Source organism: Pseudonaja textilis, chromosome Z (assembly GCF_049901715.1).
Source record: "Pseudonaja textilis isolate UNSWEBS1 chromosome Z, rPseTex1.2, whole genome shotgun sequence".
Taxonomy (NCBI): Eukaryota; Metazoa; Chordata; class Lepidosauria; order Squamata; family Elapidae; genus Pseudonaja; species Pseudonaja textilis.
This window is the reverse complement of record NC_142008.1, coordinates 22,175,397-22,247,485: the sequence shown is the minus strand read 5'-3', so window position 1 is coordinate 22,247,485 and position 72,089 is coordinate 22,175,397. Positions and strand designations below refer to the sequence as shown.

General features: G+C 35.8%; 3 protein-coding genes and 1 long non-coding RNA gene across 14 annotated transcripts in view; 2 read left to right on the top strand and 2 right to left on the bottom strand.

The window, feature by feature from the left end:
- The window catches only part of ADAM22 (ADAM metallopeptidase domain 22), a 185,730-nt gene extending 163,148 nt beyond the window's left edge, over nucleotides 1–22,582 (top strand). Inside the window, exons 24-31 of one of the 5 annotated variants that reach the window (XM_087915255.1) lie at nucleotides 211–316; nucleotides 688–778; nucleotides 1,998–2,015; nucleotides 3,773–3,967; nucleotides 6,419–6,519; nucleotides 6,836–6,902; nucleotides 20,710–20,833; nucleotides 21,357–22,573. In XM_087915255.1, coding sequence (XP_087771381.1) covers nucleotides 211–316; nucleotides 688–778; nucleotides 1,998–2,015; nucleotides 3,773–3,967; nucleotides 6,419–6,519; nucleotides 6,836–6,902; nucleotides 20,710–20,833; nucleotides 21,357–21,377 — 723 coding nt within the window. In that variant the 3' untranslated portion in view covers nucleotides 21,378–22,573. Of the gene's footprint in view, nucleotides 1–210; nucleotides 317–687; nucleotides 779–1,997; nucleotides 2,016–3,772; nucleotides 3,968–6,418; nucleotides 6,520–6,835; nucleotides 6,907–20,709; nucleotides 20,834–21,356 lie in introns of those variants that run through there. The other 4 variants (XM_087915256.1, XM_087915257.1, XM_087915258.1 and 1 more) reach the window with 4 other exon arrangements.
- A 6,184-nt stretch (nucleotides 22,583–28,766) lies between these two features.
- On the bottom strand, nucleotides 28,767–40,994 carry SRI (sorcin). Of its 2 annotated transcripts, none has more exons than XM_087915263.1 (8): nucleotides 40,769–40,994; nucleotides 37,070–37,153; nucleotides 36,430–36,499; nucleotides 34,288–34,331; nucleotides 32,852–32,999; nucleotides 31,880–31,993; nucleotides 30,964–31,022; nucleotides 28,767–29,661 (listed from the first exon to the last, which is right to left on the bottom strand). In XM_087915263.1, exons 1-8 carry the CDS (start codon nucleotides 40,775–40,777, stop codon nucleotides 29,635–29,637), a joined length of 555 nt encoding a protein of 184 aa, XP_087771389.1. In that variant the 5' UTR covers nucleotides 40,778–40,994; the 3' UTR covers nucleotides 28,767–29,634. The 2 variants fall into 2 exon arrangements, with proteins under 2 accessions (XP_087771389.1, XP_026571882.1); XM_026716097.2 differs by having other exon boundaries at nucleotides 40,907–40,994.
- A 264-nt stretch (nucleotides 40,995–41,258) lies between these two features.
- On the top strand, nucleotides 41,259–58,858 carry LOC148123939 (uncharacterized). The gene is made up of 3 exons (XR_015739892.1): nucleotides 41,259–41,337; nucleotides 43,177–43,258; nucleotides 57,812–58,858. It is a non-coding gene; the product is annotated as an uncharacterized LOC148123939 (long non-coding RNA).
- On the bottom strand, nucleotides 48,214–70,152 carry STEAP4 (STEAP4 metalloreductase). 6 transcript variants are annotated; one of them, XM_087915260.1, is made up of 7 exons: nucleotides 70,059–70,152; nucleotides 67,189–67,236; nucleotides 65,590–65,670; nucleotides 53,393–53,868; nucleotides 51,647–52,174; nucleotides 49,817–49,981; nucleotides 48,214–49,534 (listed from the first exon to the last, which is right to left on the bottom strand). In XM_087915260.1, the coding sequence occupies exons 4-7, from the start codon at nucleotides 53,852–53,854 to the stop codon at nucleotides 49,256–49,258; spliced, it is 1,434 nt and encodes a 477-aa protein (XP_087771386.1). In that variant the 5' UTR covers nucleotides 53,855–53,868; nucleotides 65,590–65,670; nucleotides 67,189–67,236; nucleotides 70,059–70,152; the 3' UTR covers nucleotides 48,214–49,255. The 6 variants fall into 6 exon arrangements, with proteins under 6 accessions (XP_087771386.1, XP_087771387.1, XP_087771388.1 ...); XM_087915261.1 differs by lacking the exon at nucleotides 67,189–67,236 and having other exon boundaries at nucleotides 69,912–70,152; XM_087915262.1 differs by lacking the exons at nucleotides 65,590–65,670; nucleotides 67,189–67,236 and adding an exon at nucleotides 61,827–61,944 and having other exon boundaries at nucleotides 69,912–70,152.
- Nucleotides 70,153–72,089: the final 1,937 nt, after the last annotated feature.

The following is a 72,089-nucleotide window of genomic DNA, read 5'->3' as shown; positions in this document are numbered from 1 at the left end:
TATTAGGTATGTTTGCCTCCTGGAATCATTAATAAAAATAGTAAAAGTGGGATGTAAACAAGCAAAATGAATTGTAACTTATTCATCCATGGTCAACTAATTAAATATGGGAGATTATAATATGTTATTTAAAATTGACTAGTTTCTTAGATTCCCAGGAAACATATGTTAGGATTTTTCTGTTTTAAATTTGAATTACATCCTTTGTAGGTTTGTAGTAATGAAATGCAATGTATCTGTGAGCAGTTATGGACAGGTGTAGATTGCAGCAAACGTCTCATGAAACCAATTATTGATGGAAGCTTGCACAATTCAGGTGAGTTTTATTATATGTATATACAGTATATTGTGGCAATGTTATTTTTCATGTGAAATGCCTTGAACATGATCTGTACAGAAATAAGGGTACTAATTCTTCATTTAGCATTTTAAGGGAAAAGTCCTCCATCAAATTTTGATCCTCAGCAAATATAGTCTCACTTACATTGTTAGTTATAGAATTAGAAAGAATAACAACCCATAACTATTTTTGATCTTCACCAGCTTGAATCCTGTGTAATTCTCTGTTCACTTAAGTGTCCCAGAATTCCCCTCTCCCCAAAAAAATTTACTTTAAAAAGAAAATGATTGTGTAATTTTAAGTGGGTTTCTCTAATAGTAATGCTTTAAATTCTTGTTTTAATCTAGGTGTCACTAGCACAAACATTATTATTGGTGCTATTGCTGGTACAATTTTAGTGTTGGCTCTCATTATGGGAATAACAGCATGGGGTTACAGGTAAGTAATTTATATATAGAGGAAAAAATGTAAGCTAAGAAATAAACTAATGGTTGGTAATGTGTTAACAAAGAGTAATTTAAAAAACCCATTTGTTTCACCAGTTAGAAAAACAGTAAGAAAGCAGGAAATGTAATAATTTATTTCTTAATTAGATTTAAAGTTCTAGTTTGTGATAAATGAAAAAAATCTTCATTTTCAAGTATATATCTATTTTTAAATAGATCCAATGAAAACAATATTAGTGGAGGATTAAAGAACTGATGTGCTCTTAATTTTAAAAGTATACAAATCTGTCTCATTGGATGCAGAGACACAGTTCATTGCATTTGCATTTAAAATTTTAAATTCTGTATATAATATTAAAACACAATACAATTTTGAAAATAATGCGGAAAATGTTAAGAATAAACCTTCTTTCTTGATGTTACCCACTGAAGCTGATTTACAATAGTTTCAAAAAGGGCACAAAACCCCTTTTATATAATGTGTAACTAATAGAGAATTTGCTGCAGTGGATCATAGAGGTGAAGATGAGAGAAAGAGAATAATTTTATTGACAACAATCATGGTGCATAAATCTTTGGTTTCAATAAAGAGGTTTGTTGCATTTAAGATTGCTGAATTCTACTTCTCATCCTAAACATCTCTTGATAGGTACCAGAAGAGAACTATGATTTCTTTAAATTTAGGAATAATGAAATTATATGAGTTCATATTCTTAATATTTGGAAATTTTCACCCAAAAATGTTGTTGAATATAAAACTGAAATTCTTTTTGCATGAACTTATCATACAGAAAAAACGTGTCTCCTAGTTTTTCATGGTAGCAGTATTGTTTTTAAATATAATAAAATTCAATTCAGAAATAAAAAAATAATATCTACTAGCATTTTCTTTTATATATTGTGAATGTTTGAGCTTGGTTCCTTAACAATTGCTTACCAAAGTGAGATCTGATTCAAACAACAACTTTCTACATAAATTCTTGTCTTGTTCCTGAAGTTCTCACAAATCTCTAAAGCAATTTTTTTGGTGTGCACTTGAGGGGAGGGAATGGGTGGATTAATGGTGTAAGATACTATAGTATGAAGGAAAATGTAGATTGCCTCCTTCTCACAGTTTATGGAATCCAAACATTTCTTTAAAACATTAAGTAAAATGAAAGCAAATGCCACGCGATAACTCATTCTTTGTCTCTCTTCCTTTCTCTTGTAAGAAACTATCGAAGACAGAGGTATGTGCAAATAAAGTATGACCACATTGACTCAGAATGCTTGAAATAAAACCCCAATTTCTTATGTATTGTGGGTATGGATACTTACATACATTTGTGTGAATCAAAGTACCACATATCACCTTTATGTTCCACTAAAAGTCCTGTTTATCTGTGGACTTGTCATCAACAAATAACCTAATTTAATTAGTCTCTTTTTAAATTTTTAATACTTCTTTTCCTTGGGTTTATATTTTCTATTATAATTTTTGTTCCTTAGCAGTCAAAATGATGAACATTTATCCCTAGACAGCCATCCATAAAAGTGTAATATCCTAAACTTGTTAATTGTTAAGGTGCTACCAGACATTCTAGGTACAGCAGATTAATAAAGACAATTTCCTTTCAAAAACAGAGCCAATTATCTGATAATTAATGACTTCTCCAACACTTCAGATTATTGGGGTTCTAAAGTGTTTCCTGTTGAATATATGAATTTGCCTTTTACAATGTTAAATTACTAGTTTTTATATTTTTTTAGATGGAGCCAATTCAGATATTTATGTATGATTTCATTTCCAGCTGGTACCCATTATGTTTGTTTTTTAAAGAAATCATGGCTTTTTAAAAAAAAGTCAGAGACATGTAGAATAAGGATCAGATGTACAATCTTGGGTCTGGTCTAATTTCATGTCTCTGCTCAATGAAACTTCTGAAGTTGCATATTGAAGGCATTCATCCATTCACTCTGGAATGTTGTGTCAAAAGAAAGCTTTTATAGAGAGAAACAAACGTATTTAAGAAATGAATATAAAAAAAAACCAATGAGTTTGTCAAACTTTTGTTATGAAAATTGCAACATTTCAACCTGTTTCAGTCCAATAAAGTTCTAAACTAATTTTTAGTTTAGCATTCAGCTGAGTTTCCCTCATGAAGCTACCTCAAATGTAATTGACTTTATTACTATTTATTGCATAATTTAAAATGCTGCATCATCTCTTTGTGAAATATCATTTAACTATTCTTTGACTTCATGGAAAACTCAGATTTCATTGCAATTTCTGTAGTGTAGGTTAATATTTTTTTTAAAAAAAAAGTTCCTGGGTGTTCAAATAAATGTTGTGGACAGAAGTCTGGAATATATTTTATTTATATAGCTATGAATTTTTGCAAACAAAAATAATGTAATGATTCTGTTGCTAAGGTGATGGGAAGAGTATTCTTTGTTGCTTTTAAAAAAAGGGTTTTTTGAGGACGGGAAGCATAGAAAGCTCTCTGCCATAGCCAGATACTTATAGGTAACATCCATAGAAGATTAAGGAATAGCAAAACTTTTTTTAACAGTTTGTACCAATTATCCAGGAAACTGGGGGGAAACAAATATGTCTGCAGTCATTAAATGGGATAGAAGCAGAAAAATACATGTTTCAGCAGGATTCATGACTCCATTTCTAGGGAAATCTAATTTAATTTCATAAAATTGTTTCCTTTAAATATAAAGAAGCTTAACCCATTTCACTGATGCATATTACACGTAAACATTTTAGAAACTGCAAGTTAAACAATCATGTATTTTAGAAAATACATTTTTGTACCATAGAATAATGCCTATTTTCTCTATCACCTGTCTTATTCGTGTGACTGTGAGATAAAACAATTTAACCACTTGCTAACTCTTTTTTCTTGACTGGAGAGAGAGATAGTGAGTAAGTCAATGTATTTTCAGCCTATGCATGTATTCTGTTGTTACTGACTTCAAAATGTTTATTATGCTTTAGACAAATTCCTCAGGGAGATTATGTTAAAAAGCCTGGTGAGGCCGACTCCTTTTATAGCGACATGCCACCTGGAGTCAGCACAAACTCTGCATCTAGTTCTAAGAAGAGGTCTGCTTTTCTGTCGCATTTTCAGATTTCTACCTGTTCCATCACACATTATTCCATTAGTCAGAACCTTTCATTGTTTTGCAGCAGGTTTGATTCCTTCTTTCCTTCCTTCCTTTTGTGAGCTGTGTTGAAATTCCTCCATCTCTGATTATTGACACATCACAAATATTGATGAAACTAAACTTCAAGGAAATTTTAGGCTGTAAGATTATTTTTGATCCTACTTAAAAACAAAACAAAAGCCACAGCAATACTCAGCCTAGACTGATTTTTTTTCAAGCTCTAAAATATATGTCTTTCAGGCTGAATATGTGTTCCATTGATGACACAGACAAATCTAATGCTAATTAGAGATGTCTAATACTGATGCCATCTTTATTTTCTGTTTGGAAGTAGCTTATTTCCAGTTGCTAACAGGTATTCACTGGTAATTACCCTGTTATCATTCTTGTATTCAAACAATACTTGAAAAGACAGGATGGAACTTGTAATATTTGTAGATCCTCAATGAGTAGGTGGATTTTCTAGCAAGCTTTACAGTTCTGTGATACCATGAAAAAATTTAAGCCAACAAAACACTAAAATTGGCTTTATTTTATAGTTTGTTTAAGTAGTCAAAGTTGGAGGATTTTTTATTCATACTTTTAACAATTGTAATAGATGAACAAAATGTAAGAATATACATGTTGTATGTTATCACCACTTTGCTGTTTTTTGTTCTTATCTTACCTGGCATTTCCAGTTTACATTTAACATCTTTACCAATCATGTATGTTTAGAGCAAATCATTTGGTTGGCTTATAAGATATATGCACACCAATGTTGCATGAAGTAGAATGCTACTTATAACTAGCTGTCCTGTAAAAAGATTGTTCTGCTACAGATCAGGTCACAGAGATATTCATAAATCTTTGATTCTGCTAAAATAAATTTAATATTCAGTCGATTATCTCCTCTTGCAATATTTAAGCAGTGAATGATCAAAATTGCATTGGCTTCTTCTGTGAAATGGAGACAAAGGGCAGAAAATTCAAATTTTATTCTAAATCCAGAGTGTTATACTTAAATAGAAGCATTGGACTGGATATCGCTCTATTTACTGAAAAGATAAATTCATTATTTCAGATAATAAATTCATCTCTTATTTAATAATAGTCATTTTGATATGTTCCTTCTTCATCATTTTTAGTAGCAACAATGATCAAAGTGTTTTTAATGCTTTATAAATGACCACCATTAGAGTAGTATAATAAACAGACATTAATTACAATATATTAATGTAACTTTATTAAAAAGAGAGACATAACTGATTCAGATTATGCAGTGTCGAGCACAGATGGGTGGAAAGCTGTAGTAAAGAACACATTATAGTGCTAAAGTAACCATATAATTAAGATGTTTTACTTTTTTAAAACTTCAGTAAGATCTTTCTGGTGGATGCCTATTTGAAAAATTACTCTAAATCAGTCCTGAATTGTTTGACAAAATTGACTGATGTTAAATATTTTTGAGAACCATATTTGAACAATGTGGAGTGTTCCATTCCTGAATGTCTCCAGAAAATAAATAGAAGAAATCTTTGGAGTATCTGTTTCCTAAGATTTTTTTTAACAACCTTTTCAGGATACCAACGTTTTTGTTCTTTCTATGAATTATTGACTGACTTAAAATGAGCATTGCTTAAATATTACATATTTATTATGTGTCCTCTACTACTTATTTCCAGTAATTCCTTCTTCAGTTGTTAGTTCTTAAGAACATTACAGTTTTTTTTAAAGTCTGCATCTTCTGAAACATACAATAGCTGAGCTTTTACTTAGTAATCAGAATATTAATACTTTTCAAGAGTTTTATAACAAGAGTTAGTTTCAGCCTTCTCTAGTTATTCCTGAGTTTCCACCTGCTGGTTGTGCTGGCTAGAAATTCTAGGAATGGTAGTTGAGATAGATCTTGGGACCATCTGGCTAAAGAAGGCTGGATTGATTGTTGTTTCTGATAACAATACTTGGTATGCAGTCCTCCTATATCTTACATTTTGGCGTGCGAGCAACCAGTGTTTATAGAACAGCAAAAGTCATATGTAAGAATCCCTTTTGGCTTTCTGATAAGAATTCTCTAACCATTGCCTATAGCTTTCTGTGTCACACAAAATGAAGAAGCAAAGTGTCTAAAAAGGAACAGATGTCCCCAATTTACTTTGCTCTCTGAGTTTTCTTAGTGCTTACTTTGGCCCTCAACATATTATACTGTAAAAATACCATCCAGAAGATCTCTGTCCCAATTTTATATTCTGCAGAATAAACAAAGCTTAGAATAGCTTTTGATGCCCTGATGCCGTCCTGTTCGGTGTGCTTGATATGAAAAAAAAAAGTACAGGACATGTGAAATCTACATTGCTAATTATTTTTGGTACACATTTGAGGATGTTCAGGAAAGCTTTATGTTTCCTCAGCCTAATATGTAAGGTAATAATTGTATTATTGAAATACCAACATGCAAAAACCAACCATTGCATATGGATCTTGCTCTTTATCCTAGGTCAAACGGCTTATCTCATTCATGGAGTGAAAGAATTCAAGATGCAAAGAATCTTTCAGACATCTGTCAAAATGGGAGACCAAGGAGTAATTCATGGCAAGGTGGGAAACACTCTTGCTTAGCATGACAGATTTCAATGAGTCATGATTATCTAAATAAATTGGATTGTTTCTTAGGTGCATTAGAGCATAATAAAATTTTAAAAATTTAATGTCAGCTCTGCCTCCCTTTTTTCTCTTTTATCAAGGATTTGGATAGATTCTAAACTTAATCTAAGACAAAGCATACTTTGATTTAAATGGCGATGTCCTGAACTTAAATACATTGTGTATGTATCTTTAGAGCTGCTGAATGCCTGGATTCTATAATTATAATTTATTATTATCTTTTTTACTATTATGTTTTGATCTCTTTCAGGTAATATAGGAGGCAACAGAAAGAAAGTCAAAGGCAAAAGATATAGGCCACGGTCTAATTCAACTGAGTAAGTTTGGTCTTTTAGTTGAAAAAGGAAAACAGAAAAGTTCTCAAGCTACATTTTGTTTCAATTCCTTCTTTTAAATATTTGATATGAATCCTTAATAGTTACTTATGTTTTGAATAAGAGTACCTGCTGGTAAACAGGGTAGAAAATTATCTGTTATCTCTTTATGGGCTTCTTTGCTATACTAGTGTCCAAATACTGCTATTCTTTTTCCACTTAAAGCATTTTGTGCCTTAAAGTAGGGAATCAGAGCTTTAGCTAAGGGAAAAGGCTTTCCCTCACTTTCCCTTTGAAATACTCTTGTTATTTGTCCCTTTATTTCCCTTATTTCTTGTTCACCTCATCTTTGGGGAAAATAAACTTATTTTAGAAATAGAAAATCAGAGTGGAAAAAAATTATTTAGCAGCTCCTGAAGACCTCTGCGCAGAAATCATCCTGTAGGATTCCCAAGACATTGTCAGGTAAATAGATATCAAATAATGGGCTACAGGAATCCAATTTGTTATTTTGGGGTATTTTTCCTGCAACAAGGAACAACAGATGGTCAATCAATTGACATTTACCATATTGATTACCTATTTAATCTTGTTCTACAATGCTGAATCCCTAAACACATTCACCTGGGTTGCTTCATCATTTCTGAATAGCAGCAAACAGTATTTTAGTATTCTGTGATCAAATTTGGTACTTGATTGATTTTAGTGCAAATGATTGTTCAGTACTGTCATGTAATAGGAAAAAAGTTAGTCAGGAATCATAGTTCAACATTTCTTCATAATGTTTCTAAATAATTATTTGATAACATTATAGTGACCTTTTTTGTAAAAAAAAAAGTATATTGGGGCAGGGTAATCAATTAAGATCACATTGGGAACCATTTCGTATTGCAAATTTCTTCTGTGATGCTTCTTGAAAGATTTTAAGAAATCTGCAAGCTGCTTATACTTTGTTTCCGGAACCTTTTCTGTCCTGTCTGTCATTTTCTCCCATCAGTTATACAGTTTAATACACTATTTGAACTAATACAAGACAACCATTTCAGTGAATGTTATTGATTGTGTAGAGAAGTTTTTATTGTAAAAATAATCCAAATATTTCATCTCAAAGACAATAATAGGAGAGATAATGATTTACTCTATAAGATTTTTAAAATCACCTGTTTTGAGTTCCACTTATAAGTGGACAGCAAAAATGTAGACAACCAATTGGAAACAGCAGGGAGATATTGAACATTCATTATAATTTTTTACTGTCTGGATTTTTGGAATTCAGATCTGGTAGCCCTAGTTTGGGCAAATCTAAGATGTAAATACCAGTATGAAACTAGGCAATTCATACGTTGTGTGTAAGAATTCAATTGCACTATTTTAAATAATTTAATCTAGATATAATGATGTATCTGCCCTAAATAAGCCAACATCAAAGCTGTTGTCACTGGATTGGAAAGTACAATAAGTCATCCATACCTCTAAGAAATAAATTCTATAATCTCTGGTCATTCTTCGAGATGGGATGAATTGTTCCCCAGTCCTATTGGCTATTTTGGTTGTTTTTATAGTCCTTGTTAAAGCAGTGGATGACTTTGGATATTATGATAAATCAAAGATTGGGCAGAAGAGCTTTTCCCTGCCTTAAACATTTTCTTCTAGATGTAAGAGTTTAATAATTTTCATTTCTAGTTTCAACAAGCTATAGTATGTGGCTGCCATATTCAGAACAAACTGTAGTTTAAGAGTAATCACATTTTTTTCAGCTTAGGATACACAGCTGGTAATTGGATATGGTGAGAGTGCTTCCAGATTCCTCTTCAGAATTATAGCAGTGGAGGAAAAGGCAGCATAAAAGTAGGGGAAGCATCCTTACAATATGATTGACTGCAGTTAGTGAAAATACCATCAGATCTCTGTTTAGCTTTTATGAAGTGGCTGTAGGAACAGATATATATTGCCTTGATGACTGCAAAGGCCAGAGTTATAAAGCAACCATTTTTCTTACGTCAAATACATCATTTCTTGGTATATTGAGTGGACGATCATTTCTGGCTGGGAAAAACAATTTCTGCAGTGATTTTTTTTCCTTTGATGGTTAAATGTTGACCCTAGTAAAATGTATTTCATTCCAATGCCTGCAAAAATAAATGGATGGTCATATAGATTGTTCACCTATGAAAACTAGAACATTTATAGTTGCATATGAGCATGTGTTAAAGCATGTCCTGAGTATTCATAGTGGCTGTCTGTTTAATTTAAACTAACTTTACATTAGATGTGCATCTTCCTCATTGTTATAAACTATATAGACTTTGGCTTAGATTTTCTTCTATTATATATTGTGTTTTTGCAGCAGGGTATCCCATGCTTCTGAGCCTGGGCTTTCCCACACCAATCAAATCCCACCCCAAGGCATAAGCCAGGGGGATTCTCACCACTCCCAAACAGGGAATCGGAGTCACAGGTCAGTTTCAACTGCCTTTCTAGTTTGGCAGCCACTTTTACCCGTAGTTCTTTTTCCAAAATTTTACTGTGATTGCTTGGAAGGTCTTCTGCTGATGGCAGTGCTAGCTAAGCCCTGTTCCTTGCTGGCCTGATGTATAATTTCCCCTCCCTCCTACACTATTTGTAAACTCTAGGGTCCTTGCATTATTGCATGTTGTGCTCAAGCCAATGAAAGCCATTGATTTAGTTTAAGGCATTTCACGCAAAGTTTTATCATCTGATCAGACAGGTTATTCTAGATCAGTGTTTCTCAACCTCAGCAAAGTTAAAATGGGCGGAGCTTAACTCCTAGAATTCTTCAGCTTACATGGTCCCTGGGGAATTCTGGGAGCAGAAGTCCACACATCCTAAGGTGGCTGAGGTTGAGGAACACCGCTCTGTATCAATGATGACTGATGCACAGTTACCCCAGAGATGAATTTTTAACCTGTTTTAATTCTGCAAACTGGCATGATATTAAATTATAAGTGCAGGATGATCAGTAGGATTAGAAAAGTTAAACGGTTATGTACGAACATGCCTCATAACTCTATTGTTATACAGCTGCATGTTTTTGTTGCTGTGCTAACTTTATCTTTTTGCGTTACAAAATCCAGATAAGGAGTGCTTCATGTTTATCAAATGAATTTTTCCAATAAAATATGTAGATTGAAGGTTTGGCGCTTGTTTCTGCATTTGTCCACTGGAGTGGCAAGAATTAGCAGAGTGTTCTGCTGTGTGTGCCTTTTCTTTCCTAGCAAATTGCCCTGCGGCTATACTTCTAACTATTACTTTTTAATTAGCAACTGAGCTGGAAAACATCAAGCACTTCTTTTTTAAAGCTATTGTTAATTAGATGCAGTCACGGCTGATAGAAAATTGATGCTATGTTTGTGCTTACGCGATTGGAATGGGAAGGAACGTTGCCATTTGGACAGCTATTATTATCCTAAAAACATTGGAGCAATGGATTTAATACACTAAGCTAGTCTGGGTTTAATTTATTTTAAGAATGCAAATTCTACTAAACTCAACAAAAATGGCAGCAGGTTTATTTTTTATTTATTAATTTTTTATGCTGCCCATCTCCCCAATAAGGCGTCTCTTACCAAGGATTTTTAAATATGACTATCTAAAAGGATAGAAGAATGGTAAGAATGACATGAATCTGGGTTGAGATAAGCACTTTGTCCTTGTCAGTTTTAAATTTCAACTCACACGAGTTCCAGGTATCACAGTAAAGAGCAAGTAACCATGAGATTTCTAATCCAAGGTACTTAAGGAACATTAAATTGCTTTTTTCTATGCTAAATTATGAAATGCTTCCATAAAATTACTTACATTGAACATTGAAAAAGCAATTAGGTCCTAAGTGGATGTTTTAACTTTGTAACATGTTGCATAGGTTAGTGATCAGCAGTATATTTTGTCTACCTGTAATTTATGCAGAAATTGCATAGCTTTTTTATGCTTATACAGCACAGAGTCCATGTTTTACCTCTTATGTAGTGATAGCTTGTATACAGAAGAAGACTGTTCCAAATGAATAATCCTACAGCTTTCAGAAGGATTCATTTAAGAAATCAGTGAACATAGGATTGTAGTCTATCTAAATTATTGTACTGTTATTTAGTATCTTTTGGGGATAGTAAGATATCCCTTACTTAGTAGTCTAAAACATGGACTCCATATTTATGATATATTAATTCAATGGCTAGCTTCAATTAGAAGTACCTGTAGCAGTTTACCAGATATCAGCTATTTTCTTAAACTTTTTTATATACTTTTCTTCAGTGACATAGAAAAAATAAAATATTTGGAGTGTGTAGTTATGTAGACTATTGTTCGAGAACAATTGTCATATAATCCAAGAAAAATGAATGCTTAAGAAGGAATTCTAAGATTGGATCTGTCAAAGAGTCCATATTTGGCAAATCAATAAGTTTTCCTGTTTCTTCCTACAATAATTGTATTCTTAGAAGTAATACAATGAAAAAGACACACACACACAAAACATACTTCTAATGTACAGTATTGGCAACAAAACAAGATCAAGGCTTCTTCCTGAATCTCGTTTGTAAATATCCAGGTGCTTATACTTAAGTTTCTATGACACCAAATGAATAATCATTTGTTATACTCATAGAGGTTAAATATATGGCTTTTAAATAACATGATTAGCCTGTTTAGGAGAATGCTTATAGAGCTACCAATAATGTTCACCTTGGAAGGATTTATAGAATTTTCATGTTATGTTGTTGTGATGCACTGCTTCCTATTCTGGCTACTTGTGATTCATTTTTCTCCACTCTCTCAGAGCACTAAGTAACATTAAAATCGGCTTCATGTGAGTTCTTCTTTCAAGTTTTTAAAATTGGATAGTCCTTGTGTTGTCATGGCCTTTACACAAGGACAGATTAATGGCAAGTAAATGGAACATGTAAGCTTAAGTTAATTTCTGAATGGATATATTCTGTGGGTCTCTTTGTCTAGCATTTGCACTGAGTTATAGTCCTTCATTACTGAGGGATGAAGGCATCCTTTCTGAGCTTGTGCTGTGTGTTCTCAGATATTTCTCTATTCTTCTGCTTTCTTTGTTCCTTCCATTGCTTTTTGCAGGTATTTAAACCCATGGTTCAAAAGAGAATATAATGTAGCTAAGTGGGTAGAAGATGTGAATAAAAACACTGAAGGACCCTACTTTAGGTATTTTGTGAATTCATTCTCTCTAATCTTTAAGAACGGTTTAAGCATACAAAGCAGATATTATGTGACCCCACTCTTGTATGTTCCAATACAAGTTATTTCTTTTAAGATGTCAAGGGCTCTTGTTCATTGCTGCCTTTGGGGGCTTCATTGTGCAATTACAATTCTTTTCTGAATGCCTTAATGAAGCCTTTTGAAAATGATGCTCATGGTGCTTGCCATCACCATCTTTAGCTTTCAGCAGCTTTCTCTTTATTTAATGCCAAATAAATGTTTTAAGGACATGATCAAAGTCTTCAACTAATCAAATAGTATTGGAAGTTTAAAATTAGTGCAATGGAGCCAATAGCTTCACTGTACATTGTGCTTAAGGTGCAATTATATGCCCTTATATTTAGAGGTCAATTCCACTTGCAATAAACAAACCAAATGTGTGAGAAGACATTTAGAATATTATGCTATTGTCTTCCAAGAGCTTGTAGAAAAGAAAAAATATGTGCTAAATTGCATCTGTGAACAGAATTTTATCTTGATGCTTAAATAGAAACACAGGTAGTCCTTTCTTAACAACCATTTGCTCAGAGATTATTTGAAGTTACAACTGGCACTGAACAACTGGTACTTAACACCCAGTTCCTGAAGTTATGGCTACTGCAGTGCCTCATAGTAATGTGATCAAAATTTGACCATTTGGCTGTCCACTGTAGAGTGCACCAACTCCCTCGATCCACTTATCTCCCTCCCACCTCAATCTCTGCCCTTTTGGCTGCCCTGCATAGTGCTACCCTTCCCTCTAGGCCTCTGTTTCAAGCCCTGTGTTGTGGCCAGCCACCCTAGTGTCATAGCAAAATCCCCAGGTCTGCAGCCCTGCGCCACCAGCTAACTTTCACCATCTTCCTCCTACTGCTGCTGAGGCATGCCCTAAGTGAGGCTGCTGCTAGCCACACCAGGCCTCAAGACCACTACCACTGTTCTTGCAATGCTTTTGAATGCCTTCAGAGGCCTTCCAAAACATTGCAAAAAGGTTGAGCCATTCTTCAAATGCTTTGGAAGGCCTGAGAAGTTTATGTTGTCCCGATACCTCTAACTTTAACCTTCATGTAACAAAAAGGGGGAATAGCTTATTTTTCTGCATATCTCTTTTATTTTGACAGGTTTTGTTTTCTCACAACAGAACCCACATTATTGATTACTTTTATACTAGTATTTGCACATTTAAAAACTAACCATCCCTTTTCTTATCTTTAGTAAATGTTCTGTCTCGGTGCACCAATTCATCTATTCACCATATATATTTTATCATATAATATGAAAGTATTCATCCCTGTGAAATACGTTTACTTTGATCTTTGATACATTTATTTTTAATCTTTTTCATCATACAAGTTAACATTAGCTGCAAATCATCAAGAGTCTTGTCCAACATCTGTGGACAAAAATAAATTCAGAAAAGCGTTCCTAACCGATATTCATCTAATATTGTCACAAGCAATCCTTATACGTTTATCCATAAATATTATAAACCACTTGGGGACATTGTACATTCTTGCTTTATTTCCTGTTCAATATTGAACCATTTGTTAAGCATACCATTTATTATTGTGCATGTTTTATTCCTTCATATTCTGTTCTTGTTGCATTCCGCAATCAATTATCAATCATGGCTTGAGGTCTGAAGTAAAAGGAAATACATACATCTAAATAAACCTCATATTCATGCAAAATGTTCCATAACGCACAATTTTCTTTTTCACATTGATACAGAGATAACTATCATGATGCATAAAAGAGACAATTTCTTTAAACTTCCTCTGTCTATAGTATTATGAATTAATATCTAAAACTTTATTTGTCTGACATCTGATGGCTTTCTTATAGTTTCACATAGAATAGATGACATAATAAACTTTTTTGTTGTTGCTTTAATCTATCTTATTTTTATTTCTCCTTGATTACTTTCAGGTAATAGCTTAACATGAAACACATCTTGGTTTTATGACTAGGATATCTGCATGAACGCTATTGAAACAAAAAGTCTATGAAATGAGAAAGAATGATAATTTTCAAAGAAATAAAATTCCAGAACATGAAAATGAATGCATTTAAAAACAGATGTTCTAATCTAAGAAAGATTAGTAGAAAATATAGTAGAAAAGTTAGGTTTTGTCATTAGTTCCCTCTTAATCAGTAGATTTCTAGATAAATAAAAAGGCTGAGTATCTGACTTTAGACATAATTTGTAATTATTGTTTCTTCTTTTCTCAAATAAATTACAGTTTGATAGGACGAAGATCCATTTGATCCAGTATTGTGAACTCTCCTAAGTCCTTTTTTTTTGTATTTAACCAAATGCAAATTTTCCAGTGCAGGGAAAGTGATTTTTCTGAAAATAACAATTGTTTTAAGTATTCCTACATTTTGAAAACATGAAAACACTGTGGTCTTTACTATTTAGAAATTTGCTCATGCAAATGTTTGAAGCTAGTAACCAGAAATGGAGATTTCTACCATCTCCAGCAGCACAACTATCATTTTCTTATCCTAGTCCTCAAGAAATAAGTGTTCTCCCTTGAGACCAGGAAGGATAAGTAGCTATATGGAATTCATTAAAGAAAAAAAAACATGGAATAGATTATGTTCTTTCATATACTTTTATATGAAACTAAAGAAGGTGAGGTTGAATTGCACCTGGAGGGGAATTGGTAGCCAATGCAGCTAACACAGCAATGGTGCCCTATGCTGTCATTAACACTCTGTGCCACCTCATTCCACATCAACTGAAGCTTCCAAATACTCTTCAAGGGTAGACCAATATAGCGTACACTACAATAATCCAAAGAGGCAACTGCAAGAGCATAAAAGACTGTGAGTAGGACACCCTAGTCTATGAATAATGACCAGTGATGCTCAACACAAAGCTTACAAAAGCCTTCTTCGGTATCATTGCCACTTGGTCTCTCAGCAAAAACCATGTGTCCAAAAGTACTCCCAGACTATGCATTAGTTCTGTCTGAGACAAAAGCAAAGATGGAATATCCTCAGAACCAGGTGGTCCCCAAACCCAAAGCCACCCAATTGGGTTGAGTTGAATTTTTTTGAGGCCTCCACAGCCACTGTGCACTGAAATAATATTTTCACAGCGTTACTCAGATGACCCAGGGTATATCTCTCCCCAGATTGTTGGTTCCTTTGGTAACCTCACCTAGTGATTCCATATAGATATTAAATAGAAGGGCAGAAAGACAAAATTCTGCAGCACCTTACAAAGTAAAGGCTGAGATCTGGAACTCTCCTCTCTATCTGTAACTGACCCTGGAAGAAGGAGGAGCACCAGCATAACATTGGATCACCCATCCTCAACTCTTGGACCTGATTCAGAAGGATATCCTGATCACTGAAAGCCACTAAGAGGTCAAAAAGAGTGAGGATGAATGTACCATCCTCATCCTGGTCCAGCAAGAGGTCATTAAAGAGTGTGATCAATTTAATCTCAGTGCCAAAGTTAAGCCTCTGGGTGAAAGAGGTCTAGATAACCAGCATCCCTTGAAATTGTAATACAACTACTATTTATTTATTTATTTATATTTGTCAAAAGCTTACAATACAATAGAAATAAGAATAAACATAAGTTTAAATATAAGAAATAGGAACTAATAATTGGGGACAATAGGACGGAGATGCTCTATCTTCCCTAAAAGGAAAAAGATTGGGAACTGGATGAAGATTGCACAAAATAGCCAGTTCCAACATGGCCCCTTGAAGAAGAGATGGTGAGACCACCCTGTCATTAAAAGATAAAATTAACCACTTGTCTCCCTCTCAAGCTTTGATCAACCTGGAAGGACATGGATCTAATGCACTGCTGACAGTCTTAAGAAACCTTTCCAAATTTCCAGACCCAATAAAATGAAAATCCCTGCAGATAACAGAAATAGGCCCAGCTCTCATCACCTCTGTAGGATTTGCTTCAAGGTCAGAATCTGACATAGAATGGTTCTGATCAATTTTATCTGTCAAATGTCTGGCATATTCTTCACAGTGAACCCAGAGCCATTTCCTACCAGAAGTGCTGCATTCATTCAAAACAAGGTCTTAGGATGGCTATTCATGAATTCAATAGGGGTGGAAAGATAAATTTCCTCCCTTACTGCCACAAGATAAGCACCCTATAGTAGCTCATGTTTTATCAGATTTAATCATCATTTGCTGTAGGTATCTTTCCCCCCACTTTATATCCCTTCGCTCTTCCATGAATCGGAAAATTCTGGGTCTGATCAATCGAGAGTCAGGCTGCCCTCTAATTCTAAGCAGCTACTAGGGCTTTGGTCAGATAATGAAAAAGGGTCCATGGAACAATCCAATTAGGTTTGTTAGTCATTTGGGGTGGATTGATCTAATAGGTCCAGCTCCTGCATTGAGTGGAGTATCTGTGATCTGTAGATTACCTAGAGAATGATGGTCGACCATGAGAACAGAGAAACCAAGTAATTCACCCAAATCCAGATGATATCAGATTAATAGAAGAACCAGCCAGGCATACAACTGTTGTGCATTGGATATTGAATGATTTGGGAGATGACAAAGTTGTCATGGCCATGAATTCAGAAGCTACCACTAACCCTACACCAAGAATAGGCAGATTAAAGTCCCCAAGACCAGAAACCTATCCAAGGAGTCAGTGAGTTCAGGTAGGAAATTGCTATGCAGCGGAAGGTTGATATATACTGGTGCTCTTATAGGAGAAAGAACTGGAATAAATTGTTGAACAAGTAAGTTTAAATGTAGTGGGTTATTGGAAATCTTAGCATATTTATATTTTATAAATATAAAATATATTTATAACTGGGATAATCAGTTGTAACCTCTGTAGTGGTCTAAAATTACTTCCTGAGCAATTTGTTTGGGAAATGGCATCATTTCAAGTCTAATATCATTTTGCGCAAGATGCTTTATGTGTGCACATATGATGCGATAGTGGATAATACCAATTATATAGATTAGTCTGCCAACCCAATGTTTTTCAGATGTGCTTGACTTCAAATCTTAGAACTGGCCAGTTCTGGAAATCCAAAGCATTTGAAGGGTAATTGTTTGAGGGAGGAACTCGACTGGATGGATGAACTATATTTGTGGGCACTTCAAATGGAAAATTTATTAATTGAGCTCTTTACTGATTACCCTTTCTTTCTGAGTTATGCTGATTTCTCTCATCTAATCTAACTCTAATGAAGCATAACCAAACTAGAAAATTTAGCATTCCCAATAAATCTTGTTACACCTTAAACAATGTCTTTTTCCTTCAGATATGGTACATTCAGTTAATGTTAGTCAATCAGTGTTCCAGAACAATATATATTGTAATATAATTCTATAAATAAGTAAAAATGTTTTTAAAGGAAAGCAGTTATGTGATTGCAGGATTCACAATGCCTAAATCAGGGATAGTGAGCTTTATGCTGCTAGTTATTTTGAACTGTAGCTCTCATAATTCCTTGTTTTAAACACTTTAGCAGGCTTAGCTGCAACTTCAAGTCTACCTGGACACATCAGGTTGCTGATCTTTGAACTAAACTATTTGCATGTTTACAGAAGTATTTTGTCTAACTTCATGAAAAATAAATGGTCCCAGTGAAATAGTCACTAACTTTGATTTTTCTTTTATTGTTTCACTATTGAACCAGCCATTGAACAACGTTCTTTGGGCTTGTAGACAGACCTGTGCCTAAATAGGTTCTGAGATGCTTGCAAGAGATCCCGACAAATGGATAGCACAACTGTATGAATTAATAATAAAACAAAAGTCCTTATCTGAGGTCCACCTGCCTGACAGCCATTCTGTATTTGAGGAAGAATTAGAATGCATTTGATATTTCATCCAAGTGGCACAATATCTGAGATCAGCTGAGTTTCTAGCTTTTATATTTTCCCCCATGGTAATAATTTTACTTTGTTTTGGGGAAAAAAATAGCATAAACAGCCATGAAAGTATCAAAACAGTACTGTAACTTAATAGTTGTTTTTATGAGCGAAGTATAACTTTTTTTCCCAACTGCCTCTGAATGTAGAAGGGTTGCAATTTTAAATATACCGTGGGCTGGAAATTTGTGGGAGTCTGAGCTCTCACACGTCGGATGGGCATTAGTTTGAGAATGGTTGAGAATTATAGGAGAACTAGAATATGGGTTTTAAATTTTCTTACATATAATCACAATGCAGGGTTTTCTAGAGTTCCCTTCCTGAATTACTGATGTGAAGGCCCCCATTATCATGTGAAGGCCCCTGTTCCTGCTCTGATATTAGGCTCTCATTTCACAACTCATTTCTACTAATGTCAGTACAGCAACATAGCCTCTATGAAATGCAGTTGTTTGTAAAAATGGCCTAATGTCAGAGCAGCTGTTTATATCTAGGAGTTTCGTAAGGTCATGGTAGCTAGAGTTGGAAATATTTGTTCATGTGGATTCTCTCCAGGGAAGAAGAGTTCTTTTATAAATTATTGCATTGCAAGTAGGATGTTTTAGTCCTGGAATTCAAAAGTATGATCCCATAGCATAGTTAGCATAGTTAAGGACTGGTGCAGAAATAATATTTGCACAGGGATTTGGTTCCTTTGATCCCGACATCAGTCATTCCTGGCCTTGTGAGTAAAAGTGAAAAGCTTTTTATTGACTTGGAAAAAAAAGAATGCCTCTCATGTGACACAAATGTTGACTTGCTACTGCTTATCTGACCCACCTTGTCCAGAAATGCTGATTACTCTTTCAGTCTATTTATCTACTCTCCCCTCCATCCCAACCCATGTCCTCAGATACCAAGTTTGGCTGGAACCACAGCATATTAAATTATGCTTGCATGTGTATTGATTGAGCATTATTCTAACTTTTAAAGTGCATGCCTCTGCCTATGTTTTTATTTTATATACATGATGATAAATGGATCTTCTCTGTTGATTCTAAACTTGAGCTGGAATTCTGTGCACATATAGATTGGAAATGAGTAATGAGAGGTGGACTTTTAAAATATGGTGCTTAAGAACTGGGCTAGTTAATTCTCTCTCACCTGTCCCTAGTCAGGAACTGTCCTAATTTGAGTGTATCATGATTCTCAGATCAGGGGTTTATCACCCAGGAAACTTGGGAGTTTTAATAAAAATAATATGGGGATTGCCTAGTTTTAAAAGTCTAAGGTACATTTATGTAGGCACAGGTAGTCTTTGACTTATGAGCAGTCATTTAATGACTGTTAAAAGTTAAGGTCTACCTGAAAAAGGGGACTTAAAATTCAAATCCAAAGTTCTGACAGTCACCCGCTGCCCTCCCAGATACATGACTGCACTTTGGGTGTTTGGCAACACAGCCATATTTAGGGCTGTTTGCAGCATTCTGCAGTCACATGACTATGTTTGAAAACCTAGCACTTCTGTTTTTTTGGGAACACCATGCCCATTGCGATCAATGGGTTCACTTAACAAATACTGCAAAAGACTAAAGTCAATCAGATGATAACACATTTTATGATTGTTTCAACTTACAACCATAATGGGCAGGCTGCATTATGGTTGTAAATCAAAGACTACCTGTACACAATGTATAAATTGCATTGGGGTAGATCACAAGTGGAAAACCTGCAGCCTAAATACCTAAGTCTTCTCTTTGCAGCTTTTGAGACCCCTTGACCATGGCTGATGCAAGCCAAGTGCATTGTTTCCTGTTCTTTTGAAATGGGAAACAAAATATTACTGTGGAAGTCCTAAAACAAAACAAAAACCTAAAAGTTTGTTTGTCATATGCATAATGTGGCTCCACCTTTTTTGGATCTGTTAACTCCCTCTCAAATGTTGAAAGAGGCACTCAGCCACTAGAAGACTGTCAATGATCTCTTCAGTACTTTTATTTGTATTTTCTCAAGTAACACCAAAACATCTAAAACCAATCATTTTATTCACGGAACAATAACTTTTACTAGGGTTTCAAAACAAGTTTCCTCAATCTGGTGTCTCCTAGTGGAGACAATGATCATAATCACAGTGGCCACAATCACAAGACCCTGGCCACAATCATGGCCAGTGTGGGAACTCCAGTATCAGGTTGCCAAAGGCTGCTTAGATGATAGACCAGTTGTTCATATATACATATATATATGGCTTCAGAAAATTCATATTGATTGTCCCAACAAGGTAGACAAGTATTATTTTCTTTATTTGAGTGAAAGAATACGTGCTTGAAGCCATCTGATGTGAGTCAAAGTGTGAGGCAAAATTATTTATAGTTGCTCTTCTTAACAACACTACAAATTAACATTGGCTTGTTTAGCTTTCATTTCTTAAATGATGACAGCATAATAATTTCTCCTTATCATTTGATGGCAAAAAATGGTATGAAATTACATCAGCTTCATGTTGCTTCATGGCTGAGAAAGGTCAGAGTTCTCTCTTTCAGAGTTGGGACTAATATCAACCAAATGTCCTCAAGAAATGTGTTGGAGACAGTGCTTGGAAACTGCTTCCCTAAATGATGGCTTAGAAGCCGTTCTCCTTGTAGAATGAAATGATTGCAAAGCTTTCAGTCAGTTGCAATTTCTATTGTCCCATGACATTTTGTGTTTCTTTTCTGTCTCTGTCCTCCAGGACTCTTTCCCCTGCAAAGTCCCCATCATCCTCTACTGGCTCCATTGCTTCCAGCAGAAAGTATCCATATCCCATGCCTCCACTGCCTGATGAGGAGAAGAAGGCCCACAGAGCTAGTGCTAGGGTATGCTTGACTTCTTCTTTGGTTTTAGTGGAAGGGCTGTTTGTTTGGGCACATGTAAGAGGGCTTTGGTCTGTGATTGGGCTAAAGCTGAAACCTGGATCAGCTGAATATTTTAAAAATAAAGAAACAGAAATGGGCAAGGAAAGGCCCACAGTGACTGCAGTCCTTTAGAGAAAATTAGAACATCAGTCACTTAATTATTTCTACTAGAAATAGGATTATCCCATTTCTGTTGATGCAGAGAGCGGGATCAAAAAGAGAAGATGGCTCTGACTGCATTTCTCCCCACCATTGGTAACATACTTTTTCAGGCACATTCGGGGGTATAGTCAAACAAGAAAGCAAAATTAAATCCCATTTCTGTAGAAACTGTTTTGGGTGGTGAGTTTCCATCTGTCTGGGGAGTGGCAGGGTTTGCAATTCCACTGTACTGAAAGCTATCAAACTGATGCAGGCTTTCCTATTGTGTAAGGAGCAGATAGAAGCTACTGTCCTAAAATTAGGCATTCTTTTTTTTTTACAGCTATGGGAGACATCCATTTAAGTATTTAGCTTTCACCTGAGCTGTCACCAGAACTATTTACTTCAAATTTTATATAAATTCAGCATCACTGAATCACTGAACATTCATCTGCTCAGCAGACAACTTGATGGAGCAAAGATACAGATAGTCACAGGATAAGCAAGTTCTCCCGTTGAAGGAAGACACTGATTTTCTACAGCTGATTCAAGTTTTGTGAATTACAAATAAAGATATTAACCTGATATAAACCTGAACATGCTAAGATACTGTGCATGATGTCAGATATAGACATTCAGATACTGCTTTTGAAATCTCAATGGTGTTTTTTCCTGGTCTAACATGTCCCCAAATATCTAAAAGAGAGTGATTCAGAATTTGGTACATAATCATTTATGCTGTGTGCATGAACCTCTGTTTGCCACTATCCATGTGTAAGGGGTTACTCATTTTACTGTAGTAGAGTTAGCATGCAGGAATAAGATGTTTTTTCCACAGCTGGGTTCTAAAAAGACAAAATATTTTGACAACAGCTTTAACAAGAAAACTGATTTTTTTAACCTGTTACAATTACATTCTCAGTAAAAAAAAAAACTATTTGTAGACAGTTGTGAAATATGAGCACTGTAGTTAGGTTTTTGCCTGAAGAGCGTGCTAGAAAACTTAGGAGTCAAGTTAGATACTTCATGGCAGGTTCATGAATTAACTGCATGCAAAGGTCTCAGGTTCAATTTCATCTGCCAATAGAAACAAAATAATTTGTTGAAAAACCAGGAAAGCACTAATAGCCTCTGTTGATAATAGTGAGATAGATGGACTAATAGCCTAGTTAAATATAAGGTATGTATGATATCTGGCATTAAAGAAACAGCACTGCAGGAGGAAAAGTTGGCAATTATAGTACTTTGTTTTTCATTTTTTCTCTCTCAAAACTGATTTCCTGTCAAAATTATCCAGCCCTTCTATCTCATTCATTGAAGTGCCATTCAGAATTAAACTTTGCCTTTTCTTTGTTCTAAGAAAAACTAGAACAAAGGGTCTGGAATATCTTAAAATTTTGAGAACAGATTTTTTTCCTCTTCCCATTAAAATCAATTGAATAAATCTGGATCCAAATGGAACCCATTTCTTTTAAACTATTTGGAACATCAGCCATTAATGTGAAGTTGGTTAAAACAATGTATCTGCTGTATATATTAAATACCTACTTTTTGAAATCTACTCATCTTAACCACCCAGTTCAGTTTCATGTTTTAATCAAGTAATCATATAATACTGTGTAAGCTTGTACATGTTTTGGCCAAATAAGAAATGTTCAAATGCTTGACTGAATGACCAGAGACCATTCATCTGTGTGCAGTTTATATAATGATATGCTTTTCTGCTGGAATGACTGGAGGATTCTCATAATTTCTATTTGGATAGGATAAGGAAGATGTACAACAGGAGTCATCAGAATGCAACATTTTTGTCAAGCTTCTAGGAACCAAGCATTGTGGAGGTTGTCAGTTTTTCATAGAAGAGTTATCCTGCCTAGGAGTTTCAGATGATATGAGGCATACAATATAAAAAGAGAAAAATAGTTAAAGATGTATACAGAAAAAGTTTTTTGAATATCCTAAGCAGGATTTCAATGCCCTCTTGCTAATTTCACATCCAAATTATGATGAGTTAAAATAATTACCATTGTCTTTGCTATAGAGTTCTTTTCACCAGCTACTCATAAGCAGGATTTAGATATGAAACTTTGGGATAGTAGAATTCATAACATGTATGTCGTATCTGAGTGTTATTTAGCACTGTGTGTTCTGCTTTAATATTCTATTATGGAGATTTGGGGAAAATAATTGCCTTATCATGCCATAACAGAAGGACAATATTGGCAATATTGCATGGATAGGATCTAAGGGGTCTGCCTAATGGTTCTTGCAAAATCTTAACATTAAAAGCATTCTTAGGCATATAATATCATTTAATATTTGACAGTATTTGGATAGGAATGTCATTTGTTTTTCTGAATCTTCTACCTCTTTCATATAATTCCTTCTGTATGTGAAGTGCTATATATGGCCTTCGGTCGGGTAACTGGACTTACTGTAGGAAATTACTCTTTTTTGAGAATGTCAGTTCTACAAGGAGAAACTGTTCTAAAGTTTTCAACTGTAAATTATGTAAAACTTTAAAGGTATTATATTTATATGACTTTGCCAGTTATATTTATACAAAACTGGCTTTGCTGTCATAGCAGTCTCTAGAAAGTGGCATAAGGTTTTGGTAAGTATTTTGATTTGTACTAAATAGGAACAAAAAGCGCATAAAGGAAATTCATAAGAGAATGTCTAAAAGATTATAAAAGAATATATATGTTTAATTTTGCAAATATATAGTGTGAGGTGGGGACTTGAAGGATGACTGCTGAAGTGAGGCCTGGTGAAGTTTAAATTACCATTATAATTTTTCTTTTTCTTTCGTTTCATTGACTTTGAATCAACCTTCTATGCTCCCCTTCCAATCAAAGTCAAAAGGCTCTCCTCACAAGTTAAAGTGAAGCTATAGTAGAGATCATCTTCCCCATCACTTTTAATTCTTGCTAATTTTTAGAAGCTTAACATGTGCCTTTTTGGATCTTTGGCTTGATGTAAGTCCATGTGTTGTTAGAAAATGACATTGTTGCTGTCTTCCATTTAAATTACTAAAACAAAGGAAGTGGGTTTTTTTCCTTCCCTTTTCCTTTTCAGACAGAACTGAATGTAATGTGAGAACTGGGGTGATTGTAGACTGTTCACTGAGAAAATAATCATCCTCTGTAGTTAATTTGTAGACAATGTCATTGACCATTATTTGATCATGGCTAATATTTGTTAATACCATGACACTTAATAATTTTAATGTAAAATGAAATATAATTTTAATAAACTGGTGTTTTCTACGGTCTAGTGCAGGATTTCTCTGCTTACAAGCTTGAATTGTCTTGGTATGTTAAAAAGTGATGGATGCCAGTCAGCAAAAGTGTGTGTAAATCCAAGACAATAAAAGTTGGCAAATGGATTTTGAGTTCCAAGCTATTGTCCAGATAAAATGCTAGGAGGGATGTTTCTTCTAATTACTTCTGTTGCTGATGTATTTTATATTTTGTGTTCATGATAAGAGCATAGCAACTTTCAAGTTTCCACTTGTCTTTCAATTGACATAAACGGGCAATAATGGTTGTTTCCTCAGAATGGGTTGCATCCAAGGCGTAAATCCAAGAGAACAAAATGGAGGGTAGTTGATCTGCTGATGATGGCATGATGTATCACAAGTGCACCTAAAATAACTGCCACAAACATCATTTAACAACAAAATTATAAACAAATGCTGGATTTTATACAAGCAGCAGAGGCTTTGTGCTCTCATCTCTGGATACAACCCACTGTAAAGAAAATTCTTGGTCATGAAAATTTAATGCCTTTCACCTTTTTATAGTTAATATTTTGGTATGGCATAAGTATTCCAGCACTCTTCAGCTTTGTTATGTAGATAAAAGAAAATAAGAATATTGTCTCAATAACTGCTTCCAAACTTATAGTCATGTGTTAGCATTACTATAGCAAGACAACAATACAGAATGGTTTTAATCAAAGAAAAACCAACAGAATAGATTATCTGAGAATAAGTCTGAATTATGGAGGTATCAGGATATGTTTTTAAGGATATTTTGGCACAATTTACTTGAACAATTAAAGCAGTCATAAAGAAATAATTTCAACTTCCATAATTCCTAGTCAGTCTTAGCATAGCAATATTGAAATTAGCATAATCTGTAAGGGTCAATACTTAATACCTAATACTTACAGTATTAGTACTACAATACCTAATACTTAAAAATGATCATTAATACCTGGGAAATCAGTCCATTACAACTGAACCTCAAAATAGATCAATCTCAAGTAAAAAATGCCAAGTATAGAGAAACTTTCAGAGCTTTATAGGATTTCATAACTGCTTAAAAACAAAAACAGGATCACTTTTCCATTTTATCTGAAATATTGTCTTAGTTGTAAAGTGAATTTTGGATATGTAATAGCTACTAATTATTTTTGTGCTGCTTAGAAGGCATCAGCAATTCTACATGATGTGTAAACCTGGTTTAAAATGACTTTTTTTAATCTGATAGTATTTACAGTAATTCAGTAATTTTTTTGAGTTTCTCACCAGGTTTGCTAATTGTATTATTCTTAACCTTATAAAACAATTGGTTCTAATCTTCAGTTCTAATGAAACATAGCTTTTGTAAAACATAATTTGAAATCCAAAAAATCTAACATAGCTATTTGAAAGTAAAAAAAAGATATAAATTAATAATGTAAGTGGGAAGCATTACATAACCAATATAAACAAGCTAGTATGGGACAATCTTCCCTACATCATTTTGACAATCAGGCAAGATGAAGATGGCACAGTGGGAATTTAACAAATACATTTGTAAATCATATTTAAATTACAAGTATGAAAATCATAATAAAATATCCCTCTGGTCTTTATAAATTAGAAAAATGGCCATAGAAGTATTTTTTTAAAGCCTTAGAGGCCTTATGACCTTACATATTCAAATTTTTGAAGATATATTTTTTACGAACTATTTAGAAACACTTGTAAATATGCTTTACTGCCCTTTGGATGCTTAGTGGTGCTAGATAATAACTGTAAACTATCACAGTTGTAATTCTGCAAATCCTAAGGTATCACATATCTTACTATGATACGATAATGCTGACTTGCCTAAATATTGAGAATATATATGTGCTAGGGCATATGGTCTGGTGCTTATTAAACTATAAATCTTTAAGCAAAAATGTACCACTGAGTTATCTGGATACTGGTCACTATTCTAACATTCTATGGAAGTGTGCTGGCAATTTATTTTAATTTTTAACTATTAATTGTTGTGTTTTTTTTTCAATATAATTACTACCATATTGTAAATCTGTCACTAAAGCATTATCAGTGTTAATACTTCAACATAGTTGGTGAAAAATATAGAAACTGGATTTTTGATGTAGTGTTTTTGTGTTGGTTATATAGTTCAGATAATTAAAATTATCCCATGTGTAAAAAGCTGTATTTACCACTGGATATTGTTTCTTGTTTCTGTAATAGCAACTAATCATGTGTTTCTTGAAACATTAAATTTTGTCAATTCCAATGCAAAACCCTTTCTATCACTGCAGTGCTGAATAATTTTGTTGTATCAAAATTCATAAAGCCAGCTTTCTTGTAATGGGACAAAATAATCTTTTTAATAAAGTTATAACCTGGGGATATAAAATCTTGCATATTTGAATCAGCATAGTTGCTTACTATGAAAATATTTAATACAAAATAATTACATTGTTAGTAATGTATCATTATGTCAATAAAAGTGATCTTCAAATCATGGCAATTGTACTTTAAAATGTTTAATTATGGTGTTGATTGAAGACTATTACTTTTAAGGTTTGTTGGCTGAGAAAATCTTGTCAATTCCTAGTATCAGGAATGGATTCATTACTACTAAAAAAAAAGATCACAATGGAGCTCTTTAAAAAAATTAAAAATCCAGGTTTGCTTTGCAAGATACAAGTGAGAGCTGGAAGAAAATCATGACTGCAATTATGAATATGTCTACTTACTTTTCAGAAATAAGCAATTATGTATTGTAAATTGTATTGTAAATCTGAAATAGGTGTGCTAATTGGCCTGGAAGAATTAAATTATAAACACAAATTCTAGCACTGAGCATTTTAATTTACAAAATATGCTCAAGGTGGCACCATTTAGCTTACCTTATAATTTCCTAATAAAGCTAAGAATTTAGACGGGTAATAATCTATAGGCTAGTGATTATCTTAAAGGTAATGGCAAATCTCTTCTGTATTGTTCCTAAAATCTAAAAGGACTTAGAACAGGTATGTCACAGTCATGGCGGTGTCACGATGTATTGGACTTCCCCCACTTCGCTAAACAGGGTGTGGCCATGGCCAGCATGTGACACATCCGGGCTGCAGGCCGTGAGTTTGATAGCCCTGATATAGAAGTATACTCTCTTGGTGTAGAAGAAACATAGCAGATGACATAGTGAAAGCTTTCTGGCACAGCCTAAAGGGAAACACACCCTTGTTTTTTGCCAAATGAATGTTCTATGACTTGCTATGCCTTTTATGGCAGTGTTATTATAAGTCTGTTAACCAACCTCAAAAGATTAAAAAATTCCTATTAAAAACTATGGCTAATTACTATTGCTGCCATTGCTACTAATACAGATACATAATGCTGTATGGTTTTTTTTCCAGTTCAAATGCTAATACTCAACACCTTATTGAAAACACAAGTAACACTTAAATTGCTGAAAATTTATGACTACTAATGAAATTATATCCAGACTGTTACAGCAAGTAATATGCAGCTCTGAACAACTAATTCAACTAATTCTTGATTTATTTCATATATAAGTCTGGAAAGCATGTACCATTCCAATTTAACATACAGCCTGGAAACAAAGAAGCTAGGCATACCTATGGCCAGCTCCACAAATAAGAAAATAGGAAGTGCTTTCACTGTGTGAACTATGTGAGAGTACTTAACAAAACAGAAGTTTGCAGCTTGTCAAAAAGTTCAGCGAAAGCGCACTCCATTTAGATGTAGCTACTCAGAAGAAATTCATATGGTTGTCTTTTTCCAATTATTGATCAAAAACATCTAGAATTCTGGCAGATTATAAACATTCAGGGTAGGGATAGATGAGTTCAGGTAGTCCTCCAGTTACAACTACAATAGAGTTCAAAATTTATGTTGTTAAGTGAAACATTTGTGAAATGAGTTTTGCCCCATTTTACAAATTTTCACAGTTGTCACAATCATTAAATGAATCATTGCATTTAGGTTAATAACATGGTTATTAAGTAAATCAGGATTTCTTTGCTTTTAGGTTGCAAAAGCTGATCACATGACCCCAGGAGACAACAACCATAAATATGAACCAGTTGTCAAGCATCTGAATTTTGGTCATGTGACCACTGGGGATACTGCAATGGTCATAAGTTTGAAAAATATGACCATTGTAACTTTTGTGTGCCATTGTAACTTTGAACAGTCACTAAATGAACTGTTGTAAGTCGGGGACTACCTGTACAAATTGTAGCTTTAATGTAGTTCTTTGTAAGTAATCTACACCTGTTAAACTTGGTCACCTGTCAATCCCTCCCTTATTGGAAAAGTGGAAGGGAATAATTTAAAGACAGATTCTACTGTAATTTTCTACATTTTCTACAATTAGAGTTCGTTCATTATAAAAGAAGTATGTTCTTATAATCAATAGGCTGTAACATTTTAGTCCATATTATGTCTGATGGTACAATTCAATGCATATAGATCCAAATATGTCAAGCGAAAGCGTTTGGTAAAGCAGTTGTTTATTTAAAACAAAGGATGTGTTTTGCAAGAGACACAACATGAAAGTTGTGTTTATTTTGAGGATGGGAAAAATATTTCTAGAAAAAAAATAACATAGCCAAAATTGTCAACTGCCATGAAATTCATAATTTATGCATCAACTTTAATACCACTAGATGGGAGCACTTGTGTTTCAAAAAAAAAAATGTAATGTAGGCAATCATTCTTTTCCTGACCCCCCCAAAATTCCATTGCATGCAGATATGTGATACAGCAGGAGCGAGTCACGGTAGTGAGGTGGAAAACCATCTAAATGGGTAAAATAAAAAACTAAACTAAAATAGCAAATGGAACTAAATCAGCTCCCAGTTGAGCAGATTCTATGAAATAAACACCAGAGTAAAATATTAAGACAGCCAACTGAACACTTAGACAAATCTTTTGCTTACTACTTAGAAAGTGACAAACTTTTAGTTTATTCTGAGTTTTAAAAAAACTTCCTAGAAATAAACCTATCACATTTTATGAATTCATTTCAATACATTCTTATTTTAACTTCCTAGCTAGTACTGATAACAAGACATGTTCCAATGTGATCACCTTTACATGATAACAGAAAAATTAAATGTAAACATGAATAATTTGTTTCCTTTTCTCCTTATGCAAATTATAAATATATAAGGCAGATCCACTCAAACAACATTTATTGTATTTCCTTCTTTCATTAGTTATAAAAATTATAAAAGCATATTGATTAATATTTATAAAATATGCAAATATCACAATTTAGTTACACAGCATATTGGTTTGGCGCAAAGCAAAGTGATGTAGAATGTAGATCCATGCTCATTTGTCTGTCTTCACTCTTGAGTTAGATGCTCATGACACACTGAATGAACTGCCCAAAAGAAGAAATTGTGTATCAGGTATAGTTTGTCATCACAGTCTTTTTAATGCAATTATATTGCAAGATGGCTGTAATATAGAGGTAGAGGGGACCTGTGAACTTTCAGCAGTTTGGACTCATTATTCCTAAAATTGTGTAATGCTTGATGAGAACTGAAAATTAGCATCTAAATTAGAATCCAACAATAGATCATTACAATTATACGGACAACTTCTCATTCATTTTTAATATTGGAAATAATTTTAAACCAACTGGGGAATATGGCTACCACTAAACGGTGTGGTCAATGCAGTGACACTTTCAAATACCATCTTGCAAATTCTTGATTTGAAGAACCATAGGATCATTATCTAATGGTTGTCAATTCTTGCCAAGAAAGACTGATGTTCTTTAAGATACTGTTCGACAGCTTATACATCTTTTAATCACTTTGCTAACTACTGGAAATATATTTGGCATTTTGGGGCAGTGAGGGAGCAAGTTGGGACTTCAGTAAGAACTAAGACTCATAGACTAGCATCCAGCATGAAGCTAGTGCAATCCAGCATGTGGCATGAGACGATCTATTGGAAAATGCCTGACGTTAAAGTGGAATAGCACATGTAGCTCGATGATATATGCTTTGTATACAAAAAAACATTAGGCTCAATTGATAGTGCTCCCAAGTAAGGCTGGAAATGAGTCCCCCAAAATCCAATATTCAAAAGCTACCAATATATTGGACTGTTGCCACTAGCTATAAACTAGTTACTTCCATTCTGGCCCTCCAATCATAATGACCTCAACTTCCAGAATTCTTGCCAATTGCCATCACAATTCTGGGAACTAAAACACATATGGAATATGTACCAATTTGGGTAAGGTTGGTGTAGGATTGAGAATTTTAGGGCCATAAGCTTCCTCTGGCCCTTTGTTCCAATCCAGCAGGGGAGGGGGGGTTCAGTAGCAGGAAGGACAATCTTCCAAAACAGTCCCAGTTTCGCATGTGGTCCCCATGGAAAAAGTTATTGCCCACTTCTGGTGTAGACAATAAGGTATCACTGATCATGTGGCTTTCACCATTGCCATATAAAAGACTTATGATCCTCAAAGGCCATCCATTATCTGGGAATTACTCCTAATGAAGGCAGAGGCACAGCTATATAACATTTTATAAAAAAAAGTTCAATGGAAGAAGGGATATCTAATCTGAAAACTAATTTTAACAACTGATATCGAAATCACTGTTCAAAGCATTTAACGATGCATCTCTATGTTTTGCATTTCTAGCTGGAAAGATTTAGAACCTCTTACATCATCGTACTGGAAATTCACCATCCCTTGCTGGGTTGCATCCCTTCTTCGAAAACTATCTGTAAAAAACAAAATAAAATGAATTAGATGGCAAATCACATATTAGAAGAAAAAATAGTCTTATTATAACTCAGTTTCAGAAAAACCAACTAAAACTAACTTGACAAACACAATAAATCGTTTTTGAACAATAGCAATAGCACTTAGACTTATATATCACTTTACAGCTCTCTCTAAGTGGTTTAGAGTCAGCCTATTGCCCCCAATAATCTGGGTCCTCCTTTTACCAACCTTGGAAGGATGGAAGGCTGCGTCAACTTTGAGCTGGTGAGGACAGTCAACAGAATTAGCCTGCAATACTGCATAACAACTCCTGGTCAATAATCTACTCATTAATTTAAGCCCAAAAATTAAATTATTAATACATTTTATAAATCTACAAGTTCTAATCCCTTATCAATCAAAAATGTATAGATTTTTCTTTCTTAGGTTTGATGCTCTTAAAAAATTGTATCCATGATTTAACCTCGAAAAAAGATTCAGAAATAGAATAAAATACTTCAATATTGGAACATTTTCAATGTCCTAGATAAAAAAAATTGGAGTAAAATTATTAGGACTAGATCTGATGGGCTTAAGCTACTATGAGAGTAAAACTCAGTTGAACCTCAAGCAAAATATTAATGATAAGCAAAATATTAATGATGATGGCCTGACCATTCAGAAAAGTCTTCATCCAATGGTTGAAAAGTCTTCTGCTAAAAATGGTTTAAATTTGTTTTCCTAAGATAAACAGACTGGATGGCTTACATAGCCCATTTCATCATGCTTTGTATTTCAGGGGGAAAAATTTACTTGATAAAAGGAGAAATTAAATACCAGTCAAATTCAGTAATTGTTGTGAAGTAAATCATACCAGTAAGAGCTCTGAGTTTTACACAGCAGGCTATATAGTCATCAAAACTGATCTTTCCACGACAGCTGTATCGTTTCACAATTCCATTGATGGCCTGTGGACTCAATCTAAATCCTAAATAAATAAAAGGCACAAAAGAAAGCAAATATGTTGAATTTCCTATATCAGAAATATTCATTATTGGATAATGTGTATTTTCAGTAAGGACAACTACAAAATGACTGTAAAAAGTCAGATGGACAGTTGCTTTACTGCAAAACAGAACACCAATCTCTAGCATCAGTGTTATTCCAAATTATGTTTCTAGAAGTCTAAGAACAACAGGAAGTCCTGCAAAATAAGATAATGGAAGCATAATTGATAACAATCTTTACCCCCCACCCCCAAAAGGAAACTCCAAGAAAACCAAGTGGATATATATAGAACTTTTAAATGCTAAAAAGAAATGGAATGATGTACAGCTCCAAAAGAATAACAATTAGGAGGAGGAAGTATAGATTTGTGATAAAACAGGCAAGCCATACTCCCCTTGCTAGAACTATACCAGCTTAATGGATTTTTGGATAATGGCAAATGCTATTCCTATTCAACTCTGTCTTGGTCAGTCCCCTTTGTAATACTATATTCAGTCCAAAAGGACTACTAACAAATTTGAATTCAAGAATAATTTCTCTGAGATGATAGAAAGTGAAAGCTGGTGATTAATGGTTAAAGGGGACTAAGTATATGTTGCTTGCAGAAGAGAAGATTGGGGAGAAGTATATTAATAGTTTCTACTACTACAGAAACTGAGATTTACAAGGACTAGACTAGGACTTCCCGAGTCTGATTGAATTTTAACACAATTGGAGAATTCTGGGAGTTAAAGTTCTGAGAAATCAGAAGAATTACAGGTTAGGGGACATTCAGGATTCTTCCATAGGTTTTTCCTGTGGCCATTAATCCAAGCCGGAGAAAAGTTCTACCACTCACCCATGGACAACAATGCTTTTTGTAGCTCCTGAGAATCAACTGTTCCACTGCGGTCTGCATCAACATTCATAAAATGTTGCCTCCAACCATTCAGTATAGCCCAAAGTTCTTTAAATTCATTGAAGCCCATTGTGCCAGACATGTCTCTCTAGATTATTGTTAAGGATCAAACCATACTAATAGCAAAACAAATGCAAGATACTCATTGTTTACAGAATTGCAGCTCTGATATCAAGGGTAGATGATCACTCATGACTTATTTTTTGCTGAAAAATCATTGAATTCAACTGCAATTTTTTGCACATTTTGGTGCAAAACCTATGGAAATCAATTTATTTCTTCTCAACGCACACGCATGCACAAACACACAGAGCAAAGGATACCAGTGAAACACTTTAATGGAAAAATAATACCTAAATTTCTAAAGTATGTGCAGAGTCTACTCAATTAGCAATGAAACATGGATTTCAAACAATTCCAACACAACCCAATCATGTTGGCTACCCTATAGATCAGTGGTGGCTAACCTTTTGGGGCTCCTGTGCCAAAAATTGCGAGCACACCAGCACGCCTGTACTCATGTGCCAGCACCCAGAATGCAATGCGCATGCCCCCTCCACATGCCCCCTGCGCATGTGCGTGCAATCCCCACCCCACCCCCTGACCTGCATTGCATCTCACAGCTGATTTTTCGGCTGGTTTGGGGCCTTTTTCAGCCTCCCAGAGGCATGGGAAAAGCCTCTGCAAAGCTTCTCGGGCCAAATTATAGCCACATTTCATCACTTCCTGTACTGGTACATTTCCTGTACTCTTCCAGTGATGAAATGGGCCTATCATTCGGCCTGAGAAGCCTTGCAAAGGCTTTTTCCAAGCCTCTGGGAGGCCGAAAAAGGCCTCAAACCAACCGGAAAAAAAATCAGCAGTGAGGTAAGTTTGCCTGCGGCTTGCGTGCCAGCACAAATGGCTCTGCATGCCACTTGTGGCACGCGTGCCATAGGTTCGCTATCATGGCTATAGATAAAAACGTTCATGGAAAGAAATGTTTATTAAAATACTCTTCTATGGACAACTTTACATAGCGCAGATTTCATATCATAATGTACAATATGGTCAAAATAACAGAGTTGGAAGGGACCTTGGAAGTCTTCTAGTCTAACTCTGCTCAGGCAGGCAGGAGACCTTTTATCATTTCGGACAAATGAAATATTTTCTTAAAAACCTCCAGTGTTGGATCACTCATAACTTATAGAGGCAAGTCTTTCCACTGATTAATTGTTCTAATTGTCAGGAAATTGGGGCTGGGCGGAAACCAGCTCAGAATATTCTATGTAAAAGCTAAAAGTGATTTCAGCTGCCAAAGTGCTCTCCATTACCTGAAGGTATTTCTTCCAATCCACAAATGCATTAGAAATCAGAGCTAGACAAGTGAAGGATACATCAAGCATGGAGATCATGAGTCTGCAAGTTTCTAAATTAAAGGCTGTTTTAAAAAACAGGACAAATAAGTAACAGATAAAGACATTTTACGCGTCACTAATTAATGTGTATTTGTTTCTGCAATACTAGGAAAACAAATTTTAAGACAGAGAAATAGTCTAAACATTTTCCTATAATGCTATGAAATTTCCACCGATTCAAATATAAGTAAAAGTTACTGTATTTTTCAGTGTATAAGACGCACTCCACCCTCCAAAGTGGGGGGAAATGCCTGTGTGTCTTACAGAGTGAATGTTGCTGAAGCCCCGCCCACCCACCAGCCTCCATCTTTCGGCCTCTGCTTCCCAGCAATTTGCCTCCTTGCAGAAAACAGAAAACAGCACAAGCAGCTGATTGTCGGTTGGATCTGCCTCCTGACAATCAGCTGTTTCAGGCTGCAGAAATTGCCATTGCCTATTGCCGCTTTAACGTGCCTCATTTTCAACCTCTACACCCCATTTTTTGCCTCCGCGTGCCCCATTTTTGGGCCATTCCGATCCCCGCCTTGTACTAATCAGGCTGTGCTGAAACTGACCAGGCTGTTTGCTATTTGCTGCAAGGAGGCAAATTGATGGGAGGCAGATTTATTTATTTTCTTGCTTTCCTCCCCCAAAGCTAGGTGCATCTTATACTTCAGAGTGTCTTATAGTCCAGAAAATATGGTAATCAAAGTACTTTATCAAATTAAATTTGATCACTAATCACTACAGATAATCCTTGCATTATGTCCTTTAGTAACCATTTGAAATTACAAAATCCCTCCCCCCAAACTATTTACGACACAGTCCTAAGATTACTAATGTTGCAGCACCACAGCAATTGCTCACCAACTGTAAACAACTCAAACAACCATAGAGGCACTGAAACATTCGCCCTGCCTATTCCCCCCACACACACACACACACTCCCAATGGATATCCATAGGCATTGGGCCTGTGAAGACTCACTTACCTTGGAAAGATCTAGTGAGCTGTGTCTTCTCCAGACTCTCTGCTGGTTTCTTTGCCTGCATCCCTGCAGGTTCTGGTTGTCTTTTCCAACAGTTTTTGGCGCAAAGAACGGAAGCTGGGAGAGGCTCGTATGGTGCTCCTGGCCTCCATTCTTCATGCCAAAAAGCTTGAGGAAAGCCAGAGAAGTCTTGCAAGGGCCAGTGATTGCTTCCTGGCAGGCTTTAGTCACCTTTGCAAAAAAGATTTTGATGTGAAGAACGGAATCCAGAAAGGGTGTTTGCGGTGCTTCCAGCCACCATTCTTCATGCCAAAAGCTTTTTGCAAAGACAACCATAGCTTTTGGGAATGCAATCACTGGTTCCTATAGGACTTGGCTGACTTTCCTCAAGGCTTTTGTCACAAAGAATGGAGGCCAGGAGCGGCCTGCATGGCCCTCCCAGCCTCTGTTCTTCGTGCCAAAAGCTTGTTGCAAAGATGACCAGAGCCTGCAGGGACTCAGGCAAAGAAACTACAGCAGAGAGACTAGAGGGGACACAGTTTGCTTGATCATCAAGATCATCATCGAGATCTGCCTGTGGAGACCTGATAGGGCAGAATGGAGGGGGAGGGGAGCATGAAATATTTCAGTGGGTCAGGCCATGGGGACCTTGGGTGGTCAGAAGCACTGGGCCTGGTTTCCCATCCTGAGATACCTCATGTGCACTTCATGACCTGAGCATTTGATTAAGGAATGCACTGGGTAAATCATGTTCAATTAATGTGATCCCGTTAATGAAATGAAAGTTACGAATGTAATTGGCAGGCTGTATTACATTCATAACTTATATACCTATATATAGACATGCCCATGTTATTTTCACAACATGTGGAAGTGGTTTACCATTGCTTTCTTCTGAAATGCTTTTTAAACTTTCCAGTCTATTCTATTAACCTGGTGTACTTCGATCAAAGTATTAATCAGATCTGGTCAAGTCAAGACAATGAGTTGTGATCCATAATACCCATAATGCCAAACCACTGCCAAACTGAATGGAGTGCGTGGGAATTAAAGTAATCTTTAACTTCTCATTCAAGTCAAGGATTCTAGTCCATGAAAATTTATGCTACAGTGAAAGTCATACATAGAAGTGTTATTTAATTTGCCAAACTTACGTTTATAGGTACCAGCAATTCCTGACTGAGTCAGACATTTTTGTAGCTCATCAGCATCTATTTGCCCATCCTTTGAAAACACAAACAATGTCAATCCAGCTTTATTTTCTTAGGCCCCCCCAAATTTCCCAACAAGGTAGCAGGTATTGTGGGATCAAGGACATAATCAGATTCTGACATATGAATGGGGGACATTCATATATAACGCTACTTGGGCATATAAGAACAAACAGGAATTTTCTCTGAGGCCTAGCAAGGAAATCTCTGATCCTTGGTTGCAACAATTTTTTATACAATTCTTTCCAGTATTCTTTCTTCAATGCAACCTTAACAAGTATATATTACTGTTTTCCATTCAGATGAATGAATGGTGGAATATAGCTGTGAAGATATCTCCACTGAGGAAAAAGTATGCAATTAATCTGTTTATGATGAAATAAAGGCAAGACATACACTTCAAAAAAAAAAAACAGCTATATTGTATATTCCCAATTTTTATCCATTTTTATACTTTGCAGAAGACACAATTTATATTTTGAATAAAAAAATAAGAAATATCACATAACCAGTTTAAAAAAAAATAACTAACAGCCTATATCTGGATCACCAATCTTGTTACCAACAAGGCATAAAATCATACCTGCCCAGCTACTGCAGCAAAATAACCATATAATGGATCTTGAGCCTGACCAGGAAATGCTGGTCCACCTGGAGCACTTCCATACTAGAAAAGAAGTAAAATCCTATTATTATTTTTTACTTACCTAAATTGCAAATAACAAAAAAGCACGAATATTTAAGAAGCATTTCATACCAATATTGTTTCAATAGACTGACAGCCTCCTATGTATGACTGCATGCATTAATAAATATTTTACATTATCTAGAGAAAGGTCAACTTAATCCATCAGAATGCAGAATGACAGGAAAGGATCATGGATGTCTTTTAGTCCAACACTCTGCTGAAGCCTAACCAGTCCAGATAAATGGCTATCCAATCCCTTCTTTAGAATCTCCAGTAATGGAGCACCCTCAATTTCTAAAGAATCCATGTTCTGGAAGCAATCCATGTTTCTTTTCATACTTTATATAATTATGAGACAAGGAAGGAGATTAATTGATTGGTCAAACCAGTAAAAGGTGTAATATTTCAGCCACATAGTATAAAATTATTACTTAGGGCAGGAGTCTTCAAACTTGACAGCTTTAAGATTTGTGAACTTCAACTCCCAGAAGTGGACTTCCTCCTCCAGTCATGTTCATGCTCGGGAATTCTGGCAGTTGAAGTCTACAAGTCCTAAACTTGCCAAGTTTGAAGACCCTTAACTTAGGAGGTATATCCTGAACCATTGTAGGGATTTGGACAAAGCACAGTCATAAGACCAGCTGATGAAATATTGGGAATGGAAGAAGATTCAATCTACTGGCAGAACACTATTCTGCTTCTCTCCAAGAAAAATTCCCAACAATAATGGAAAATTCTGTGCACATATGTACAGTATATCCAGTCACTTATCCCCAGACAGAATAATTCATTCATTTATAAAATACAGTCTTAAACCAGTATATTCCAAAGCCTCTCATTTCTGTTAACAAATGCACACGTTTTGCAATTGGAAAACTAAATGGCCATGTTAGGCCCTTCAGTTACATGAACCTTGACATGGAACAATTTTCTTTTTCATTGGAAGGGGAAAAAACAACAGGACCCAAATCTGAGATAAAAATACTTGACTGGTTTTAGGAAATGAGAGCTCTGAGGTCTGTAGAATATTCCTGAATACTAATAGTCCTTAACTTATAACAGTTCATTTAATGACAGTTCAATGGCACTGAAAAAAATGTGACCTATGACTTTTGAAGCAGCCCCATGGTCATGTGATCAAAATCCAGGCACTTGGCAACTGGTTCATGATGGCCATTGTGTCCTAAGGTCATGTGATCCCCTTTTGTGACCTGACAAGCAAAGGCAATGGGGAAGCCAGATTCACTTAATAACTGGGTTACTAATTCATCAACTTCAATGTTTCACTTAACAACTCTGGCAAGAAAGATCATAAAATGGGGTAAAAGTCTCATAACAAATATCTCATTTAACAATACAATTTTGAAGCTCAATTGTGGTTGTAAGTTAAGGACTACCTATATGCACTGTAAGGTTTCTCAATTACTAGCTGTTAATTGCACTAAGCTTGGTTTTTTTTAGCAATGCTTTGCTGAAATAGCCATGGTGCTGAGTTCATACCATATGTAAAACTGTGAGCATGATTTTAGTGCAATAGGTAAGGAGAAAACAAAAATTCAAATGATTGTTGGCTGCAACCCATGTCCTTTTTCATTGTAATAAGCTAGAATTACCCAGAAACAAAATATCTTAGCAGAACTGTTTGTTTTATATAAGGAAGTGCCTTCTTTGCTTAGCAAATCTATTCATTAAGTATAGTACAAAGTTCATAGTTCACCAGTTGGTAAAAGGAAATAAGTAGGCATATACAAATTCAGTTCGGTTGGCATAATGAAAGACTTTTTAAAAATGCACCTAACATTCATGGCAGTGATTACTTGTGGAAGGAGGAAGATCACTCTGCCAGGAATTGCTATGCCTGTATGAAGTCATAATAAAATAGGTCATGTGCAACATTCATAGTTATAAATACTAGATTTAACATAGTACAGGTAGTCCTCAACTTACAACAGTTCGCTTAGTGATGACAAAGAATACTATAAAATTTGGGTTTTATTTTATCAATGGCTAGACAAGAAAATAGGGAAATAAAATATTAGTAATGATAAAGTAATGATGTTATAATTAATTATAATGAAATGAATATTATGTATTAGATCATGTAATAGTTGAGATTGCTTGAAAAGAATGATGTGAATTTATAATTGAAGTCTAATAAGGTGTTAATAACAAAATAATATACATAGTTGATATATATGAATTATAACTTAAATGTAAAAGGGGAAGACTGCTGCTATTGTGCACAAAAGATATGTACCAACCAACACACTGTACAATGGAAAGATGGTTTTATTTGTTGTTTTATGTTTATGTGTGTTTATGTTTGTTTAAAAAAAATAATTAAAAAAATCTTGCAAATCAAGTTCAACTTCTACAGAATTATTAGAAGATCAATATAGGGAGAGAAGCAGGACATGGTTCATTGCTCTGATCTGTTTCAGGAAATGATATTTACACAATAACAATGGAAAGTTGGTGCAACCCAAGTGTGAAACAGAAGTTCAACTGGGCAAGCAGAGATACCTTAGATATTTAAAATCTAATAATAATTATTTATTTAAATAATAATTTTCTCTTTAAAACAACCATACATAAGAATGTGGGAGTTGGACTAACTTGAGGATTGACATCTGACTAGCATTACATGTCTACATGAGTTCTATTTCAAACGTGCAGCTGAAAATATACAGCCAGAAATTAAGATAATACAATTTAAACCCTCAATCACCTTACTCCATATTCTAGAGTACTATTATGCAAATAGAATAATCTATTTCTTTGCAATACTGTGCAAATTACACCAAAAGTAGAAGCTTGGAAATTCCAATGCAAAGAAAGGGGCATTCATTTAACTCAAAGGTCTCCAAATTTGGCAACTTTAAGATTTGTGGACTTCAACTCCCAGAATTCTCCAGCCAGTATAGTTCGGTGGAAAATTCTGGGAGTTGGTCCCTAAATCTTAGAAGTTGCCAAGTTTGGGGACCCCTGATTTTAACTCATGAGAGGTATAATTCGGTACACCGAATTAAAATTAATTCGTCAAAACACACAGGATTTGCGCCAAATTCAGGGGTCGTCTTTTGTTTCGGTTTAGTAAAGTACACGTTCTGGGCTATCTATATTCAGATCACTGTAGGCGTCTTGCTTCTCCCTTAGCTAGCAGACTCTTGAAATTGCGCAACAGTCCACCTTAAGGTCTTGCCCTTAAAACCCAGCAGCTTTAACTTAGTATACCGATCAAATTACTGGATGATCGGTATGATTACCGAACAACCAACAGCTTACTGGATAAATCAAGACCAGAAGAAAAAAAATGGCTTAGCGTAACGTGTAAACCCGATCAGTTGCGCCGACAATTACTGGCAGAGCCTCGTGGAATTATACGAAGGGCGGAGGCTTTTTCGAGTCTTCCGGTAAATCGGAAGCGGGACTTTCTAAGCGCCCATTGAGCGTGGCTCCGCTTTACAAAGCAAAGATGTTCCCGTTAATTCCACCACACCCCACCCAGTCAGGTCCCGCTGGAGGAACCACCCAAGCGGCTTTCGGGCTCTGGGTTCACCCGGAGAGGTTTTTCTCCTCCCTAAGCGGTACCACCTTCCACATCCCTGCAGCGAACGTAATCAGGCAAACCGCTTTCCACCAGCGAAGTCAAACCGTTCCCCGCTGACGCCAAAAGGAGACGGCGCCCGGGAACGTCCGAGGAGGCTCTTTTTGCGCTTCAAGCTGCCTTACCCCGCCCTGGAAATAGCCTCCTCCGGGACCAGAATACGCCATAGTCTGCAATTAGTTACTCTTCTGAAACAAACGGCAACCTCCCCGTGACCTCTCGACGCTACCCCAAACCGGAGGAAGTCCGGATCAAACCATTGCCACGAAAGGAAGGGAATTGGAAAACGTTTCTCCGCGGGGAAGCTGCGGGTGGCGCCGTTTCTAGCTATGGCTATGCCCTTTCGAGCTCGCCAGTCCTTGCCCGTCTTGTATAAAATTGGGCGAAGCACTTAGCATAAGCTTCCTCCTCTTTTCTGATGAGAATGGTATAAGCCGGATGTCCTTTATTTTTTAATATATATATATATATATATATATATTGAAACTATGTTTGTGATGATGAAACTAAGTATTGAAAACCCAGATAACAGTTTCCGGAGGAGGAATTAACAAATGTAGGCGCGCGGGGATAATTAAGAATGTTTGCTTTGTGAACGTTCCAAGGACAATACGGCACGTCGGAAAGGAAGCATAAGCTACATAGCCATACTATGAGCCATAGATTCAGAGTTTTGCCATTTAGGAATCCGAGGGATTTAATCCTTCAAATTTAGGTCTTCTTCGTTGACTGTGTTGCTGGGCGCGTAAGCCTACTCGTTACTCAGAAGTAGGTTCCATGTGACTGGGTGGGACAGGTTTATCTCGCAGGATTGCTTTCAGACATGTTCTTTATATGTCAGCAAACCCCACATTTAAAGCGTGTGCCCCAAATAAGCATCTAGGATTTCATCCTTTAATTCATCACCTTCACAGAAGAAACCAGAGGGATAAAAAATTGTTGTGGTGCTGTAGTTCAGTCTTGCACCTTTTCTATGACTGTTGTGACATTGCATGCACACCAAAAGAGAAAGTAGCAATATTCTGATAATGATGAAGATGGTTTAAAACAGGGGTATTCAAACTCGACAGCTTTAAGACTTGTGGACTTCAACTTCCAGAATTCTTCCTCCAGTCCTGTTAGCTCAGGAATTCTGGGAGTTGAAGTCCACAAGTCTTAAACTTGTCAAGTTTAAAGACCCTTGGTTTAAAGGCATGGCTGTCAAACTTGCGAACCATGGGTCCATGCATCATGTACTGGCCACACCCACGCCCATGCCTGATTTAGTGAAGGGGGTAAAAGTCATGGTATGTTCTTGTGATGATGCCGTGATGTGAGTTGGACACCCCTTGTTTAAGGAAATACAAGTAGTCCTTGATTCATAGTCATGTGTTTATCAACTGTTCAAAGTTATGACAATGCTGAAGAAAGTGACTTATGACTGGTCCTTGTATTTATGATTGTTGCAGTGTACCCACAATCACATGTTCAAAATTTGGACATTTTGTAATTTACATGTATTTATCACCTCTAGTGTCCCAGGATCATGTGACTGCCATTTATAACCTTCCCAATCAGGTATTAACAAGCAAGATTAATGAGGAAAGCCAAATTTGGTTTAACAATTGGTGACTCACTTAATGATTGTGGCAAAAAAGGTCTTAAAATAAGTTGTGAGTCATTTAATAACTGTCTTGTTTAGAGATGTAAGTTCCAGTCCCAATTGTGGTTGTAAGTCAAACCCAGGAAGTTGGTTATTAATTTAAGCTAAATCTTGTAGGACTATGGATAGTTTTTTTAAGGTTGTCATATTTGAAAATGCCAATTAAAGATATTCAATAAATCATGGTTTAGCATTTATGTAAATATTTAATCTTTACATACAAAAATAATAACATCTTCAAAAAACATTGTACAATATTATTTCTAACATTCCTGCATACAACAAATCAATGTGTGACTACAAAATACTTATTTTAAATAGATTAATAGTTAATGAATATCCTATCTAAAAGTAGGTTTTTCATATTTCTGTATCTTTGTTTCTTTTTTAATGTATTAATGTATTAAATGATTTACACTAAATTAATTAGGTCACTTTTTGCAAAATCATTGGATCAATGTTGGTCAATGATGGTATGTTACAGCCTTGCCAGTCTTACATTTGCAGTACTTAGAAGTAAATTTCAGGTTTTTTATTCAATGTTTTCTAGGGAAAGTATGTCAGGAATGCAATCCTATTTGCAAAGTAATTTCTAAAAGACAAAAAGGAAAAGATAAATTTGTGAGACATTATTCAAAAAGATTAAAGATCAAGGTTGTTATTGTTTATAGGTTTATATGTTGCTTCGGGGAGATCTTAATGGATTTTTTAAAATTAAGTTTGAATGATGACACTTTAAACATTTGTTTATAGGAATGGAATCCTATTTGATTTAATGAAGATTTCTAATCGTTATGACATGGGATTTTTCCAAAATACGCTCTCTAGAACTACAGTAAGTATACCTAAGAGCACACCTGTTTCTGATCTGTATGCAGAAACTGTGACATACTCAATTAAGGCCAAAATAATTGTTAGGGCATTTAATTAGCAGTTAGGCACATCATGTTGTGCTTTTTGAATCCAATCACATTGTACTTACTGATTTATACTCTTAACTATTCATGTGCATTATTTTGGTTTTTTTTCCAGATATTTTTGGAATTTTAATAACAAACAATAGTTAACTAGATAAAATAGATTTTAGACATTTTTGCTCAAAGAAATCTTTCTAAATTTTCATACATTGTCCTTTGATAAATCTTTAATAAAACCCAAATAATATTGTGAATACTGTTTAAGATGGGTAATAGCTCCATCATTTAAAGAGACAATTATTGTATTATGATTTCAGTCAATATCTACATTTACATTAAATGCTACTAGGAAGAGCTAATTCCTTAAAAAAAATCATATAGTATGCATTTGTATCTATGTTCCAATAAATCCATAGACCTTTCACAATATTTTTTTTACTGTTCTGGTTTGGGTAGAGAAATTTTTGGAATCCCCCTTGAGGGAAAAATTACTTTATGTTGAAATCACAAAACTGAATATTTAATGAATTTAAAGAAATAAACTTTTAATGGAATTTTACTGCAGATGTTATTAAAAGTTTTAATATTTTAATATTTATAATTGCCATTTATTTATAACATCATAGAAATTTTATTTAATTTTTATGTAGACTAATATATTTTAGTTATGGTTGGTTATAATTCTGCCGTGGCAATTCTGGGAGTTGAAGTTCACACATCTTTAAAATGCCAGAGTTGAGAAAGTCTAGTTTTTGAGCACGTGGGTGCAAGGAAGCACAGCATTGATCTGAGTAGTTGAATTACGCTTACTGTTATGAAATTTGTTTTCTAACATTCATTTGGAAACTGCTTTCCTGAAAGTGATATATCTTATCCCCTCTCCTAGATTTTGGAATAATAGGGAATAAGTCTTAATCTTTTTATGTGGGACGGCTCTTCAGTTGAAGAGTACTATCATATTCCATCCACATCACCTATTTTCTTTTCTTAAAAAATAAAAATGTGCCCAGCTCCTTCAGTTTCTCTGCATATTTCTAACTCATTATCATCCAACTTGCCCTTTTTGAATCTGTTACAATTTTTCTGAAAGATTCAGACATATTATCCAAAACTGGATAAAATATTTTTTATTTATTTATTTTATTTATTTGTCAATTGTTTACGAGATAATAAGTAAAAGTGTATACATAATTATGAATACATGAAATGAGTACATATAAGAAAAATGAAAGAAAAATAAAAGAAACAATAGGACAGGGACGGTAGGCACGTTGGTGTGCTTATGCACGCCCCCTACAGACCTCTTAGGAAAGGGGTGAGGTCAATAGTAGACAGTCTAAAGTTAAAGTTTTGGGGGTTTGGGGAAGAAACTACAGAGTCGGGTAGAGTATTCCAGACATTGACCACTCTGTTGCTGAAGTCGTATTTCCTGCAATCAAGCTTGGTGCAGTTAACCTTGAGTTTGTATCTGTTGTGTGCTCTTGTGTTGTTATGGTTGAAGCTGAAGTATTCATTGACAGGTAGGACATTGCAATGTATGATTTTATATACCATGCTTAAATCAGACCGAAGAGCGTAATTCAAGGTTTTCTAGTTCTAGAATTTCAAGTCTGGTGGCATAAGGTATTCTACAACGAGTAGAGGAGTGGAGAACTCTTCTTGTGAAATATTTCTGGACTTTCTCAATTGTGCTAATATCAGATACGTAATGTGGTTCCAGACTGATGAGCTGTATTCGAGTATTGGTCTAGCAAATGTTTTGTATGCTCTAGTTAGTAGTGTGATGTTACCAGAGAAAAAGCTACGTAAGATTAGGTTAACAACTCTTAATGCCTTTTTGGCTATGTAGTTGCAGTGGGCACTAGCACTTAGATCATTAGAGGTGAGTATTCCAAGGTCCTTTACAGAGCTTGGATCATCAACAAGATCTTGACTATTCAGCTTGTATTTTATTTTCGGATTTTTTTGCCAATATGTAAGACAGAGCATTTATTTGTTGAGATTTGAAGTTGCCATTTGTTTGACCATTCTGATACACAGTCAAGATCATTTTGAAGGGTAGCAGTATTGTCTGTGGTATTGAACAGCTTTACATCATCAGCGAAAAGAACGCAGTTGCTCTTAATATGATCACAGAGGTCATTTATGTAGAGTATGAAGAGAGTTGGTCCTAGAACACTGCCTTGGGGGACACCACTATTGACAGGTACAGATAGGACGCTCCCAATTTTGACCATTTGTTGTCTGTTTGACAGGAATGCTTCTATCCAGTTATGCAGTTGTCCAGAGATACCATAGGATTTTATTTTTAGTAGTAGTTTGTCATGTACCACTGAATCAAAGGCTTTACAGAAGTCTATGTAGATTGCATCTATTGTTTTGCCCTGATCAAGTTGTGTAGTCCATATGTTTTTGCAGTGTAAGAGTTGCAGATTACAGGATAGTTTTTTTCTGAAACCAAATTGTTTATTGGAGAGTAGGTTGTTTGTCTCTAAGTGGAGGATGATGGATTGGTTAATAATTGATTCCATGACTTTACAGCTGACACAGCATAAGGAGATTGGTCTGTAATTTTCAACTAGGCTGGGGTCTCCCTTTTTGAAGATGGGGATGACTGTGGCTTGTGACCATATTCAAGGTGGGGTTCTGCCAGTATAAAATATATGGAAGTTTAATATACTGTGACTTGGAAATTATAGTTCTGTTGATATAGCCTAAAACTGCATTTGTTTTTTAAATCTTTTTTTAAATAAACACAATTTGCAATCAGTTGCTGATCTTTCTTCCAACTATAATTACCAAGGTATATATTTCCCACAAGTTTTACTAAGGAAAGAATTTGCTTTCATCTTCATTAAACTTTATTTTGTAATCCATTTCCTTTAACATATCTCTTTTACATGATCCCATTTAATTTTGTGACATCTGCAAATTTGTAAGCATTACTTCCTGTTGAAGAGGATAGGACCTCCGCCTGAATCTTGTTGCACTCCGCATTTAATGCATCTCTCTGATCCAAGTCAATATGCTACCCACTTCATGTTTCCTAGTCTGCTAATGAGAATATCATGTAGTAATACTACATTTCCTTGAAAATAAGACCTATCCTAAAAATAAGCTCTATTGTGTTTTTGCGTGGGCACCCAATATAAGCCCTACTCCCAAAATAAGCCCTATTGTAGGGCTTATTGTCTGTTTGCTTGTGCTGCTGTGGCCATGAGAAGAGGCAGGGATGTGGAATTGCCCACGCATCCTGCATCGACTTATCTCAGGGCCTCCGCATCCAGGCCATCCATGTCCTGACTCCTGCCACCAGACCACTTTTGTTTGCTGATGAGGCCGCAACAGAGCAGGAGGCTGAACAATGTGTTGGTGCCGAGGTTGCAAGGTGAGACAAGGGTTGGGGCATGCATGGCCTGGCTGCAGGGGCCCAGAGGTAAGCAGTGCGTGGGGCAGCTCCATCCCCACCTCATTTTGTGGCCATGGCACCAGCACATCGCTTGGCCTCCTGCTCTGTTGCCATGTGAGCAAGCAGAAGAAGTGGCCTGGCAGCCACATTTGGTCCTGTTGAATGGGGCTGCTGGAGACATGGCGGCAAGGCTGGTATTGGAGCATGGGTAACCTGGCTGCATGGGCCCTAAGGTAAACTGGTGCAGGGCATGTGGGGCAGCTCCACCCCCTGTTTTGTGGCAGCACTGGCATGCTGCACGGCCTCTTGCCCCGCTGTGAGCAAGCAGAAGAAATGGGCCTCCAATGTACTCTTAAAGTACGTGGAAGAAAAACATTTCCCCAAAATAAGCCCTAGTGCTTATTTTGAAGCCCAAAAGAAAATAAGACTGGGTTTTATTTTTGAGGAAAAATGAGTGTATAAAGTATTTTTCTAAAATTAAAGTATCTACAACATTTCCATTATTTCCTAAGGAAGTTGTTTGGTTAACAATAATGGTAGATTTGCTCTTGATAAATCCATGTTGACATCTGTTAATTATGCCATTGTTTTATAGAAGCTTACGAGGTACTTTCTTTATAATCTATTCAGAATATTTGAGGGCATTATGTTTATTTGGCTGGATTCTCGTTCTCCTTTTTTGAAGACAGGGCAATTATTTTCCTCTGGTCCTCTGATGTTCCTCCTAATTTGCTGCTGATGCAACTGGAAAGACCAGCTGGCAAAATGAAAAGGGACAGAGTGCAAGAACAAGATGGCTCTCAGAGAGCATCAAAGCTAGAATTGGAGTTAGCCACTTTGTTTTGTTCTGCCACTAACAAAATAAGTCTTGGTCTTGCCCAGACACCCATCTCTTTAACTGGTTTATTAAGGCATGTACTACATTGTACTTTCATGTTTCACATTGCTAGTTGCACAGTGTGGCAGTGCAACATAAAGCACTTGGGGATTAGTAAAAAAAAATGGGGTAGTACTCCTGTGTTCTGTTTATCCTGGGATGAAACTAAGTCCAACCAGCCAAAGTGGACAGAAAGCAGGTTGAAATTAGAGTGATTGGTCAGAAGGCAGATTGACCAAGTTTACAGATTCTCTGGAGCCGTGAAAAAAAATTGTGGCCCAATTCAGTTGCATGCCTGTTTTGTACCAATATTTTCTATGTTCAGTCAGTGATGCCAATTTTTGTATAATTTAATTTATATTCATGAAACTTGTCTCAGGGATTTGTATTACAGTATTCTCAACTGTAACTGTGTTGTTTGGTGAAAAGTCATCACTTTATTAAAAATCTTGTTTGCAGAACTCTTAGGTATAAATTTCCATTATTATTTTCTTGTCCTCCTATTCAAAACATATTGCCTTGCTCTTTATAGTTGATCTTATTCTCTACTGATCAAGAGCAAAAAGTATCTACATGACAAAGAAATGTTTCTCCTTCAAAGGGTTTTATTTTATTTTTTGAAACATACCAAGTATAAATGCTGATAAACAGATTTGGAAACCAAACCTTGGAAAACAGAATACATATATATTTATGAATACAATACAAATATAATTTGCTAATATACAGTAAGAAATTTGAATTAAATTGCTTCTTTGTTATTTATTTAGCTTATGAGTTTGACTTAAACATGCATGATAATGAAACATAAAATATTTGACATTGTTAGGTATTTGCTAACAGAGGAATACTCAGGCTATGGAATCTGGAAAGTGAAATCTGAGATTAGATCTCTGTTCCAATTTGCCTCTGTACCAGCCTTCTTGGCTGATATTTTCTGAATCGAGACAAATTTCACCATAGAAAACTTTAAACTGGAAGTAGCAAGATGAGTGTGGATGGATTCAAAGGACTCTTAAGTCCCCAATTTTTCCTTGATCTGAAAAAAAAGCTTAAGAAGCCACTTGAAAACTCTTTTTTCATGTGCCTCCCTGCTGGTCTTTATATTAGAATCAGGGAATATTTCAATATTTTTCATTGCTTTTTCATGTTTTGTTAAGGGTACTTTAATAAGACTGGATTTAGCATTTCTTGTTCACATTCTTGGCTGTTGAGTACAAGTGTAGGGTTCTCTTATGCAACCTTCCTATTAAACTTACAATAAAATCACAACTTCCTATAGATAAAAGAAATTTATAGATTACAGATACTTTTGTATGCAATTTGTATGCCAGTAGCAGACTTGGCACTATGGATATTATATTTTATAGTGTATTTACATAGGATTTGTCAGCTGGAAAGCTATTGCTGGTCTGACAACCCCTATAACTGTTTTACAGTTCTCTGAACATAATCATGAAAACTTGCAGAAACTCATTCCAAATGTCACGGATGTGGTTTTTAAAGTTCTTTCCTGATCACTCACAAAAGCTAATACTCAAGATCCTTTTTTCAGTGTGTCTTCACTGTTTAGTGCTTTGACTATACTCAGTCCTTTCCAAAATATACAGATTAACAGGAATTAAGGAATTATACAGAAGATATTTCTTTGGTGTTCTGATTGCTGTTTGAGTGGCTCATATTTTTGGGGTTTCTCTCCCATCCCTGTCGAATTTCAGTTAATGGTCTATCTATACATGGAAATACTAGGAAAAACTTAATGAACAACACAATGCAAGGAATAATGAGAGAGAGCAAATAAACTGGAGGAAGGAACCATGGGTACGAGCCAGGATTCAAGAACCTCTTCCCACCATATCCCAGTGTATGGGCAGTACACAAAACCAGTGTAAGGTAGCCCAGATAGGACTGTGAAAACAAGGAAACAAAACAATGGTTAGCAAACAAATATTAACTTCTGAATGCATTTTCTAGGGAATTAGTATAAAAACTGTTAGAGGATTCAATATTTCTATCCAAAATTGGACTAAAGTAGCATTTGCTAGTTTCCAGAAATACAGTCCAACAGAGTACATTTAACTAGATTAAGTCATCCTAGATTAGGGCTGAAAGACTAAAACCACTGTATTTATTAGAATGGTTAATTAATTGATTCTGAAAAGATTGCAAAAATGCCAAACAGAATCTTACCTGCACAAACCGAAACTCTCTCCAGTTAACACTGTTGCTGACAGAAGGCAAGGATGTTATCCCAAGGAGAACAAACAGGAAAAAACCTAAGATTCCCAAGGCAAGGTAAGAATCGCTGTGCCAGGCGCTGCCAGTCCAAAATGGATCTGTTTTGTTTTTGAATGCCTTAATAGAAAACAGAAATATATGTATGAATATAATAATTTCAAAACAGATCTGCAACATATTGCTCCCCTATATGTCACGAGGGGAGTTCAAATGTAGTAAATATTGCACATCATAAGCTCCCTTGCGTTATATACTTATTCAAGATGATCATGACAGTTTTTGTAAATTGAAGTCATACTAGCCTTCCAATATTAGAATCATTGCAGCAATCAGAATTTTTTTAAAAAATAAAAACATTATGACATGTAAATTCTTTTTAGTAAATTAGTAAGGTCTTTTTTTTTAAAAAAAAAGGACATTAAACTACCACACACATCAATAATGAGAAAGAAGAGATGAAGACATTAAGGACTGGTTCCCTTCAATTAGACATAGTTAATTTAGCATAATTTTCAAAGTTGGATGGTTCTTTATGATAGAAGAAAAATATTTGTTAAATATCCATATGAACACACATGGGTATTGTGTGTGTGTGTGTGTGTGTGTGTGTGTGTTATTATTTTTTCCGCATGAAAAATTCCTTTGGCTCACATCACACTCAAGTCTTTTCAAAGATCTGGAAGAGCCATTGAGGCTGAACATCCAGATACACGCATACTCACCTCTCTGAAAACTGACAGGCTCAGGCAAGTTTTCAAGGGTCTGCAGAGTGAAAACTCTATCAGTCTTGGGGGGGGGGGGATTCTGTACCAGAGATTAAGTACTATGACAGAGAAAGTGCACCTCCTAGGTCCCAATAGGTGAGCTTAATTGAAGGGACCTAAAATGTTCCCAAGTTGTCCAGTCTTGCTGGGTAGGCAGAGTCTATGGGAGGTAGATGGTTTCTCAAATAACTAGGATCTATGGAATGGAATGTTTTCTAGATGATAGTGAGCACCATGAGTTGCATCCAGAGGTCAACTGACAACTCCTGCAGCTCATAGAGAAGTGAAGACACATGGGCACATCTAGGTATATTCTGGATCAGCTACATCTTCCAAATGGTCTCCAAGACCATGCCATATAAAGTATATTGTAGTTATCTAGTATTGAGGTGATCAAGTCATGTGTCTGAAAGGCCTCTAGATCAAGGAATGGGTATAGCTGGCACACTTGGAGAAGACTTCCTAGTCACAACTGCCATCTGCTTTTTGAGCAGGATATGTGAATACAGAATGACATACAAATTGCACACCTCTCTCAAATGGAAAGATGCTGGCCCATCCAAGGATAAAGATGAAGATTTATCAGAACTAGGTTGCCCAAATATCTAAAGGCGTTACATTTTGTCAGAATTGAGATGATTTCCGATCAAGAGGTTTCAACTGGGTATGATGGCCAAAAGATCATGAATAATGAAGAGGTAACAAAGGAGTATCTACTGCTCTAATGATGTGACAGTTATGAGTTGGATCTGAAATGACTTAGCATTTCTTTGCTAGGTCTATGGGAACTTTGCAATTTCCTCATTTCATGACAGAGTATGTGAAATGGGCGGAAAATGCTAAAATGATTCAGGGCATCCCTGAAGTTTGGGAAACTATTAGAGCCTTCACCCCATTTCTTCCTTAAACATTTGCATTAGAGTGGGAGCAGTAAGGGAAAACATGGTTTCTGCTTTTCTTCCAGTATTGTATCAGATATTGAAATGGTAGGGAGGGAAAGTGCATGAAACTGGCTTACCTGTTCAAGGACATAAGAATTGTGTCTCCATCTTACATAATAACGAATGGGGATGATCAATGTATATATAACATGTAAGAAAGCATAAGCCAAGGCAACCAATCCCAGTTGTTTCCGGCAAAGCATCCATTTATCCAGCCAATCAGGAAAGCGACTATACTTTGTACCTCTGTATAACTGGAGAATAGCTGCAAAGATTCCAGGTAAATAGACCAAAGCAAGAAGAACAAGTGCTACAACAGGGCAGATGCGGTTTGCAATTGTAACAACAATAAAAAAAGAATAATCTTTGCTTCTCTCAACATAATTGTAGATGACATCACGGACAACACTGTATAAAAAGATGAATGCACTGAGAGCAAAGGAGAGGTAGATGGGAAATCTCCACATTGGAAAAAGTTGTAAAGGGTAATTTTCAATTTCTTTTGATGATAATAGAGAACCTTTATCCAAAGGAGTAAGGCCCAGGCTCCGAACAATCTCTATCACCTTTTCTTTTGCTTTTCTATCATCCCCACAGATGAATACCTGCAAAAGCAAAGTAAAATAAAGTCCCATAGCTTCAATAAAAATAAATTAACCTAGTGAGTCAACCTTCTTGATGTCTCTCAGCTTGTTAGTTAGCTTTTGAGAAAGTTGGCCAGAATTTTGACTGAAACTGAAATTAGCCAGAGTGGAGAAATGTTTTATTTCTCTTTTATTAAGTATACTTTTTAACTTCAATTTTTTATTTTATTAAAAAAAGAGCTAAAACAAAACTAGACAAGAACATTAAAGATGTGAATTAGAAAGAATAAAACACTCCCCCCAGTTTAACATTGTCAAATCTGTTGCAAAAATAATAACTTCCCCCCCTTGCAAAGTAGGTCCAAGGTTTATAAGCTTCTACATCTACTTGCCATATATTACATATGCGAAAGAAAAATAATAATTAACTGGTTAAACAAAGTGAAGATTTAAATGTGATTTTCTTTGTTAGAGCTATGAATCCAATGGCACTGATTGTTCAAAACCTCATGACCTAATGACCACAAGGTGAACTATATGGCGTAGAGAGATAGTTAAATATTTATTTTGTATTTCTTGCCTGTGAGGTTCATCTGAGGTCACCTACTGTCTTCCTTTTCAGGTACACTTGCATATAGCATGTGGCCTCAGATTCTACACCTGCTGAAGGGATGCAGTTAGGTAGGCTTTGCATGTTTGTAGACTGTAGAGCATGACACAGGCAGGACTCCTTCCAAGGAGCTGTAGCTTCTTCCACTACCTGTACATCTTAGTTTGCCAAAGTATTAAGTGTCTCACCCTTTCTCTTGGTAATAATAACAGACATAAAAAGCAGCTAGTTAGATTATAAGGGGGAAAAAAAGAATTTGTTTTATTTTATACTGCAGCTGCTAATCTACTCATTAAATTCTCCAGTCAGATTAGAAAATTAAATAAAATGTTAAAAACTGTACTAAGCCACAAAATGGCGTGCAAGCTCTGGGTTTTTCAAAACTCTTCATTTGGGAGGGGTAAAGAGGAAAGGCCTGCTGTTCTGGTCACGAATCTGCATTTAATTTCAAGTGTATGTTCCAGTTCAGAGGCTAGATGTTGTCTGCATAATGCAATTTTGTAAATAAATTTCCTTCCAGTGATAGCTGCAAAATCTGGTTCTTGTTCAGGCCAGATCCTTATCTCAGCCCATGCACACACACAACAGCTTCTACCTCCAGTAGCCTTTGGTATCTGAGATGCTCTTACCTGTCTGCTTGCATCCAAGCCACCTGACTGCAGGGCCCATGCTGACACTGTATTAAATGCTTTGACCACGTTACTTCCAGGAAGCAGCTGGGCAAGATATTCAGCATTTGATTCTGCATACTGGTTTATTTTAAGGTTGTTGCTCACATCCACCAACACTTTTCCATCAAGGATTTCTCGTAGGCTTTCAAGAAAGCTGTAATGTGCTCTGTGGACTGCTACAATGATAATGTCAGATGTTGCAGCAGCTTCTGCATGAGATAGGATTGTGGCTCCTTGAGGAATCAATCCAGAGTTTTGAGTGCTTCGGCTCCCATAAACAACGGAATAGCCACACTGCATCAGCTTATAGCCCAGAGACCTTCCAAAATCACCCGTTCCAAAAATGCACACAATTTCCTTCTTGATGGGCATATCTGAAGTAAGTGGAATCATTGCATTGACCTTTTGCAAACCAGACATATCTGAAATTATTCCTACAAAGCAGAATTGTTCATGTTAACTTATTGCTAGAAATAAAAAAAAATCAGTCTGTCAAGTACCCATTAGATTATATACCTTAGTGAATTTCACGTGTGTTGACCATAATATTGACTGGAATTATATCAGTTAAAACCTAACACTTGGATTTTTACTCACATAATCATTTGAGGAAAGCTACATTCATACATGTTAGATAATTTTGGGTTAATATCTAATTGGAGTCTTTTGTTACATAAAAAAGCTTTCTGGTAACTTGGGAATTTCAAGTGGATGAAAATACGTATGGTTGGTTTTGTTGTTGTTACAGGTATGCTTGAAATTTGATATAAAATACACATTGCTCTGACTTTACTAACAAACTTTGCTATCTTCATAATTCATATCCATTGCTACAAAGCAGGATACAGATATTGCTTTAGGGAGGTTGATATCCCCACTGTAATTCATATTTTGAATAATGACTTATATTTTATATACAGTTAGGATTTTTACTGGTGCTTGGGGAATATATATTTTTTAGAATCTAAGCTTGTTATTTATTCCCCTATCCTTTATTTCACTAAGCTTCTTTTTCTCTGAATGGGGAAAAATACAGAAGCATAAAGCAAATAGGTTTATTCAAATAGATGCTCTTTGGTGTACTGTAAAGGCTACAGATGAAATGAAGTTATAGAGGAAGAGTTATAGAGGAAAGAAGTTATTTTATAAATTTAAGAATTCCACTCAAAGTCACACATGATAACAGTAGCAGTCACAAGCAAGGGGATATGAAAACAACCTATCTAAAGAACAAAAGCGTTGAACCAGTTTCCTTGATTTCCTTCCCACCAAATGCTCTTTGACATGTAACAAGAACCTATTGATTTTTTAATTTAAGGATTAATTAAGGGATTAAAAATTTGAAGTTCAGGATGGTCTTCATTCATTATGGGAGGAATTCAGAAATGGAAGATTTTGTTATTCTATATGTTACATGCTGGAGTGTAGGCAGGCAGATGCTACATGCTATAGTATAGACCATGAATGTGTACATGGGCAGATGCCATGGTTGGATGCTACGGGGTATTGATATATAAGCAAAAACACAGCAGGAACGGAAGTGACTATAGGAGCGACTTGCATTATTAAGCAATGCATTAGGTGAGGTTGTGTTTATGATTGCATTTTTTAGCATTGCATACTTAGCAATGGAAATTCCAGTCCCAACTGCCTTCAGAATCCAAGAACTACCTATAGAAAATTCTTTCACCAACTTCCTAAGCCTAAAAGATAGTCAAGCCTTTATCCTGGCCAGGTTTGATGAGTCACCATCAGCACAGTTAGGTTAATTTTTCAAAAAAAGACAAAGTAGAATAGAATAGAATTCTTTATTGGCCAAGTGTGATTGGACACACAAGGAATTTGTCTTGGTGCATATTCTCTGTGTACATAAAATAAAAGATAAATTTGTCAAGAGTCAAGAATCATAAGCTATAGCACTTAATAATAGTCATAGGGTACAATAGTCATAGAGTACAAAACTATAAAAACTACTATACTATACTATACATATACATATATATTTGTATTTTATATTCTTTTTAGCTTTTAAAATTGCTAACTGTATTTTACCCTTCTTATGCTGGTCTATGACCATAATAAAATTTTTATTTTATTTGAATATTGGAATAAAATGGGTCTCGGATAGATTAGGTTTTTATCCTCTTAAAATATTATTAATTTTGGCTAAATAAAGCAATCGTATTTCTCTCGATGAGAACACTTTAATGTAAATGTATAGGACAGCCTTCTGCAACCTGCATGCAGTCTTCCAGGATAGATGATAATATGGGATAATTATTATTCAGTTCAGCTGTACCAGTTTGTACCAGTTAGGCTGGTACAACTGCCTGGAATTGTAGATTTTGATCTGCTCAGGGTCATATTTGTCACTAGATGGCAGTACAGTTTTATTTGTAACTGCATGAGTTTAGAAGAATCCATCTGTATGGAATAATTATGTGAAACAAAAAAACGATTGTGTACTGAGTTTTATTGTGGCTGTGGTGGGGAATTCAGTAGACAGGGAAATAGCCTTTAGGATATAGGCAATATTTAGGATCTGGAGGCAATTGGGACTTATTTTGTGATGAGGCTATCCTTTCATTCAAGCAATTCTCTAGACCAGCTCCCTCCACTTTTCTGATTGTGTAGGGCTACTTTCAGTTTTATGCTATGGCTAGTGTCAACTTTGATGGAGTCTAGCTGCCATGTTTAGGGCAGCTTGTTAAACTTGTATTATAAATATGGGTCATTTGGACCAGAAAGGTGTTCCCATTTAAAATTAGGTGTCTTTGACATAATGGACTTCCCAAGTGATTTAATCGTTATGAAATTAGAATTTCATTTTGTTTCTTCAAGGAGACAGTGTTGATCTGGAATTATTGTTGTTGAATTATAATTGGATTATAATTTGGAATTATATTTCATATATAGTTTCTATCAGTATGTTACAGAATCCCCAACTACATTTTATAACTTAGAATATGTTATGGATAGAAATCAGAGAATATAAGCATATTAACTATACAGGTAAATGAGAGAGAGATAATAGACTGACAGAAATAGAGACAGAGACGGACTGACATAAAGATTGAAGAATAGATAAATAGATATCTATCTACTGATATACCTCAAAAGATATTTGGGGGCATTTATATGTTTATGATCACTTCCTTTATCACTTCCATGGCTCTTGCTATCTCTTACCTTTTTTTAAAAAAATATTCTTTTAAGTTGGCTGCAATGTTGAATATTTAGGTTCTGGGATCTAATGTCTAATGTTTACTTCCAAGAATGTCTTTGGACCTCATGTGGTCTCCAGAGGCCTATGCAGAAGATAAAATGGTTCTTTGTCCAGAGCAGAGGTGTCAAACTCACATTGTTATGTTGTTATCATGTGACATATTGTGACTTTTCCACCCTTTGCTAAAATGGGGGTGGGCATGACCAGCGTGTGATGCATCTGGCCCATGGGCCACAAGTTTGATACTCCTGGTCTAGAGGAGTGACAGACAAAACAGCAAGTAAGCTTAACAGAGTATTTTGGAGACCTAAATGCTGCTTTCTCATAAATAATTATTTTGCCATAATCCACACAAGGAATTTTGTGTGAAAGTTTATCGTGTGCTTGCAAAATTCCAAATGTATTCAAAAGCCTATTGGACTCCTGTTTTATTTTATCTTATTTTAAGGTGTGCATAATATTATGCCACACAAAACCCCTCAAAGTAGGCTTCTTTTTAAAAAAAAATGTTTCATTTATTTAGATTCAGTGTCACATTTGTACAGGCAGAAGAATTAATTCCATTTAATTTGACTAATTAAATCAGAGATGGGTAAATCAGAAAAGTTACACATTCCATAATTCACCATAATTGTCTGTCCTCCCTCTGCCTTCATAAATGATCAATTAATTTATTACCTTATTGATAGCAACTTTCTGTCCAAGCTTAAAAGGACTTTTGCACAGAGCCCAGTGCTTCTTTGGTCAACAGTGAATAGTGTGCTGGTCTATTTTGTTCTAACTAGGGAGGACAATGGTGGTTGCTTGTGTTTTGTCACTCTGTTTCTTTATAAAAAAGGGCTGGGATGGGCTTATAATTAAGCTTTATTTCAGATTTTGTAAACTTTATCTCCCCAAAATATTGGCTGTTTCACATTTGGTTAGTGCCAGAGTTTTTTTTTAAATAGTGTCATATCAATGCTTACCAACCAGGCCAGTTATTAATTTATTTAGAAGTGCCTTTCATTGTTCAAACCAAATTTCCAAGTGGGATTTTTAAGCCAGCAGCAGTTGGTAGGATTGCAGCCTAAGCAAAAGAGCCAGATGAAACCTTTTGCTACCTGAGGCAAAGCCCAAGACGCTTCTCTCTCTTTTTCATCCATCTGCTGCAGATGAACGGGTTGCCAACTGAGAACTGGAAGCTATATCTTACTTCATCTCTGGAAGAGTGTGTACTGTTCACACCTGAGAGCAACTGAGATCCATTTAAGAAATGCAAGGCGGAGCAGCCCATGCAACACAAGACTGCACGCAAACCTCTCTTTCAGGAGAGAGACAGACTCAGGAGGAAGACTTAGAAGACGCATGTTTGGACAACTGCTATGACTGTCCTTTGGGAGGTGCAAATTCAGAGGCCGATGACATCAATATGTCACTGTCATGGCCTCATGCCTGGAAGGGGTGATAGATAGGGTTCATATACAGAATTATTCTTATCTTCTTTTTTGTCTGACACTCTGCCTGTTCTTTGCACAAGGGACTGTTAATCTGGGGTCAATTCCTAAAATCTTTCTCCCCAAGCACACACGAACACCATCTCTCTGCTAAACAAATAATTCCCTCAACACTGTCCAACTATTTACAAAGTCTGCACTACTATTACTATTAATCTTCTCATCACTCTTTATCACCCATCCCCTCCCATTTGTGACTGTATGACTGTGATTTTGTCACTTGTATCCTTACAAGGATATTAGGAATATCCTGTATATTCCTAGTATGATTTGATTGCTTGTTGTACCCTATGACTATTATGAAGTGTTGCACCTTATGGTTCTTGACTCTTGACGAATGTATCTTTTCTTTTATGTACACTGAGAGCATTTGCACTAAGACAAATTCCAATCTCACATGGCCAATAAAGAATTCTATTTTATTCCATTCCATTCCATTCTATTCTATCCTACCTGTAGAACACATATACTTTGAATCCTTGATCATCTTTCTTCAAGCTTTGCCCACTGTACAATGTAGTTCATTGTTTTTCTGTTTTAAGGCCTATTTTACTAATCCTCGCTCAAGTCAGATTCTTGCTCTCATAATGTTCACATAGAAAACTTCAACCTCTGGTGTGTCTTCTCATTTTTTTTGACCATCTTGTAACAACAACGTAAATTACATTGTTATTCCTTTTGTTCGGAAAATAAGCTTAGAATTCCACCCCCTCCTGGTTTTCTTTTTATTTATACTCTAGCTTTGTTTCCTTTCCAGTACTACTACATCTGGGGAGATAGATAGAACTCTAAAATAAAATTAGCATGCCATGAGTTATAAAAGTTTTCATATTATGGGGCACAGGAGGTAAGAATCCAAAGACCAGGGTTGCAATGCAGCAAATCATCATTTTAATTTGTATTTTTAAAAAATCCAATTTTTTGCTTCCAGCAAAATGACTCCACATTGCAAACTTTAACAGAACAGATAAAATGTATTGTTAGCGATGATAATTTCTCCCCTATGACTGTATCACTATTCTATTCCTTTTATCTCTGCCTTTTATCAAGAGAATACTGAAACTGCTTCTTCAGGCATATGAAACATGAGCTGAAAAAAAGATGCACTTAATGTTGCCTAAATCATAGCAAACTATTGAGAGAGCTGCAAATTCAAATCACCTAAACCATTACTATAAATATAAGTGATCAAGTGAAAAGTTGAATACTTTCCTTTGCATTTCCAGAGTTGTTAAACTGGTTAGAGTTTAAAAGAATCAAATGTTAATCCAGCCCTGCCATCTGCACAGTGAATCACAAGAGATTCTTTGAGATTTTGAAACATGGATTAAGCAATAAGCATAAAGAATGTAGTTAAGAAAGGAGGTGGCAGAATATACTGTACATTCCAATGCAGAGAAAGGTAGAATGCAAACAAAGGTACATTATGATTGGGGTTTTCCTCCTTTTGTTCCACCATGTTTTTCTTTGCATCTTTCTTCTTTTCTTTCTTAGCATCTCTTCATGTGATTCAGTGGTCAGAAACTCCCAACAATTCTCAGCATTCTTCACCATTAAGAGATATCAGCTAAAATGCTGGGATATGTACAAGTTCCCCCCTCAAGTTTAACAGATTTATTGGACACTTTCAGTATGACAATCTTGGTCCTCCCTTCCCATAGTAAATGGCAGTTTCATCAAGATTATGATTGTATTGTTATGATGCCTCTGGAAGATAAGCACACTGCAAGTCCTGGTATCTACGATTGGATTGAATGACAGAACTAAAAGATCATTTAGTTGCTAAGGAGCATTACTATTGACAATTAGGATCTAAAATGATTGGAGTCACAGAATGAAGGAATTGTTCATTTCTGCTGAATAGTAAACGCATTGGGAGTTTATCATAAGAGGTATTTTCCTTCATGTTGCAACTGAGTCTCGTTGCCAGAAAATGTTGGTAAAGTGCCTGCAAAAACATGCTGTGTAAGCTCATGGTGCTGAACAGCATCACACATTGCGTAAGAACTGATATGAAGAGAACTAATATAAGAAATTAAAGAAGGAACATCTTGTGAGCATACTTTGTCAGAGTCTAGTCCGAAAAATAGGTTTCCTGGATGTTCCTTCTTTAATAAATCTAGTCTGAAACTCATTTAATGTCTGTAATATTTATTTACCATTCAATGTTTTAGATTTAAAAAAATCTCAATATTATTTTTATAAATAACTCAAGGCGGTGAGTGCACCTAATCTTAACCAGCCTCTTCCAGATCGGAGTCTCCAGCTATGTTGCACTGAATTTTAAATCACTTGAGTGCAAGACTGTGGATGGTTGGCATAAGTTCCTTTTGTGAAAGTCTGTGAAAAATTTTCTTTAGAAACCCTCTAAATTTGTATTAAAACTATTTATCTAGAAACCCTCTAAACTGGTATTAGAACTACTTACACTGTGCCAAACAACTCAGACCTAATGTTAAACCTTTTTTAAGGTAGTAAAGTGGGATTTAGAGAAAGAAAATGGGCAGGTAGATTTATAATTGACTAAGACAGAACCACAAAGGGTATGGCTCTATCAGGCCTCTCAAATAATTATGTTACTTAAGTGAAAACAACCCACAAACCTCTTTTTTATTCTATCACTGTAATGTAAGATATATTAAGAATAAATGAATGATTAATTTGCTGCCTTCTCATAACAAGGCAGATGTCTCCTTCTCACTGCGTGAAATGAATCTGTACCAGACCATAATACAAATTAAATTGTCCTTATAATTAAGTTGGTTCTTAGTAATGAAATGGCCAAATATTGATGCAATTCTTTCATGCAAAAATTTTAAAAGCTCAGTTGCAACTTCTGTTGTATTTTTATAACTTGTTAACATAAATTGCACTTTAAATTACATGAGGGTCTGTTAGGGCATCAACATTATTTTAATGCTTTCCTTTACTTTCTGGTTGCTTGGTTTTTTAATGATGCACTAGAATAAGAATATATTATTGTACACGGTTGAATTCTCCAAAGTCTTATAGTTCAGCATGCAACCTCTTGTGTTCTCAGATCAAAAACATTCTTCCACTGTAACCTGAGAAAACATAGATGGGAAGATCTGACAACTGACTCAAGAACTTGGCTCTGTGTCTGAAATTTGCATGGAGAACATCCAAAGCATTCAGGCTGTTCTCTTCTGTGGAGAAGAGAACAGCCTGAACCCAGGCAGCAAGTATGTCTGGAAAAAGCCAGGTACAATAGAAGAATTGTCATTCTCTCAAAGAACACCTGGGAAGAGCTTAAGCCTCACTGGGCATAAATGATGGTGGAAGCTATAGTACTGACTTTTTGAGATAGAGAGACATCATAAAACAAATGCATAGGGATTCACAAGCAATATAGCTGTATCAACTGATAAATGGAGCATTAATATAATATTTCTTTTTGCAATGTCTGCTCCATTATTTAATTTCATATTGTTTAAATTAGCTACATTTGAATACATCAAAAATAACTAAACAATTAACATTGAGTGCATTGTTATATTGCAAATTCACAAATGGACTATGTCATCCTTTCAGAGTCATACTTTGCTCATTATTTGGACAAAATAATGCAGCTTGCCAGAAGAAATTGAATGGTGGTTGCAGAGTGATAGAAAATTAATGGAGAACGCTGTTATAGTATTACTTTGACTAATACCTAGGCTGCCTTGCCAATGTTGAAGGCAGATTCAATTTCTGGTTGCTATACATGGGAAGATCCTGAAGCTGAGGCTCAAATACTTTAGTCACCTAATGAGATGGGAAAGATCTTGAACCTGGGAAAGATTGAAGGCAAAAGGAGAAGGGGATGGCAGAGGATGAGATGTTAGATAGAGGTTAGATAGTGTCAATGATACAATGAACATGAATTTGGGCAAACTCTGGGAGACAGTATAGGACAGGAGAGTCTGACGTGCTATGGTTCATGAAATCGCAAAGAGTTGGACATGACTTCGCAACTGAACAACAAATACATGGGAAGGAGAAGGGAATTTTCTTGTCTTCCGCCTTTAGTAGCTAACTCAATTATGTGGATTCTAACTATTAGACCAGGGGTGTCAAACTTAAGGCCTGCGGGCCAGATCTGGCCCCCTGGCCCTGGAAACTGAAGGACTGGCCCATGGTGCCTCTGCCAGCGAAAACAGAGCTCTGTTTTCACTGACAGAAGGTTTCAGGAGGCTGTCCCAGCCAAAATCAGAGCTCGCGAGGGCCATGCACAGCCCTCCCGAGCTCCGTTTTCACTGGAGGAAGGTTACAGGAGGCCATCCCAGCTGAAAGCAGAGCTCAGGAGTCCATTTTCACTGGCAGAGCACTTGGGCCCCTATAGGCCCCCCCAGCTTGGTTTCAAGCTGGCCATATCCACCAAGGCCATGTCCACTCAATGAAATTGAGTTTGATATCCCTGTATTAGACTATAGTGATAGTTTAGTTTATAGTTTATAGCCAGTGATAATGATGGCAATTATATTCAAGTAAGCAAATTTATTAGCATAATTGATATATGGAGATCTAAATTCTTGCTGATTGACATTCCACAACAGCTTGAGCAGTAATGACAGAGGAACTGAATGGTGCTATCTACCTGATTAGTGCAAGATTTTTTCTCCTTTTTTGTCTGGTTTCTGAGGGAGGATACATTTTTTTTCCTAAGAAAATCTATTTAAATTCATTTTAGGGCTTACTATTTTCATGCACAGTTTGGAGTATGCAAAGTGGGGTAGGTTGCTAGTAATAAGTTTTTGTAGCATGAGTGGTGTGGTTCAGGAGTGCGATTCAAATTTTTTAACAACCGGTTCTGTGGGCATAGCTTAGGTGATAGGTGTGGCTTGGTGGTCATGTGACTGGGTGGACATGGCTTGGTGGTCATGTTATTGGCTGGATGTGGCCAACTCAATATCAGTCATATTGAGGCACTCATCTCCTTGCCTGGCCTCTCATGACTGTGAGGATGCTGCAACAGTCGTAAGTGTGAAAAATGGTCATAAATCACTTTTTTCAGTGCCATTGTAACTTTGAATGGTCACTCCACACAAGCAAAGTACCAACAAAGGAGGGGAAAAAAACTCCAGAGAAGTTCCTGAGACAGGAAGTCTAGTCCTGCCAAGAATTTAATAAGGGTTAATGGAGAGGCAGTTTCTGTAAGCAACACCAGAATGTTTCCTTCCTGCCTTCCTGACAGGATTAGGTCAGTAATTTCTTCGAACAACTGGTTTTCCGAACTGCTTAGAATGTTAACAACCGGTTCTAGCTAATAGGTGTGAACTTGTAGAATCCCACCCCTGGTATAGTTCTCATTCAAAGAGATTGCTAACCGGCAATATGAATTAATCTGGTCAGGGTGTGCATCTGTGCTCCCTCCCATTGGATTGTTGCAGTGTTAATTGCTGTAGCTAGGAAAGTTAGGCAAGTGTTCCTGTAACTCTGGGATTACAGTAAGAAAATGAAAGGTGATCTATGGAAATTCTGTCTTTAGTACAACTGTTAAAGATAAGGCAAGAGCAAGTCATTCTAAGTGTAATTTCTGGTAAAGCATAATTTATCCCATAATTTCCATGTGCTGTGCTATAAACATCTGTGGTAAGTACTCTCTACGTATTTGTGCATTTTAATTATAGATTTGGCTGAAAACACCCTCCTACACTGCTGGAGGATCCTGCTGAACTAGTCTGTATCTTTAAAAATAATGGAACCAATGCCTTGTTTGTAGAGAATAAAATTCACCATGCAAAATAAGACACAAGTTTCTCTTACTTCTTACTTGATCAGTAAATCTGAAAAAGAAGTCTAAGCAGGACAAACTGAAATGTGTTTTTCAGTTTGCATCACACTACCCACCTCATTAGATTAGCGTGTGCAAGTTAAATGGCATCTAGGATCTCTCTCTCTCCCCCCCTTTTTCTCTCCCTCCCTCCTTCCCCCCCCTCTCTCCCACTCCTTCCCTCTCACTCTCTCTCCCTCCTGCCCTTCCTCTCCCTCCCTTTCTCTCTCTCTCCCTCTCCCTCCCTCCCCCTTCCCCCTCTCTCCCACTCCCTCCCTCCCTTCTACCCCTCTCCCTCATCAATCACATTTATATGGCTACCACTTCACCAACTCTGGGTGGCACACAACAAACATTCCAGGAAACCTATGACCATACCCTTCATCTGAAGATACATGATACCTGAGCCTGCAGGTATTTTTTTAACTAGGCAAAATTTGGAAAGAATCCAGGCAATTTTTTTTTAGAACAATTGTGTGACTGAAGAAAGCAGGAGAACAGGTCCCACACAGCCATGTTACTTTGATTTAATAATGTTAGTCATCATTATCAACCCATCATTGTTCTTTTTGTACAATGCCAATCTCTTTCTGGTGAAGGGGGAATATCAGAGTCCTTGAGAATAAGCGTTTTCTGAGGGGACTGAGGATTTTGTGATCCTTGCTGGGCTTAAAGGCTGCAGTGGTAAAGGAGGAAGGATAGAATGGGGGAAGGAAGAGGATGATGGCAGACGCAAGTTGATGGAGAGAAAACTTAAGGTAAAAAAACCCAAAGCCACAGCCTGATTTCCTTAATCAGGTATGTAACAACAGCCTAATCATGCACTGTAGCTTCACCTCAAACCAGCTCTATGACTACACAGAAACCGAGCCACCCAGTCAAGCTGGGAGCTGCAATTTAGTAATAGCTTGACATCCTGATGACCCTAACTAGAAGTTCTATACAAGTTCACAGATGGAAAGGGAAGAATTCCAGATCAACAATCCAGACAATAGTATTCAACCTGAATAGGAACTCCTGAGAAACATAGGAGAAATCCAGGCATCTCATCCCCTTCACAAAAGTATATTTTCAATTGGGGAATTTATTTTCAGGTAAAAGGGATACCAAAAAACGATATACGCTACCTGTACCTAATCATCCAAAGTGGATCTGGATTAATTGTTCTGCTGCAATGCAGAGCTCTGAATTGGCTATACTGTGTCCTGACAAGGGCACCAGATGCATCCGCATGCACCTACCCAGCCAGATTGCTTGGGTCTTTTGCTAGCCAGGAATGTATGCTGATAGTCACCTTTTGTGCCTGTTGCATTGAATGCCAAAAATCCCAGTGAGAAGGTTTTGTTTCTTCTCTCTTTCCCTGTGAGCAAATGACTAGCTCAATAGCAAGAACTTTTTTTCAGAGCTCTGATGCAAGGATTAACCAAACAAAATCTTGGTAACAAAATCTTGACATCTGGACATGTCCTCTCCAAACAAACCTGGCATGTTAATTTATTTAAAGAATGATGGAGAATAAACTTTATTGATTAGTCAAATTGACCATGCCGAGACAGTGGATGTTAGCTACTATAAAATATGATGAAATGAAATAAGGTAAGATTTAGCAAAGTGAGATAAAGTAAAAATAAGGATTAGAAAAAGTAGTGTAAGTGTACCTTACCTTTTTCCAATAAAGGTGTATCACTACTTCAAAAATCAGTAGAACCCTCAGTCTCATTCCAGTTTGATGAAGAGTGCGTTCCTGAGAAATAAGAAGACAAGGTGGTATGGCTATGTGTTCTTTGTTTACCTTATATAAATTAAGTTTGCAATTGCTTTCATAAGGCTTGTTCTACTCTTATACACTTGCATCATGGAGAAACCATTGGAAAATTAGGGTGTCAGTTTCTGTTCCTACTTCTCTGCTATTGCAGGCCAAACATGTACAGTATGGCATTTATATAAACTAGCTTATTCCCTCCAATGTTGAGGGAATGTCTACTTCTGTTTGTAGAATAGGAAGGTCTCCTATTGGTTTTTGTGACAGGTAGCAAAATATCTGGGCTACGTCCTGCAGACTAGACTTTAAAAAGGTGCTCTCTGTCATTTTATACAGTTCTGCTTTCTCTTCCACATGTAAACATTGTAAGCTTTACAATGCATCTCTCTAGTACTTATCACATATTTATATGTGCAATGGGCAAGCGGGTTTAAACTCCACCATTCAACAATACGAGTACAAATTCATATAGTTCTGCTTTCTCTTCTATACGATTGATTAATTAAGGTAAACTTTATAATGCATCTCTTTAGTGCTTATTACATGCTTATGTATGTAGTGGGCAAGTAGTTCAGGGTTTAATCTAAAAACCCACCATCCAACTATAAGGATACTATTAATTTTTTCAGTGTTTTGAACATTTTCGTGCTTCACAGAACTTTCTAAAAACCAGCATCTTGAAAATCTCCTTAAGCATTCATTGTGAAGTAGCTTTGAAAAATGTTCTGGTCTGAAGAATATGCATTTGTAAAGGACTTTTTGTACATAGGGAGTCATGACTATTCCTTGATGTTGCATGTGAATATTTTAGTACGCAATTAGAATTATTTGTTATTGATTGTTTCAGGCTATGCTAAATCACCCTGGCAACTCATTTAGGTATTAGAAAGGTCATATCTGTCAGAATTTTCCCTTCTGAAAAATAATGTAATCTTCTCTGCTACTTTTTAAAATTACTTCATTAATAGCGTTGCAAATATTTGAAATGTATTTCTTGTGAGTTTAGAAGAACAGGAAAAGAAGACAGATTAAACTAGAGACTTATGAAGGAAAGCTCCAATATATTTTTCTATGGTTGCCCAGGGGTGTAAAATTGAAGACCATCAAATACCAGTTTTATCACTGTAGTTCAATGGTAAAAATTATATTCTGCATGTGGAAACTTCAAGATTTGGTACCAAGCTCACCAGACATTGATATACATACCTATTAAGCTATTGTCTCCCAGAATAAGCAACGTTATGGAGAGGTCAGAAAATGTTTATGAACTCATAAGCCCCCCAAAATGGATAAGAAAAATAAATGTTAGCTAGAACTAGTTTATCCCATTACCATTCACAACACCTCACAACAACATTTTATTTTTGTAAATTTCGAGCAGCAGAGGTAGAGGACCTGGCTCACATCCTGTTTGGTTATTATTTGTATAAGAGGATGAGAGACTTTGGTCTATGTACTAAATGAATGACCCATTGGGAACCCCATATCAAAGCAACTTACCTTACGTGCAGCCAGAGTTTGAAAATAACAATGAACACGACATAGTACCTGGGGCAAAATGATCCAGTTGAGATCAGCATACATGAGATGATTCAGGTAGATTGTAGGGGTGATACTGAGATATAATTATCTTATTTTATCCATATTTTTATTCTAGATTTATATGTATATATTATATCTTATTCTATTTTATTTCATTGTAATATTTTATATAATTTTACTGCATTATATCTTATCTGTTTGTATTGTACCTTACCGTAGCTAATACTGATATGGTCAACTGACTAATCAATAATCAATAAAGTAAAGTAAAACTGTATTGCTACCATTGCATCAATACATGATTTTACATATTGGCTTTTGTCCTTTAAATTTAAACCTTTTAAGGTTTTCATTAATTTTATACAGGAATGCTTTTATTGGTATTCTCTTTCATCTTGACTTATTTATTCTATCTCCATGTATTTGTTCCACAATTCTATTCTCGTTTATTCTCTGCTTATACAAATAATTGTAAACTCTTTTTACTTGTCATTTTGAATTCAGTGAATTAGAATTCAGTGAATTCTTCAGTCATTCAGCAATAATCTACTCTTGATCCTTTATCTCATTCCATTCCCACTGCATTCATAACTCCCTTGGACTTTGATGCATAAATTATAAGATCCACAATACTTACGATCTATTTAACATTAACAGCAAATTTAAGTTCCAGCCAACAATATCATCTCCATTCACTTCAAGTACAGTCATGAAGTGGTCCTTGAAATGTAAGACAGCTGAGAGCAAACAGGGATAAGTAACCTGTGGTTCTTGGATCACATGTGTTCTCCTAGAACTTTTTTTTTTTTTTGTATTCTCCATAACTGCCAGTTGGGTGAAGTTGAAATACTTTTTGCTAGAGAATTGAGGCAGGTTTAAGGGATGATATGTCTCAAAATCTACAGAGACTTAAGGCACCCAAGGGCACTTATGTCACATCTTATCCATTAGAAACCTGTACCACATTATAACTTCTCCAAATTGCACTGATTTTTCTCTTGTTTTTTTTCTTGTTATGACTTAGAAGACTCCTTTCAGTTCTTCAAGATCTGGAATGGGTTTGATTTGAATTAGATACGAAGTATAGGTACTTGTGAACACAATGGGACAAAACCTAGCTTTATTCTGATTTAAGTCCAGCCATTTACAATGGAAATTAAGAGCAACTGTTTTTGACTGAATCCAACACAGAAAGAGACTTCTACCTGTTTCAGTTTGCTTACAAGGAACAAAACTTCTCTGGATAGCTTTCAGAAAACTATAGCTAGACTTGTTATTCTAGGATGAATTCCAACCTGCACACATTTTATTTGGGTGGAAGCCCAGATCAATCCAAAGAGACTGACTTGAAAAAGCACAGCTTTGATCAGGTTAACCTGATGGCAAAGAAATTAAGAATGTTTGGGCAACACACCCCACAAATTTAAAGAATATGCTGCTGGGTTACAATGAACTATCCTTGGTCAAATTAACCACACATTTGGCTAGCATATAAAAGAGAAGTCTGGCTATTCTATCTCATTGGATGGCGTCCAATGGACTTCTCAGAATAATTAATTGGCCTTTTCAACCATTCTGAATATACTTCAAATATAGGTCCTAATTTTGGAAAATATGAATTCACTATTCATGGGAAGCATGGCAAATAAGGACAGGGACAGCCTATTTGGTGTTGAAATAAATAGATTGATTAACAGTTTTCATTCAAGATAATAAAACTAACCCATTCTTTTTTCAGTATTTTGGACCCTTGACCTCAAATGGATCTCAAAAATAATGAAGAAAAAGTAGTTACACTTTTCTTGGCATATAGTGGGAATAAGGGATGGCAGTTTAAATGAGAATTTTCTCTTGCACCTTTCAATATTTTAAAAAGGACAGATAGCATTTATTCTTTTCTATTCTCTGCAACAAAGCAGATTAAAGTTTGTGACTTGGCAACCAAACAAATAAAAACAGCATTCTTGCAGACAAATGGAATGTTATTATGAAGTTTTTCTGAAAGGAAAAGCAGACATTCCCAGAGTTGACTATTCTGGACAGAATTATGTATGTAACACTGTATTATTATTATCAGTATTATTAATATTATTGATTAGGTGTCATGATGTTGACACATTTCTCAAGAATTAAAAAGCTTACGTGATTTCTACTGAAGATGTTCAAATATAAAGAGATTTTGGCAATTTTATTAAGACATGAGCTATTATTATTTGTTTAGAAATGTTAAAAACATGTTTTTAATGAATTTATCTTTGGACCTTTGTTTAAAATTAGATGGTGAAACCTGATGTATGGACAAATTAATTTAGATAGGCAGGACAGCAGAACAGGTTGCCTTGTTGTCTCTCTTCAATTCTCTGTAGGCTTTTTTCTATTTCAAAAGTGCAGTGAGAATAATACTTCACGCATCTGATCAAGTTGACAATAATCCTTAAAAAGTCAGTTCTATAGAATCTTTGTCGATCTTTGTAAGATACTTCAGGATTCTTAATCAACCACACAATTTTTACATAATTTTCTTTTTTATAATAATTTAATTAAACTTTATCATTAAAAAGATAAAAACAAAGCTTAAACTTTTAAAATTGCATAATGTCTAATCTCTAGTTTAATGTCAGCTTTTCATATTTTGCAGAGCCATAAATAGATGGAAACTCCCTTTTTTCTGCATTACTCACCAGAAGTAAAATCATTCCATCTGCCACATGTGATAGCTTTGCAACAAAGATTAATTTTGGGGAAAAAATTCCAAAGTTGACCTGGGAGGCAGAATTGTTCAGTGGAAAAGTCTACATAGTTTGCCTCTGTTTCAAATGAAAACCTACCTTGAAACTTTCCCCTTCCTTCTGAGTCAATAAAGATTGTCCAGCTGCAGTAGCATCTGCCTGAAAGCACACATCCTCTCACTTGGAACAGAGTGGGGAGGTCCGTGATGATTCCTGGCCATATATCAGCTGAAGTGAAGAGACAGGAAAGGGAGGTAAATGGGGGAAGAGCTCTGATTTTGCAAACCTGTACATTTAAGAATGGAGACAGTATTTCCCAACAATGATGTTGGGAAAATCCCTTTCTCAATTGTTGGGCAAGGCTTAATCAGGGTTTCTTCCTCCATACTGATAGAAGTGTTTTGGTGCCTTGCCTGCTCTTGTTCAAGCTTTCCTCTTCTGTTATGCACTTGAAATATGATCAAACAATGCTCTGACCACAAAAACAATCCTGTTTGCTTTTTCAGTCCACTTGTTTTTCAAGGGAGAGAGTTGCTTAAAAACAAGACCAAGGAGAATGCACATTTCTTTCACACTTAGATGTGTTGATTTGTATAATGAATTCTCCAGCCTGGTTCCTGTAGGCAGTTGTGTATCACTTTCTTGGTGCCTGACAGCACTCCTTTGCCACTGTATTGTTTAGTTCTTATAAAATTAAAATGATATATGACTCCCCCCAAGGAAAACATAGGTTAGTATTCCGTGGCATTCTGTGGACCATCAAGCCCCGTCCCCCCCGAGACCAATGTTCCCCTATTCCATCAAAGGTATCAACTAAAATGTTGGGAACCCTTCATACAGATGCACATTTAGGAACAACCAGTATAATTTTAAGTAGAAATTCAATGTGCTATAAGCTGCAATGTAATTTGCAAACAAGAGGCATGTACGTGCTGCAATGGAAGACAAAATCCTTCTTCCCTCTTCCTACAGCTCTTCACCTGAATTGCTACTAGACTGAAAAATTCTTTATAAACAGCAGATACTTTTTAAATGGACTGTCTTCCATAAGGTAAAACATGTGGCTTCTGTATGTGCTTGTGTGTGATTATTCCTTATTCCAGTTGTGTGCGATCTATTCCTTTGGTTTTGTTTGCTTTTACTTTGATGCTGTTTTATATTCCACTCTCCACCCGAAAAGCTCAAGATAGAAACTACAGTTCCACTTCCTAATTTTATCCATATAACAACCGTGTAAGATATTTTAGTCTAATAGAGAAAGGTTAATTTTGAACTCTGTGCCCTTGGTTCCTTCAAAAAGTGTGGGCCTTTAGTTGTCATGCCTTTACTATGATATTTTTTGCAGAAAAATGTACGACTGAGTAGTGTTAAAGTTTGCAACTTGTAACAGTTGAATATTTAATATTTCCTACAACTGTCATTCTTTTTTCTTACTTATGAATTTTTCATTCAGATTTGAAATGGTGCCTTTAGGAGACCATAACCACAACTCTGTTATATAACAATCTCCTGCAACCTCATATTCAGCAAAGAGTTATGATGCGTTACACTTAGTTTGAGTCACATGAATATACCAAACCTTCTTAGATAATTGCTTTCTAGGCAAATACAGGTAATCCTTGACTTATGACCACAATTTCTGTTGCTGTGAAATGAACTAAACTAAATGAACTATTGTAAGTCAAGGATTACCTGCATGCTGAAACAGCTACACTTGCACTTCATAACTTTGTCTTTGTGTTTGGAAAAAGACATAAGTCCATGATAAGGCCATTCACTATATCAGTTTTAAAAGCCAAAGATACCATGGATTTCGTTCTTTCTTTTTCAAGATACTGAGTTTTTAAAAATAGATTTTCAGCACAGGTGGAAGCAATTAAAGGATTGTGCTGCTAACTACAGATCTCTACTAGAGATGGGCTGTTGATCTGACTCCCGTGTTTCCATCACAAATTATTTTTTGAAATTCTATAAAAATACCAGTTTCATTTTCTGGGAAAAGCAAATAATAAGGTTGGTGTAATAAGTATTGTGATTGTTTAAATCAATAAGAAAGTAACAACTGAAATGAAAACTAAAAAAGTGTGAGCATGTAGTTCAATGTATTAGAATGATAATTTTTGAATTCTA

Coding starts and splice junctions, on each gene's coding strand:
- SRI (XM_026716097.2), bottom strand. CDS start 40,948: ATGGCGTATTCTGGTCCCGGAGGAGGCTATTTCCAGGGCGGG. Junction 34,332..36,429: donor AATTGCTGGTACCTATAAAC/GTAAGTTTGGCA, acceptor TTTTTAAAACAG/CCTTTAATTTAGAAACTTGC. Junction 31,023..31,879: donor AAAACTCAGAGCTCTTACTG/GTATGATTTACT, acceptor TGTTTTTTACAG/ATAGTTTTCGAAGAAGGGAT.
- STEAP4 (XM_087915261.1), bottom strand. CDS start 53,854: ATGTCTGGTTTGCAAAAGGTCAATGCAATGATTCCACTTACTTCAGAT. Junction 49,982..51,646: donor ATTCTTATGTCCTTGAACAG/GTAAGCCAGTTT, acceptor TTTTCTATTAAG/GCATTCAAAAACAAAACAGA. Junction 49,535..49,816: donor GAGAGTTTCGGTTTGTGCAG/GTAAGATTCTGT, acceptor TTGTTTTCACAG/TCCTATCTGGGCTACCTTAC.